Below are 70,786 nucleotides of genomic sequence, written 5' to 3'. Positions count from 1 at the left end.
AGTTGAAACCGGTTTTCACTCTAAAAAGTAGGAAACAAGGCATCATGTAGGAGGCTTTTGTCTTTCCTGCACCCTTCCTTCAGGCACTGCGTTTAAAGTGAGCTGCTCTGTGTCTCAACATATACATAAATATATTTATATTTATATTTATATTTATATTTATATTTATATTTATATTTATATTTATATTTATATTTATACACCTGGGGTGTGTTTTCTCCACCCAAAAGCAGGCGTTTACAGCATGCACTGTCCCACACTCATGCCATAGCAGCAACACACGATTTCTTTGAAAGTCTTCCTCATCTCCAGGCTCCTGAAGGCGTAAATGAGCGGGTCGATGACCGAGTTGCACATGATCAGCACCAGGTAGGTGTTGAAGTGCGCCGTGTAGCAGATGCAGTAGGGGTTCATGGGGCAGGAGATGATGAGGATGAGGTGGAGGAAGAAAGGCGCCCAGCAGACGATGAAGACCCCCAGGAGGATGGTGATGGTGACGGCGCCCTTCATGCAGGTGCGCTGGGCGGGCACGCCCTCGACGGGCAGCGCCGCGATGCGCTTGACGTGCAGGCGGGCAAACAGGAACATGTGCACGTACAGAGAGGCCATCAGCAGCAGCATGGTGAAGAACATGGTGATGAGACACACAATGACAGTTTTGCTCTCCGAGTAGGCAATGAAAATGACGCCACAGATGATGCACGCCACCCAAATGAGCACAATGAGGGTCAGGGCTTTCTTCACCGTCATGATGCTGTGGTAACGGAGGGCATAGAAAATAGTGATGTACCTGTCGATGGCTATGACCAAGAGGTTGCAAATGGAGGCTACCAGAGAAATACAGATCATGGAGTCAAAAACATTGTCCATGTGCTGGATGAAGTGGTCGTCGATGATCAGGTAGCCGTTGCTGAGGATGGCGATCATGACGGTCTCCAGGGCGTTGGACATGCTCACCAGCATATCTGCCACAGCCAGGCTGCAGAGGAAAAAATACATGGGAGAGTGCAGGTTCCCGTTCTTCAGCACTGCCAGGATGACAAGGATGTTCTCCAGCAGGCTGATGATGCCCAGAGTCAGGAAGACCTCGGCTTTGATGAAGACCTGCTCGCAGAATCCGTCGCCGCTGCGGTTGGTGGGGACGGAGTCGCTGAGGTCCTCGGTGGTGTTCAGCAGCAGGGGCTGGAAGGAGAATGCAAAGCGTGTGGTGTTCATTGTCAGCACTGCAGCTGAGCCCACCACTGACCGGGCACCTGAGGCAGCACAGGTCAAAAAGAGAAAAAAAATAGAAAAGGGAAAGCGAGTCCTTCCAAGGTGCTGCTGTGCATATGGGGTGCGATCAAGCAGGGTTCTAGTCACTTTTACAAGGGCAAACATCAAACCATCTGCATTTACAGTGGGTTTTATGCCAGGCTGCTCTTTCCTTTAGAAGAAAGTGAGCTCCCAAGCCTGTAGGCAGCGATCAGTTTTGTCTGCAGGGAGGAATCGGCAGCAGGACCTTGCTGGGCTCAGCTCTCCGGGTGATGAAAGGCTGGGAGTTTCCCCGTCTGCCGGGGCAGCTGGGCTGCCAGCATGCTGCAGCTCAGCCAAGCATCTGTTGCTATTTCAGTGGGAAGAAAGGAGACGAGAACTAAGGGATTTATACATGCAAGAAAGAAAAACCAACTCCTACTTCAGCCTGCGAGCGGAGCATTGGCCATTGGAGAGCGAGCACCTTGGTGAGTGACAGCTGGAGCACCTGGAGCAGCATCCCGCACATCCCAAACTGTCTGGCGCCCTCTGCAGAGACCGCGCAGCCTGGATCTGCCGTAAAATCCCTCTGGAAAACGGGCTTTTCATCCGGAAAAACTTTCTGCCTGCTCCGCGGGAGGGTTTGGGGCAGGCAGGATGCTCGTACAGCCCCCGAGCACCTTTGGGTGGCCACCAGGACCGGTCTGAACTGGGGTTGTGGCCATTTAAACCTCTGCAGGACTGAGGAGATTTTCATTTATCACATGTGAGCAGGCAAGCATGAGGTAGATTTTCCTTGCACTTCATTCCTTGTATATTTCTGTGGTGCGATTCTCTTAGTTTGATTTTTTTCAAAGCACTTGCTGATGTCTAAACTCTTCCCACCCCATGTTTTTGCAGAAACACTTGGGAATCAAGTGCAATGCCACTTATATTAATGTTTGGGGCTTCTGTTGCAGGTCTGTTGGCTTTAAAAACTCACAAATCTCTCCCAGTTTCATTGTGAGCTCACAGAATTACTGCCTTGCACCCATAATTCAAAACCAAGAGGGAACGCTTCTCAAATTTAACCTCCAGGTGACAGATTTACAAGGCCAGTGTCCAGTGCAGTAGTTTTAAGTGAATAAATAGCTGGGGATTTGCTCACCAAGCTGCACAGGTAATATGCTGGGATAGGAAGTCATTAAATGTGTTGCATCATGAATTTCTGAATGTATGTGACAGCAGGACAAGCTACCATTTGCACCGAGGTGCAATTTGAAGTGGAAATTGAATGTTGTACACCCAAGTGGATTAATGGCACCATCAGCTTTGCCATTAAGCACTAAAAATAGTGGGCTGGAGCCTCCTGTGTGACAGCAAACTCACAGTGGCTCTGAGGCCAGTGCTGAGAGGGGGAGAAGCTGTGTCTGCACGAAAGACAGCGACATGCCAGCCCTTATTTCCAAAGGATTTCTCTGCTCAGCACTGGAAAACCTCTGTGATTTGAAATGCCACTAAATATTTTGTATTCCCCTAATTTCCAAAAAGATTTCTCTGCTCAGCACTGGAAAATTTCCATGATCTGTCACAAAATATTTTGTGTTCTTGTCTCATAAGTTGCTGCTCCTCAGCTGCCAGTTCCTGCTTCATGTCCAGGGATCCTGGGAGTGACTGGGATTATTGCAGGGTAAAAATAATGGCAATTGCAATTATTGCAAAGCAGGAGGGTTGCTGTCACATCCACCCCAGTGCTGCAGTGGATTTGTGTCCTGGCAGTGCTGCTCTGCACCTGAGGAGTGGAAAATTGCCAGAATGATCACACAATCCTGTCCTCAGTCTCCTGAGAGTGAAGGCTGCCCATCTTGGGTAGGAGAGCAGACTAAGGGCAGAGCATTGCTTCGATCTACGTTGTATAAAATGAAATTATTGCTTGGTTTGGGTCCCCTTGCCATCAGAACCTGGCGAGGAGAAGGCTGGAGAGCTTGGGATGGGAATATCTGTGTGCATTCCCCAAGTTTTCCTTGTCCATTGCTCTTCCCCCTCTTTGCCAAGGAGGGAAGGAGCTGCAGCCTGGGGCTGCTGCCAGTGCAGATCCACCATGGAAAACACAGCCTGGGCTGTGCCAAGGCTGGCATCCCTGGGCTCTGCAGGCTCAGGGGGAGGCAGGGAGCTCATGGTACATCTCAGGGTTTCCTTGCTGCTGTCCCTATGGCTGCTGGGCAGCTGTCACCTCCTGCCACGTGGAGTCCCACAGCCCTGGGGCCAGAGGAGAAGAGCTCTTGGGAGGAGGAACATCCCTTGCACCCTTGTCCACTCCCTCTCTGTTTCCCCTCTGTATCTCCTTCTGGTATTTTATTCTTTCTGACCTGTTTTGTTCCCTGCAGATGGAGAGGAAATGTGTATTTCAAAAACCTGGCATGACTCAAGCTCTTAGAGCTGTGCTCATCAAACAGGTGGGAAAGAAACCTCTGTGGGTTTGGCTGCCAGAATCACCCTGTCCTGAGTATTTCTTAGAAGCTTTCACACCCCCAGAGGTTTAGAGAGACAAGGGGGGATTTTCATGCTTGTTTTACTTGACCCCCTGGACTGATCCTGACTGCAGAGGAGCTTTTCAGCCTGCAGCAGGATTTACTGGAGGTGGGTTCTGGAGATGGGCTTCAGGGTCTCACTCAGCTGGCAAATAGAAACATTTTGGGATGCACCTCGAGTTCAAAACTTTTCTGTGCAAACTCCAGCACTTGGGTGGGCTGCTGCAGTTAAACCTGTTCTCTAACCAGGGCAGTTTTACTGAGGAAAACACCCCCTATGCTTCCATCATGGTTGCTTTAAACCCCGTAAAAATGATGTTAAAACAGGTCCAGATTTGACAATATTTGTCAGCAGCCTCATCCTTTGAGAGTGTGTTCAGGGGAAACTGCCTCTGTGCTGCTCTGTATTTGGGGCTGCTGACCTGTGCCCCCACCAGGGATGTGCAGGACCCAATTCCCACTCCTTTCTTGGCCAGAAAAATGAGAATATCCCAGCACAAAGCTGGATCTGTCCCTGCCAGACCTTTCCTTCAGCAGCAGCCTCTGATCCAGCCCTGCCACCATCTCTGCTCCTCTGCCCACGCCGGGGCTGCCCTTCACTGTCTGAGCCTTCCAAACTTGAAATTATTACCAAGCCCAAGAATCTCTGGTGAAAGTTTTGTGTGCTTCAATCACAGCAGATGGATCCCTTAAAGAATCCTGAGCAGCCCTTAAAAAAAGGTCAGGACAACCTGCCCTGAGCCCACGGAGATGCAGCAGGTTAAATGTGGAAATTAGATTTATTGTGATGTCTCTTACATTACTCTCATTCGTGTTCTGTCTTAAAATAAATCCTTTTCTAAGAAAAGGAAGCTGTAAATAAGAGGATGTCAGGGCAGTTAATGAAATATTGGCTGTGATGAAGGCAAGGCAAAGGTTTGGCTGTTTTATCTACCAGCAGAAATGAACAATTTTCCCAGGTAAAAACCTCTGCCATGTTTTACAAAGCAGTTAAAAGCAAGGCTGGTTTTTTAATTTTATTTTTAATGCTGTTATTGCTCAGTTGTTTCTTTACTCGTGAAACTATTTAATCTTCAGGGAAAGGTGCAGAGAAAGTAGCATTTACTGCTAAATGTGGATCCTAGAATTTCCTAAGAGAATTCCCCTGTGATGTTGTTGAATGAGAAATCTTGTTTAATGCTTGACATGAGACTGGGCTGATAATGGCTGATAAATGTGTCTCACTTTCCTTTATTTTCACTCTTTTTAACAACAGTTTCTGCCAGACAAAAGGGGACATTTTAAAGGAAATTAGAGGATAACAAGCAGATATTTTCTCCCATGCAGCTGGGAATTATTGTTGTCCTGAAGTTTCAAGTTGCCAAACCAGTGAGTGAAAAACTCTTGAAGACTTTTTCTCTGTGCTATTCTTTATGGAAAAGGACTTAAAAGATGAAATATATTCTCTCAGCAAAGCAAACAATGTTGGTTTTGAATTCTGTTCACATTTCTGGAGCGTGCACTGGGGTTTGATGGGGAATATCTGTAAGCCCAGGCTGGAATTCGTCACCTGGGCACTCCACAGAGGCTGCTCAGAGCTCTGCTGACCTGCAGAGCTGCTCAGTGCTCAAGGGCTGCCTCAGCAGAGTGCAAGGTTTTGATAATGGAGTACCTGACAAAATAAATGAAACTTCAGATCTGATTCAGCACTTGTAGAACATGAACTGTTTGACTACTGAATTAATTCAAGGAAAAAACCTCTCTACTAATTTCCATTGAAACACGAAGAGATCAGTCATTAGGATAAAGAGCAGAAACACACTTTGGGACATTTTCTATGATTCTATAAATTATTATAAAAAATATAAAAATATCTCTAATTTATTATTATTAAACTCAAAAAAATCTGGATTTAGGAGCCTCACAAGAACCTGGCAGGTGAGGAAACCAAAGTGAAGACACAGGTGATTAAGTTCTGTCTACTGAAATGCTGTGTTTTTCTTCAATGTCTTGAGCTGACAGCTTCCCAAGAGCAATTTTTGTCCTGTCAGAGTCACAGGCTTCAGGATCACTTGCAATACCAGGTATTGGATGTAATAATGGAGAGATTTCCTCCAAGAAGTTGTAGTTCCTACAGCTCCCAGCCATGCCCATAGCTGATGATGTTATTTTTCAGTCTGAGGCAAGAATGGCTCTGACATCAGCTGAGGTCAGTGGATGTTAAATTTGTCTGCTCCACGTTGCTGGCAGAGGTTTTCACCCTGCAAGAGTAAATCCCCACCTCAGCCAAGGAGCTGGATCCCTGCTGAAGCCAAGCACCAGAGTTTGCATCCTGTGGGATGTCATCCACTGAATTTTCCCTCTGCCCTGCCAAGCTGTCATTAGTGAGGAGAGGGAGCACGAGATCCTGATTGCAATGAGGGGGCTTTCAGATGAAGATTTCTATAATTTCAGCCAGTTAAAAGGTTAATTTAAACCTAATTTAAACAGACTCAACTTTGGGACATTTTGGACAATTTTCCTTCTCATCCCTGCGCAAAAGGAGACAAAGCAGACCTGATTGCAAAACACTCAGCAGCACCTGCAGGTGCTTCTCATCTGAAAGGGATTGGAAGTGCTTTGGCCTGATAATGCTCAGTGTCAGTTTTGTTCTCTCATTTGCAGACTGAGAGACAAGCAGAGTGATTGATCCAGCTGCATTCTGCTCTTCAGCCTCATCAGGGCCAAACATCCCTGGAATACCTTCCTCATCTCCCTGGGAGCTTCAGAAATCTCCCTGCCCCGTGCTGCTGGGGCAGAGGGATGGGTGAATTTGGCATTTCCAAACCCCTCTGCTGCTGCTGACTGACCTCATGCCTGGACCAGAGAGAAGTGAGGGGTTTTGGAGGCTGGCAAGATTTAAAGATGATTTTACTGAGCTGTGGATGCTGTGGGTGGATGGATGTTGGGACAAATTGTTCTGCTAATGCTCAGAGCTCCAAGCTGCAGTACCTGCAGTCCAGGCTTGCTGCTTTCCAGACAAGAAGGACAGAAAAATGCCCCACAGCCAGACCCAAACCTTTAATTTTATTTACCAGTTAGGCCTAACTTCTGCCTTTCTAATTTTGTCCAAGGGTTTCCCGCTCCATTCTTTTTGTGTGTCCCATGGTTATAAAAATTCCAACTTCAGTGCTTTTATCTGCGTTGTTTTTGCCAGTAACTTCCAGGACAGAGAGAGGCTGGTTATTTGTTATGGATAACAAAGAATTTGTTTGGGGATAACAAAGAATTTGCTGCCCTCAAAATGTTGCTCCTCAACAACAAAATGGGATTTAAATGCTCTTCAGGTTTAGAGAAGTTGGCTTTTTTTTTCCAGATTCTGGAGTTTGCAAAATGAGCCAGCTGTTTTGAGTAATGTCAGACTACAGGGTGGAAGTACAGAATATTTTCTGTCAGAAACAGAACCACCTTGATTTAGAAAGCAAAATAGATTTGGAAAGTCAATATGATTCACGTAACCTCTCATGAATTTACTATGGAGAACAGAAGTGACAACTAGTTATTCTGCCATTTCTTCCCTTCTTTTTATTTTCATTTGAAGTTTACAAGGTTATTTACACATCTTTGAGTCTAATAATAACCTAGAGTTAGGTGTTTCTGAATAGCACATTTTCCTGTTTGGCACAATAGGAGAGGCTCAGGTTAAAGTTTTGTTTGCTCTGAATATTGTCTTGAAAAGCAAAGGGGTTGTCATGGAAAGGTTACATCTGTCACTCATCCTGATGGCAGAAATAATGGAATTGCAGCTGATTCCACACTCTTGTGGCTGCCTGGAAAGTGCCCAGAATGTTTTCAGCCTTGCTCTTCCAGGCCAGTGCCCTGGAGGACGCAGGTGCCAGAACCTCCAAGCAATCAAGGCTGACCTGAGGAGCTCCCTGCTTCTCAGAAGGGTTTTGTGTCTCTGCTGCACAGCCCACTGCAGAGGGAGGGGCAGAGTGACCCTTCCCTCCGCTCCCACTCCTCCCCAGTTTCCCCTTTGAATCCGTGTTCCTGGTGGTTATTAATTATTTCTGTATATAAATCTGTCCTGGTTTGAAAAGGCTGATTTATATAGAAAAGGCAGGAGCCTCCCTTGAAATGGAGAATGCAAACCCCCTCCTCTCTGCAAATTGTTATAATTTTGAAATTAAGGAGCTCTCATGGGATAGAATGCACATCCCCAGCCACATCTTGTAACCTAAGACAATGAATGTGTCCAGATATGATATCTAGAGATATTATCACTTAGGATTTTCTTCATTTGGAAGGCTTGTGTGGAAGGAGAGCCTGTGTGCTGACAGGGTGTGCAGAGATCTGTCCCTGCTGTAAATCCCTTCCCTGCCCTGTGGGTTGTTGCTCTTTCCCTGGCTGATTCAGTGTCAGAGCATAAAATCCTCTTTGGGCACTGTGCAGTGCAGAGCTGAGAGCAAAGCCAGGCTCATCATTCCTGTATTTCACTACAAGACAGGGTTTTTCTCCCCAATGCAGTTCTCCTTTCCCTCTCACTCCTTGAAAAGCAGAGCAGGAATTCAGCCTGGGATCTGAGCTTCATCTTTCCTCCTCTGTAGCAGGACAGGGATTTTTCTGGAAATTTCCTTAATTTCCCTGTGAAGAGGGAAGTGAGGAGAGGACACAGCCAAGATGTGCAGACTCCCCCTGCTCTTCCCATTCCTTAGCAAAGAGCCTGCTGATAAAAAAGAGCAAAGAGCCCGAATAACTCACTGGACCTGAGGCTGGGATTCCCAAAGGCTCTCAGTAACAACCCCTGGCTGGCAAACACTGGTGGCTGAGGTTTCCTGAGAGCACAAACAGAGGAGAGGGCACAGCTGAGTGCTCCCTGCATTGTAAAATCGAGGATAATGCTGAATTCCTGCTGCAGGGAGCGCTGGGATCAGTTCAGCCCTCTCCAGTTCTGCGGCTGCTGCTGCTGCCCAGGACTGTGCCCTGGGGGCTCTAATCCTGGGGATGCTCCCCCAGCCCCTGTGCCAAAGGATTTCCATGGATTTCCATGGATTTCCACTGATTTCCATGGATTTCCCCCTTTCTGGCATTCCCAGGAGCCGTTCCCTGGCCACAGTCACCGCGAGCCCCTGGTTCTCTGACTCCCCTCATTCAAACCCCAAACTCTCCAAAGCTGTTTCTTTATGATGCTCTTTTTAACAGCCTGAAATTCAGGCAGTTTCTGGTGCCACCTCGTGTCACAGAGGAGCAGCTCTGTGGGGCTGCCACTTCCTCTGGGCGTTGGAACATTGCGGGTTTGACTTCTTGACTTTGGGGTGAGATCACCAGGGAGGTTCAGGGGGTGAGAATGCTGCATGAAATGAGTTTGAGGCAGTTGAAAAATTCATTAAATTATGAATTGGTGCTTTGGCCTTTCCTGGAACTGTTCAAGGCCAGGCTGGACAGGGCTTGGAGCAGCCTGGGATAGCGGAAGGTGTCCTGTGGCAGGGGATGGAATGAGATGAGCTGTAAATTTCTTTTTCACCCAGAGATTCTGTGATTCCATGATTTCCTCTATTGCTGCTTGTTGCTCACAGTGAGGAGCCCAAAGGAAATTGCTCAGGTAGATGAAGAATTGTTATTTTTGGAAATGTCTGTCCCCCTCCTTGATGCTGACCATGAACCAGGGTCAAAGGCAGAAAGCTGCTGGCAACATTTTTGTCGTTCAAAATTCAGCAGCTGAGTCCTTTGTGCATTATCATTCAAGGGAATTACTAACAGCTCCTTTGCTAATTACTATTTGCTTTATTTATGTGTCAAGCTGCCACTGTGCTTTGCAGATGCATTGTACAAAAAAGTGAAGAATAAGAAAAGAAGCAAAAAAATGACATTTCAATCAGACCTCGTGTACCAACTTGTTCATTGTAAAGAGCAGATGAATTTTCTCTACCTCCAAGTTCCTTTCTTTTTTTCCTTTTATGGATTCTCCCGTTATGCATTCTGAATTAATAAAAAAATTAACTCATATTACCTGAAAAAAAATTAAAACTCACATTTTATGGAGAAATATTTCTTTTATGGCATATTGGTGAAACATATAAAAGTTTAAATTTTCTTCATGAGTGAGGGTGCTCTAAAAAATGGGCAGAATTTGTGCTGAGCATCACTAGATGTCACCCTCGACCTGAATTTAGTTTCACAGAAGTTTTAATTTTAAATTACTTGTCTTCTGTTCTCATACTCCTCCCCTCTTCCCCCCCCCCCACCTTGCATTTAATGCATCTTCCAGCTCAGTGCAGCACAAACTGTCGTGCATCAATATTTTCCTTGCTTAAAACCAGGATCAAAATTAGGCCAAATGGAAATTGCTGGAATCTGCAGTGCCATCAATTTCTGTGCTAAATCAGCACCGAGGCAACAGGAAAAGCAAACCCTCCTGGGACAGGGTTTCTTTCTTTCTGTCTGGTTGGAATTTGTTCAGATCTCTTTGGAATCTCCATCGTGGGAAATGAAGAGGAATGCTGAGGTCAAACCCCCGTAAAGTCACGAGGAGCTCTCACTTCTTCTCTGTTTCAGCACCATTTCCACAGGAAAAAAAATAAAAGAAAGGGCCCTTTTGTAAAACAGGTTTAAGCAGTAATTTTCAGGTGAAGCAAGTTTTCAGGGAAAGGCTTTGTTTTCAACTCTGAAATTCCTCGTGAGAGCATTCCGGCCCTGCTGGAACGTTCATGCTCGAATGAGAGGCAAAAATGTGTTTATGAAGTTCATGCTGTGTTTATGTATTCATTTAAAGAATCATTTCATTCAGCTCTCAATCTTTAAACCTGAAATGACTTATTTCATGATGTTCTTTTCTTAGGTATGCAAAGGCTTAGGAAAATTCTTTAATGAAACGAAAAAGAGAGTTTTGCCTATTAAACACATATTTAGGTTGACTGAAAACATGCTGGTCATAGATTTAGGAGTTTTTTTCTTTGACTTCCACAACAAGCACAAAACAATGAGTCCACATGGGGTTATCTGATATTGGAAAACCCTTTGGGGTTTAGAATTTCAGGGAGCAGGCAGGGAATTTGCTTTCTGGCCCCCGAAGTCCCTGTGAGATAACAGAGACCAGGAGGTTGGAGTGGATGCTCACAGCTTGTGGCTGGAAGGAAAAAGTGTTCAGAACATCTGGGAGCAAACCTGAGAGACTCCAGTCCTTTTAGCCTAAAATCCCATGAGGTTTTAGGAGAGATTTGGGATTCTTCAGCCCGGAGAAGCTCTGGGGGGAGCTCAGGGTGGTCTCTCAGTGCCTGGAGGAGCTGCAGGAATGATGGAGAGAGAGGATTTCCAGGGGATGGAGGGACAGCACACAGGGAATGGCTTCAGACTGACAGAGGGCAGGTTTAGGTGGGATATCAGGAAAAAATCCCTCCCTGGGAGGGTGATGAGTCCCAGTGTCCCAGTCCGGGCTGGGCAGAGCTGATGTTTTCCTACAGCAAAACTTGCGCTGCCGGTCCAGGACATTCACCTGGCGCATTGCTCAGGCAGGGCACAAAGAGTTCTTGTTCTTCAGGCTGGTTCCAAGCCCTTTCCCCCATGGTTTGGGTGGTTTGTTCCTGCAGGGAATTCTCCTGTGTTTGCTGCAGCTCCTGGTTCTGGCATTTGTTGGAATGCGTTCGCTGAGAGCAAAGAAAGGGAAATTACACCAGAGCCTTTATTCAAGGAAGGTGTAATTAAGGGCCTCAGATTAATTGAAAATTTTTGCTCCAAGAGCAGCAATTGAGCTGTTCTGGTTAAGGGCTTGCTCCCAGGCCCTGCAGGACGTGCAGGCAGCAGAGGGGAAAGGACCTCTCAGGTCTCTGCAGAACCTCTGTGAGAGAATCCTGCCATTTCCCCACCCCGAAATGTCCTGTGCTGCTGTAATCATGTTAGAAAGAGAAGTTCCTTGGGATTCTTTAATTTCAAAAGAAAATCATTGTTCCTCAAGGGCTGAGCATTCTAAGGGGGAAGAGAGAATCACCAGAAATGTGATTCTGAGTGAATGAGTTGTTGTTTTATTTTAACCAAATGGCTTCAGATAGCTGTCAAAGGCACGTGTTTCCCATGAATCCTTTTTCTAGTTTAGTGAAAAATTTCCATCTGCCACGCTGGACATAGAGCACTCAGAATTGAGGGCATTGAAAGACAATCTTTTATTAAATATTTCTTTAGAAGAGCCGGATTTAGTCAGGCCTGTTACATTATTGGCTGTGTTAAGCTAACACTCCACCAAAGACTTACTTTAAATCAGTTCAAACGATTAAACCCTGGCTATATCAGCATGTATTGACCTTCCATTTAATTTCCAGTGCCTCGAGCCATCTGGGAGCGTTCCTTCTTAACCCTTTCTCTCCCACTTTGTGCTGCAGAGCTCAGGCTCTGATGGATGGGGTTTGTCCCGTGGGGCTGAGCCAGAGCCCACCCTGGGCTCAGGGTGACCCAGCCCCACCTGCTCTGCCCTGACCCCTCAGCTTCCTGTCTCATTTCTGTTAAAAATCCGTTTTTAGAGCAGCAGAGGAAGGACACCCGTCACCAACCCCAAACGTTTTCAATTCCTGTTGCTTCTTAAAAACTCTGCTTTGCATTGATGCTTCAGAGCTTTTGATTTTCTCCTCTGCCTCTGCCTGGGGGAGAAGAACTTTCAAAATGTGAGGAGTTTCACCTTCCAGCTGTGTCTCCTCAGGACTTTCAGTCTCCACACTGATTCTGACAGGGGTTGTGATGTGGCACAGCCAGCACAGAAAGGTGGGCAAGGCCAGGTGTGTTCTCCCTGCAGCTGCTGAACGGTTCTTGTCAGGGCTGGGGTTTGATTTCAGGAATGCTTTGCTGGTAATTCCCTCTCCTTATCACAACTCTCTCCACCAGTACAGACAGCAGAGAGAAAGTTTAAAGTGCTGTTTATCTTTAGAGGAAGCACTAAGCTGCCCCCCAGTATGCAGCTCCCCATGCTGGGGTTTGGGGATGTGTTAAAATTGCTGCCGTGCATAAAAACACTGCTGGGAACGTTCAGCATTGTGTTTGGAGCTACTCAGGCAAAATTCTTTAAATTTAGCGTGGAATTTATGTGGGAGCTGACATATGTTGGGTGTTCAGACAGATGCAGTGTAATCAATCATAATAAATAGTGATAAATCATCGTTTCAGTAGTCAGGGCTCGGTGATTTCAGGAACATAAATATCAGTTCAGGAAAAGCAAACAAACAACTTCTACAGTTTTTTTTTGGTCTTTCCACAGAGCTGCCATAAGGAAGCCAAGCATCATTATTGTTTCTTTCAGTTCTCAGCATAAAAGGAAGTAACACTTAATAAAAGCCATTGGCTGCAAGATTTCACAAGAGAGAGAGGCAGAGAGAGAGAGGAGCAGCATGCTGTGGAGGAGCAGGTGTGATTCATGAATAAACTGCTCCTTGGCACCCTGTAGGATACTGATGAAACAAATAGAATTTCCCCAGACATGGATAATACAAGACCAGCAGACACTTTTTCACAGGTAAAGCACAAAGTGTTGTGGCTGGTGTGGAAGTGCTGCTTGCTGTGCATAGCTGAGGTGGTTTATCAGAAACTGGGGATGACTCGGTGCTTTATTGGCAAGGGATTTGCAGCAGGTTTTGGTGTAATGGGCTCTTGTGTGATGTGAGCTCAGCCTGCTCTAATGCATCGCAGTGTTTGCAGAAGGTGTGCAGGAGACAATATTTTTCTGTGCTTTATTCTTGAGAAAGTTGAAATGTGCAAAGTTTTCCTGATACATGGAGAGGAAATCAGTTTTTCTCCTGCCATGCTTGAGAGGATTTATTAACACTTTATATTATCTGTGCTAAAAATTTCCATAAGGTAATTGGAGGGGAGAAAAAGTGCTTTCCATTATAGGCAAAAGCAGTCTTTTGATAATCCCACTGGAACCTGGGGTGATTGATGTGCCAGGATTGAATATACATCAGCTGGCAGTGCTGCGGGTTTGTCTGAGTGCCTGCCACACACCGAGGTGTGGAGCATCCTGCTGGCTTCAAAATCTGGGAGCACCTGGAGAACTGAGTCGTGGGAAGGTCAGCCTGGGAGAGCTGATGGGATTGGCAGAGGGAAAAGATCGGTCAGGGAAAAGAGGAATCAGGGAAAAGAGGAATTGGGGAAAGTAGGAATCAGGGAAAGGAGGAATCAGGGAAAAGAGGAATTGGGGAAAGGAGGAATCAGGGGATAGAGGAATCAGGGAAAAGAGGAATCAGGGGAAAGAGGAATCAGGGGAAAGAGGAATCAGGGGAAAGACAGGGAAAAGAGGAGTTGGGGAAAAGAGGAATCAAGGAAAAGAGGAATCAGGGAAAAGACAGGGAAAAGAGGAACTGGGGAAAAGAGGAATCAGGGAAAAGAGGAATCAGGGAAAAGAAGAGTCAGAGAAAAGAGGAATCAGGGAAGGAGCAGTCAGGGAAAAGAGGAATCAGGGAAAAGAGAAATCAGGGAAAAGAACAGTCAGGAAAAAGAGGAATCAGGGAAAAGAGGAATCAGGGAAAAGAACAGTCAGGAAAAAGAGGAATCAGGGAAAAAAGCAATCAGGGAAAAGAGGAATCAGGGAAAAGAGCAATCAGGGAAAAGGAGGGCTGTGTTACGTGCAGGCTCTGAGCTCCCCTGGCCAAGGGTGAGTGCTGGGGAGGATCCAGCCCTGCTTGCTTGGCTCCCCTTGCTCCCCAAGTGTGAGAGATTTGCTGGGCCAGGCTCTGGCAGACCCCAGAGCAATCCCACAGACCAAACCTATTCATGGAGGACCTATTCCAACCTATTCCAGGAGGAAAACCAAACCTATTTATGGCTTTTTGTCACAGGGGGAAAGGGCAGGGGCTGCTCCTGCACATTTTGGAAGTTCTCCTCCAAGCAGAGGCAGAGAGGGAAATTCAGAAGGGCAGGGAGGGGGGATCCAAACCCTGAATTCTGGAGCTTGTCTCACATCATTGCTCCCCCTGAAGTGCCATAAAATTGCAGCTCCCACCTGGGACTGCTGCAGGAGGTGCTGCCATCCCTTTGGGGCAGCTGTGGATGCCAGAGGGGCTGGGAGGGGACAAGCCCAGCCCTGGCAGGGCTTCCCCTCTCCCTGCTGCACAGGGGGGGAAATAATCAAATGTTGGCTGCCAGAGAGGGTTTTACAGAGCGAGAGCAAACAGGAAACCACGGCCAGGTGGTGCCACTTGTCACTGACTGCCACCCCCAGCAAAGCACAGGCACAGAGCTCCTGTAGGAGCACCAAAATACCCACAGAGACCAACTGTGCCTGAGAAAAACGAGGTTTAAACTTCTTGTGAGCCCCTTGAAAAGCAGACTTTGTGTCTTCCTGAGGCTCTTCATCCCAGAGCTGCTCAGACCGTGGTGCAAGGTCAGAGCCTTTTGCTTTCCCACCCTGCTTTACTTTAATCAACTGCTTAAAGTACTTTATCCCCATGGATTTCCCCTACAATTTTCATTAGACTTTTTCTTAAAGGCCACTTTTCTTAGATGATTGATTTTTTCCCTATTATTTTTTTTTTATTTCCCTGCTCTTTTCTAAGGTAGCTTAAAGTGGATTTTCACTGTATACTTACCAAGGGATCAATTCTATTTAAATATTTTCCCTATTTTCTGATGGGTGTATTCCTGAACATGCACCCAGCCTTGGCAGCAGCTCTGGTGGCCTGAGGGACAGGGCTGAAGCACATCCTGAGGTGTGCCCTCCTCAGCACCCAAACAAAGTCAAATTTCCTGCTCCTCAGCCATGTGCAGCTCCTTGTTCCACTCTCAATATTGCCCAAATTCCTTTGGGAATTTGATGTTGGCACAATCAATCTCTCCATACCTTTACCAGTAAGAAATGAGTTACAATAAAATATATTTTTATATACCAGCAAGAAATAAATGATGAATATTCCCAATATTTATTCTCCTGGAAGCACAGTGAATATCCCCAAGGCTTTTTTTGAACAGAAATTATTTTCTGACTTTAAGACCCAGCTTAAATAGCTGTCCAGGCCGCTGATCCTGAGGAATCTGTTTGGAAAAAATAGTGTGTTCTTAAAGTATTGAGAACAGAGCAAAACCATTTATAGGGACAAGGATCACATCCTGCTGAATCTGTCAGAGTTTGGGAGGAGATGGACAAGGAGAAATCCACCTCAGTGTTTTGCTAGGATGATTTTTCACCAGCCCAGAATCCTGGGGAAAGGAAAAGCCAGGTCAGAAATGTTACATCAGCAGGTGGATGCTCCCTGGATTTGGTTTTTTAAATTTTTTATTTTTGCAAGCTCTTAGTCCATGTTTTGATTAGACCATAATGAAGGGTTTGTTCATTAAATGTTCCAGCTAATTAACAGGGAACTCGTGGAGCCCCTGGATCCTCAGTGAAAGGTGCATGAAATCAGTGCTGCTTTCTCCCTGTCACACCTCCCACCTCCTGCTTAGCAGGTGTTAATGTGATTTAATAAACCTCCAGCAGGATGAAATCTCTTGTTCAGCATTTAGCAATTTTAGCAGCCCTGAATGAATCTCTCTTTTACAAGACACGAGGGGCACAAGGTGAGATTGTGAGCAGGAGGATCCATGTTTTTCTCCAAAAAAATTAGATGTGGCTGTTAAGTAGCCCAGCAATCTTTGTTTCTTCACAAAATTAGTTTGACTCTCACATTAACAAGCAAATATGATAATCCTTGATCCTTCTTATCGCTGTGGATTATTTTAATTACCATCACTAAGGGCACAGAATGTTATTGTTTTAGTAGCAAACTGAAACACTCCTGCATGAGCCACCTCCTCTATTCTAGCTCAGCCCATTTTGTAGCAGAGCATTCAAACTGCCCCTCAGCACACCCAGAAACTGCTGGGAGATTCACACTGAGGGATTGTTTTGAAATCAACTCTAATTTAAAATATTCAGGCCCCAGCCTGTGGTGATGCTGAGGCTGGCTCTGATAAAGCAGCAATGGTGCCTGAAGGAGATTTCCAGGAAATATCTCTGCCTTGAAATAAAAGCTCACAGGCTGGATGGAGTTTGCCAACACTTTTAAATCTCTGCCTGCCCCTTTCCCCTGGAAAAGCAGTGGAACCTCCAGATCTCTGCAGCCTTGCACTGAATCCAAGGGCAAAGCAAGGTTAGATGTGGGCCCAAGCATTTGATTAATTCTTCTTAAGGATGTTTAGTGCTGGGAGACTCCATCATTTTCCTTGGATGGCTCAGTGTTATCCTTCTATTTTCCAAACATCTCAGCAGAACCTTTTTTGCTGTAATTTCTCTCTCTTGCTGTAATTTCTCTCTCTTGCTGTAATTTCTCTCTTTTGCTGTAATTTCTCTCTCTTGCTGTAATTTCTCTCTCTTTAGCTGCAATTTCTCTCCCTTGCTGTAATTTTCTCTCATATTTCTCCTTCCCCCACCACAGAGGGAGCCTCCTGCTCTTCCCTTTTGGCAGCAGCTCTTTATGAACCTGTGCCTGCCCCAGGCTGTGAAATCCCAGTTTTCCCCTTGGAAATCCCATTTTTCCAAAGCTCTGCTTACTCTCATTATCCTGAGCTGGGCTCATCCAGCTCTTTTCTGGAGGCATGGAAATCTCCCCCCCATTCCAGCAGGATCCTCTGTCAGTGCTGAGCACTCTTATTTCAGTGTTTTGCTGCTGTCTGGAATCTCCCCGAGGGAAATTCCCTTTTATTGCAGCAGCACCATGGTGGGGACTGCTGTCACTTTGCAAGCTGCTCAAACTTCTGGGCTTTTTCTGCAAAAAAAATGTGTTCTTCAGCCAGTGCTTGTGAAGCTGGCAGCTCCTGCTGAACTGCCAGATTCTTTTTTTCCCCCTCTGCTTGCTGAATTATAGATTATTGCTGCTCTCATTTGTCAAGGTTGTTTGGAATTTGAATCCCCCTTGCAGTTCTCTCCATCTGCCCATCAAAATCTGCAAATTTAATAAAAATAATCTCTATTCCTTCAGCAGATCACTGATGAAACAGTGATCAAACAGCACAAAATGACACCACCCTCCTGTGCAAGCAGCTCCACCCAATTTATCCTGAATTTTCACAGTGAAATTACTTTCCAGGTGTAATTCCTGGTGAGTTCTCAGGGCTGATGGAGCAGGAGGCTCCATGTTGGTGATTGAGGGCAAATCTGAAGTGTTTGCCTCGTGTGAGACCTGGAAAGTGTCATTTTTTCAGAGGGAATTTTAAGAAATGTTAAGGCTCTGAGATTCCTCAGTATGGTGATATTTTCAGTATTGAAAATAGTTAAAATTGTTAGTGTTGTAACCTATAGACACATCACTGGGCACCAGTTTGTATCTTCATATTTTTGAGAACTGTTCTTGGAGGTTTTGATGTTGCAGTCAATCACTCCATACCTTTACACCAGTGAGAAATAAATCACAATCAAACATCTTTGGGCTCCTTCAGCTCCTCCTGGAAGTGGCAGAATTTCCAATGTTTTCAAGGAAATCAAGCTCCTGTTTGATGGATCCCTTCTTCTTTGAATAAATGTTGACAGATACTATTCAGCCAGATATGGATCTGCAAAAATAATGCAAAACATTATTACAGGTGGATAATGTCTTTGATGAATAGCAGCTCTGTTTGACAAATAATATCAGCCTGTCTCTAGGCTACAGAAGGTGCTATTGCCACATGAAAATGCCACATCAGTCACCTGGTTTGAGGTCTCAGTGAATTGAAATGGGAGATGCCCCAGTCCCAGGAGAAAACCACTGCCCTGGAAATGTCTGGGAGCGCTCAGAACATTTTGGGCCCAGTTCCAACCTGGTGAAAGGGAATAAATTAGGAGAGGGAAGTTGATAACACCAGTCTGGAGCTTGAAGGCAATCCAGGTTGTGTCTGTTGTCTTGAAAATCCCTCAAATGGCACATCCAGCATGCAGGCAGAGTGGACCTCAGTCAGATTCATGCCTCAGAATTAATGAATGCTCTGTAAAGCAGCAATTAGCCCTGACCTGATCCTTTTCCTTGGAGGGGAAAGTGCCAGAAGCTGCTGCTGGAGGGCAGAGGATTTGGAACCAGCCCTGCCAGCCCCTTCCCTCTGCATCCTGCACAGCCAGGAGCTGCAGGGAGCAGGGCAGGATGTTCAATGTTTAATCAGACAAGGGTAAGCAACGCTCAACAATGAGTGACAGTGCCACCTCCCCAATGACACTGAACAAACCAACAGTCCGTCAAATTTCTCTTCTTCCATAAAAGAATGCAAAACAATGAGTTATTTACAGAAATGTCAGCATCAGAAGGCCTAGAGAACCTTAAAAAATCGGGGTGACAGTTTTACCCCTGAGCTGTGCCCCATGTGCTGGGTGCTTCCCTCTGCCCTGATCGAGAATGACTTGGATGGTGTGGCTTGGATCATTTTCCTTCGGGCTCTTGGCAGATCTGGGATGATCCCAGTGATATTTCTGCATGCAAACCCTCCAGTGGGTCCTTTTGGGTGAATGGGGAGAGGCAGGAAGGCCTGGGAGGGGCTGTGTGCAGGGCAGCGCTGGCAGCTGCCCCAGAGAGGGCAGAAATCTCCTCTCTCCCCACTAAACACATTTTATACCAGGCCAAAACCACAAAAACCTCACCTCTCCTTCCAGAGAATGTCTGGAGCCCCACGCTCTTCCTTCAATTGTGAATTCTGTCAAAGCACTTGTGTGGCTCTGCTGAATCTGGGCAGGGTGATGACAATTTAATCTGTTTTAAACAAGCTGCTGTAGCCTGGCAGGTAAGTGAGGGCATTATTAACACAATCTCGGGTATTTCCTTAATGTGCCTGCTTTGTAATGGGAGAATTCTGCCTCCCTCCCAACCTTCCTGACCCCTTCCCAAGGCTCCTGCACAGCCTGTGCTGGGCTCTGCACCTGGGGAGTTGGAGAAGAACATTTGGAAACCCCTGGAATCTCTCCTGGTGGTGAAGTCGTTCTCAGGGCACAGGGAACCACTTGGATCTTGGAGTCTGGATAAAAAATGTCCTGGCTGTCACACAGGGCCTGGCCCAAGGCAGGTTGTTTGTCCCCCCAAGCCCTGGCACTGCCTTGCCAGCTGTGTCACAGCTGCACTCCTGTGTCCCCATGCCTCCCCTCTCCTTGCTTCTCTGCTCGGCTCCTCTTTGCCATCACAGCCACACCTGCAGCACTCAGGAGTGGCACAAATTCCTGTGTGAGTTCATTGGCAGCCCAAGCTCCTGTTTTGGGGAGAGAAAAAAGGGGAAGTGGAGCTCTGGCTTTTCATGTGCTTCACTGGGTCCCTGTGGCAGCTGCACCTCCCTGTACCAACAGCAGTTTGCCTCCTCTTCACCCTGAACATTTCAAATGCTCCTGATTTTTCTTTCATGTTGTCCTGTGTGCAGGGCTTTGCGCTCAGGATGAGACAGGCTGCCATGCAAAATTGATGTTTTCACTTCTTGCCAGGGTCTCTAACTCAAAAGGGTTTCCCCCTGGCAGTTCTGTCCCCAGATATTACCACCACATCTCCTAAACTTGTAAAAGCCCCTGTATATTTGATATCTTGTGGACTTTGACCAGGTTTCAAAGGGAGATTATATTTGCTGGGCAGGTTGTCAGTAGAATGTAAAATATGAGTGAAATTGTAATTTTATGGCAGCCACCGTGGCTGTGTCACAAGCACTCTGTATCCTCCGCAGCCTGATGAAAAACCAGTCTCTAAAAACATTTGATTTTTTTTTTTTCCCTAGTTAAGCCAGGAAAAAATCCTCAAAATCATGAACATGGTGAAAAATAAAGAAGTGAGCGTTGAAGGAGCTCTGCATTTGGCACAGAAGGAGGTGTGTGCTGAAAAGGTGAGGCTGCTCCTGGGATGTATTTGGTGATAGACGTTCTGGAGAGTCCTGCTGAGGTGAGGAGGTGTCTGGGTTGCTCTCAAGGACACAATCCTGGTTTGGGAATCACAAAGAATTCCCAAGCCAGCAGGGCAGGTACAGCTGGCTGGTGCTGCCCTGTGTGATGGCTGCTCCATGGAAACGCTGCCCTGGTGGGACTGGGGAGCTCCAACCCACACAAGGGTTCTTATTCCAAGGGTGGCTACGAGTCCTGCATTAATAAATGTGGGGCAGGATCCCAGAACTGCAGAATCCCAGACTGGTTTGGGTTGGAAGGGACCTTAAAGCTCATCCTGCTCCACCTCCCACTGTCCCAGGGGCTCCCAGCCCTGTCCAGCCTGGCCTGGGCACTGCCAGGGATCCAGGGCAGCCACAGCTGCTCTGGGAATTCCATCCCAGCCCCTTCCCACCCTCACAACCAGGAATTCCTCCCCAATATCCCACCTAACCCTCCTCCATTTCAGCCTGAAGCCATTCCCTGTGTGCTGTGCCTCCATCCCCTGTAAATCCTCTCTCTCCATCTTCCCTGCAGCTCCTCCAGGCACTGCAAGGCTTCTCTTCTCCAGGGCCTCACCACCCTCAGATTAAAGAGTTTCCTCCTCATATTCAATCCAAACTCACTCTCTGTCAGTGTGAAGCCATTCCCCCTTCTCCTGTCCCTCTCCACCTTCATTAAGGTGATTAACAAAAGTCAGGAGGGTTTTTCTGTCTGTCTCCACCTGGAATTCTCCTGCAGGGCTCCAGGGCTGTTTCTGCTCTCAGAGAGGGATTTCACCTGAGCACAGCAGGATTTGGGTGTCCAAACCTTATCCCAGCGTGGGATGTGCTGCTGATTTCTCTTCTGTTTTCCAGGATCCCCAGGATTTGTTAACTGGCTCCCAATTTAACTTCATTATCTACAAATACAAACACTACCGGTGGCAGAAACGGATTCTGCAGGTAACCTTAAAAATTCTCACCTTTGGGGCAGTGTAGAAAAATATAACAAAGCCAGCTTCTGGCAACAACACCTGATGGGGATTTCCTGCTTTCATGAAGTCAGGGACTAAGGGATTTCACTAAAACTTTTGTACTTTGGCCAAAATTTGATAATGAACAAGCCCAAATCATGCATGCTACAGGGTGGATTTTATTTACTATATCTTAAATGTACAAAATGTCATTTTTCCAGCCTATTCCACCACTTTTTGGAATGAAAATTTATTTCTTTAGACATAAAGTGGAAGGATGGAGAGACATGTAGCAGGTGTGGAAGTTATCAGTCTGGGAATCTGGATTAGTTTAATTTCAGTTCTCTAATTACCAAAAGTCAGAGATAATCTCGAGAAAGGTTCTGCTTTGGAGGTTTCCTGCTATGAACAGGGCAGAGGAAAGGCCACAGTGAGGGCATTGGTGGTGTGGGCTGTTCAAGTTTTAACTCCCAACTCAGAGCTGCTTTTCTCACCCCCTGCATTTCAGAGGCTGGAGGAGTGAGGAGCTGGGTGTGTGGTTCTGCTGTTGGTTTGTGCTGGAGGGGAAATTTTGCACTGGGTTTTGAGACAAGGAGAATTTCAAAAGAAATAATATCCCAGAGTGATAAATTGATGCATATTCATCAAAAGAGGCATGTGGAAACAAGGAATGTCTGGGGTGTTTTTTGTCACTAAAACAAATATTGGGCATTTTGTTGCTAAAACAAACATTACATTCCCGGTGGTGGAATGTAATTTTTCAATTGTACTCATTCTGCTCTTTTATCTAAACAAAATTGGGATTCTGCCCTTGCCTTTCAACAAGGATGGCCTGGAGTGATGCAGAGCTTTCTCTTGCAGCTGGATTTCAGCAGCAGGACCATTTTTAACATCGAGAAAGGCACCATCAAGAAGCAGTTCCCTTTCTGCCAGGTCCGAGGCTGCGAGGACTCGGAGAGGAGGCGTTTCAGCATCCTGTTCCACGGCAGGCAGCACTACGAGCTGGAGGCTGTGTCCCTGCAGGACAAGAGGAAGGTGGGAGGGGACAGCCCTGCTGGGGACGGCAGCGAGGAACCTCCGAGGAAGAAAAAACAATTCTCAGCTCATATTTGTTTTTTATATATATATATACACACACACACACACACACATATATATATATTTATATATAATTATTTATTAATTAATTTATTTTATATATATATTTATATATTATATAAAAACAATACCTACAATAGATATTATATATATTTATATATTTATATATTAATTTATTCATTATATATATTTATATATTATATAAAACAATACCTATAATAAATACTATAATATATATAATTATAATATATAATAATATATTATAATTATATGTTATATACATTATATTTGGTTTATATATATATATATACACATATATTTATTTATTTAATATATATTTATATATTATGTAAAACAATACATATAATAAATATTATAATATATATAATAGATAATAGATAATAGATAATAGATAATAGATAATATATTATAATATATTATAATAATATATGTTATATACATTATATTTGTTTCCTAGAAAGAAAAACAATTCTTATCTCATATTTGCTAATATTTATAAAATATATAATAGATATTCTATAATATATAATATACAATATAGTATACATTACAGTAATACATAAATAATATATAGTAATATATATAACATATAACACATATCATAATAATATACATGAAATACAGAATATGTAGTAGAATATTATATTATATTATATTATATTATATTATATTATATTATATTATATTATATTATATTATATTATATTATATTATATTATATTATATTATATTATATTATATTATATTATATTATATTATATTATATTATATTATATTATATTATATTATATTATATTATATTATATTATATTATATTATATTATATTATATTATATTATATTATATTATATTATATTATATTATATTATATTATATTATATTATATTATATTATATTATATATCAAATTGGGCATAAAACCAAACTGCAGTTAAGGAGTTTTGCATCATAGAAAGACCTGGGTTATTTTGTGTAGATTTATTTTACCCATCTGACTGTGGCTTTGTACTTGTAAATCCAACTATTGATGTCTTATTCAAGGCAATTAGTGTGGAAAATATTGTTTTCTCTGCTGCCACTCATTATCTAGATAATCTACCTGCTGAGCAGAGTTATTCAGAGCAATTCCTACAAGAGACCAGGGGAGTCCCGGCCTGGGAGAGCTGCAGAATGTGAAGTGATCCACGAAGGGCTGCTGGATTTGCAGGAGAACACCTTAACCTCCACTGAATGGGTGAAGTATGAGCTCTGGATTTCCTTAAAACTTCTGATAGATGCATTTAGAGTTAAATGTGCTGATAATAACTTAATTATTTAGTTTGTTTTTTTAACGTGTAAAGGTAGGTGCCCAGCCTGCATGAGATGGAAGCACTGCAATGAGCTGTCAGTAATCAATTAGTGGCACCCAAAAAACCAAAGGTGTGATCTGGAGCCTGCTGGGAGCATTGGCAGCACAAATCTCCAATGGTGGTGGTGCTCAGAACAGATTTGATGCTGGGACTTTGTTTCTCTCTTGACTTTTCCCTCCATTCTCAGTAACCCAGTGGTTTTCCATGGTTTGCTGCTCATTCTGCCAACAAACCTGAGACAGCTCCTGAAACACCTGGAAATTTCTTAAACCCTCAAAGGAGAGAGAAGAAAAAAAATTCTGCCTAGCTAATGAAATAAAAATCACATTGTAATTATCTGCACAGGGTAATTATCTCAAAAGACTTCCCACTTCACAGAAAATGATTTTAATTGCTTTTAAAAGGCTGCCACTGTATGTGTTGTAAACACTATCCTCCAGTGTGTCCAGGATTTACCTTGCAACACTGAACAGGTTTGTTAACAAACAAAAATTGATTTCTATTTATCTTGTGAGGCAAAGCCCTTGTTGGTTTCTTCTTGATATTAATCCCCTCTCTTACTCCTTTTTTAAAAATTTTTTTTCTGGCAAAGTGATGGTGGGAGCACCTGCAGATCTGATTAAACCATAAGTCCCTGCTGGAAGAAAGGAGAGATCAATAGCACTGCCAGCTCCATTAAACAATTCTTATCACTCTGACTGCTTGGATGGGAATTGATGCAATTTTTATTTCATGTTTAATTTGTTCTGCAGCAGCTAAACTTACTTAAACTCTTCACAGAACACCTTAATCAACCGGCCACACCTTGAAGACAGAGTGCAGGGAGAGTTTTGTAGAACTGCCAGAAATATAAAGAAAGGCAGGAACTCTCCAGAAAAATGGGAAGGCAAAATGTTAAGTAAGGATAAACCCACAGGAAAGCCCAACCTCTGTTATAAAGAACAGGGCAGAATTCCAGAGGAGAGGCTGAAGCACAGGACTCTGGAATGGAAGCTCTGTGTGCTCAGGCCATTTCTTCCAGGATTAATTACAATTTAAAGAGCTTTTCCCCAAGTTTTGGCAGAGTCACTTCTGCTGGAAGCCCTCAAGAGCAGAATACTTTAACCCATTCCTGCCTAGTGACTTCTGGGAATGAGGGGTCCAGGGTGAGCTGCCAGGCAGTAGCAGGATTTCCAGGAGAGGGATATTGGGCTGGATGATGGGGAACTAAATTTGGTGATTTGTTTTTAGCTTGGTGGAGTGAAACCTGGAAGACACAGAAACTCTGGAGCTTTATGCACTGCTCAGTCACAGGTGGATTCCCTTTGAAGCTCAGAGTCCCAAAGATCCACTACCCCAAATAAACAAGAGGAGCAAATGGAGAGGCACAGACAGAGCGTGGCTGAAAAATTAACAGGACTTGGGTCATTTTGAATTGATGGTCAGATTTAATTTTAGCTCTCACTGGGCATGGCAGGCTGTTCAGATTTTATGCCACACTTCATTTAGGTGTCAGATGAAAACAAGAAACTCTCAGATAAGAACATCTCAAAGATTTTATGCTCTGCTATTGACATTTTTGACTGTTCCATGGAGGATGCTGTAAAAATGTGGAGATTTATTGACATTGGAAGGTGCTTTAACAAGGGCCAGGCTGTGTAAAGAAGACATCAAAGAGCAATGAGCTGTGTCCCTCCCTTGTCCCCCAGGTGCCTGGCAGAGCTGAGGGAAGGAGAGCTGGCCTTGTACAGCCTGGGGGGCAGGAGCCCTGCAGCCACAATTCCCCTGGCAGCTGGGAGCCTGGGGGGCAGCAGGGACCCCGCCTGCAGCACCTTCTCCCTGCACACCAGAGACCACCACTACCTGTGAGTACAGCTGCTAACAGCCTGGGAAAGCAGAGCTGTGGAGCAAGGCACAATTTCCCAGGAAATTTGCTGGGAATCGCAGTGAGGAACCTCAGAGAGAGAAAAAACAGTTTTTATTTCATTTGCCGTGCCCGTGTTTGTGCCAAAGCAGAGTGCAACGTGGAGATTGCTCAGCCAAAGGGATGATGGGGTTTTGTTTCTTTGAGCAATCTCTGCCAGCTGTGTCCTGTGGGTCAGGAGGGTCACAAGATCTGGTTGAGGACCTGTGTAGATTCAGTTCAGATGTAGAGTAATATAATATAGAATAATATAGTATATTAAAGTAATGAATTAGCCTGCTGATATCAGTGGGGTCCTCCTCATCATTTCTCCCTGCCATGGGGGTCACTGAATCCTCTCCAGAGGTGCTGCACATGAGCTCAGGCACAGGGGATGGCCCAGAGGGAAAGAGCAGCCCTGAAGGAATGAGGCCACCAGAATCAGCTGGATTCCTCCTCCCAGTGCTCTGCAGAGGTCTGGGCAGGGCTCTCAGGAGGAATCCAGAAAGGAACTGAGCTGGTCCATTGAAATCCTGCCCAGAGCTCATGCAGGGACAGATGTGGGCAGGTTCTGGGTGCCTGTGGCCCCCAGGGACAGATGTGGGCAGGTTCTGGGTGCCTGTTCCTCCCTGGGACAGATGTGGGCAGGCTCTGGGTGCCTGTTCCTCCCTGGGGCAGGTGTGGGCAGGTTCTGGGTGCCTGTTCCTCCCAGGGACAGATGTGGGCAGGTTCTGGGTACCTGTTCCTCCCTGGGGCAGGTGTGGGCAGGTTCTGGGTACCTGTTCTCCCCAGGGACAGATGTGGGCAGGCTCTGGGTGCCTGTTCCTCCCTGGGACAGATGTGGGCAGGTTCTGGGTGCCTGTTCCTCCCTGGGACAGATGTGGGCAGGTTCTGGGTGCCTGTTCCCTCCAGGGACAGGTGTGGGCAGGTTCTGGGTGCCTGTTCCCCCCATGGGGCAGATGTGGGCAGGTTCTGGGTGCCTGTTCTCCCCAGGGTCAGGTGTGGGCAGGTTCTGGGTGCCTGTTCCCCCCCAGCCAGCAGTAACACCCTGCTCCTTCCCAAGGGGGACAGCAGGGATGGTGGGGTCACTGCACAGTCCCTGCATGGCCAAACTCAGCTCCCCAGCCTCCAACAGGAGAGCAGTTAACCCTGAAAAGGCCAGAGCCAGCAGGCTGGGCTCCTCTGCCAGGCGCAGCTGCGAGCTCCCAGCAGGTGAGTGCTGGGCTGATGTTGTTTATTTGCCCTTGCTGCTGTTTGTGGGTGCCATTTCTCCGTTCCAGGCTGCGGATCCCGCTCAGCGTGCAGAGCAGCAGGCCAGAGGCTGCGGGCAGGCTGCGCAGGGAGTGGCTGTCCCTGCTGGAGAGGCACTGCCAGCCCGGCAGCGCTGCCAGCCTGCCCCCGCAGGGCTCTCCGGCGTGCGGCTCCCCCGAAGCTGACTACGAGGAATTTGTGGCGCCTGTGGACGAGCAGGGAGAGGAGAGCCCCCCCTTTGGTGGGAGCTCTGCGAGGAGCAGCCTGAGCGAGCCTGCAGAGGGGCAGGCAGCCCCAGCCCCAGCTCTGCCCCCCGCCCCGGGCAGGGCTGAGGTGCCCCCAGCCCCACCTGCCCTCCCGCAGCCCTGCAGCATCCCTCCGGCCGCCAGGAGAACCAGAGCCTTTCACTGGGATGTGGTTCCTTGTGACAAGGTGAGGATGAAACCGAGGGCAGCTGTTAAAGGGGAAAAACCTAAATATTGTGGCCATATGACATGGGGAGTTATAGGAATGCAAAGTGACCTGGATGCCCCTTGCACGGAACAAAGCGCCTCTGTTCTTCTGGCTTTCTGTTTACCCCGTGTCCCTCCTGTATTTTTAGATTCAAAAATCCGTCTGGGGATCGTGTGACCCGTGCAGGAGAAAAATAGACGTGTGCAGGCTGTGTGAGCAGTTCCAGATCCAGGACACAGCAGTGCTTTTGGGCAGCGAGCCTCCGGTGACCCAGCACATCCTGCTGGACAGGAAAGTCGCGCACAACTTCAGTGAGTGGATGCGCAGGGGCCGTGCGCTCCTCTCGGGGAGCCGGGCTGAGCCCTGCCCGCAGTGTTGGTGCTCTCAGCCCCTGCACAGGCAGCGATCGAGGCTGGGTGGAAATCCTCTTTTAATTCAGTGCTTCTCCCTTTGTAAAACAAGACCCCGGGGCTCAGCTGCTCCAAAGCGGCCCTTTGCTGTCGGGATAAATCCCCAAGCTAGTTTACTTTTTTCCAACCCTGTCCATGGCACGGAGCTGTGATGCTGCTGAAGTCATCCTCATACAGCTGTGAAGCCAATTTAAGCCCTGGCCACGAAGGCTTTTCCCATTTGGTGGGCTGCAAGGTCCCCAGGAGCTGGCAGTGCTGGGCTGCAGTGGGTCAGGGATCCCTGTCACCCTGGTTTTTTGAGATTCTCTGAGCCTTCTGATGTTGACATTCTTGTAGCGAACTTTCTCACACACTTTCTGTAAACAACTCATTGTTTTGCATTCCTTTATGGAGGAGGAGAGAGTTGATGGACTGTTGGTTAAACCAGTGTCAGTGGAGAGGTGTCACTGTCACCTCTGTAAAACTATAAATGTTGGAGTCAGAAAATAAACTGCCTCTTTTCTTCTTCACCCTGAGGGCGGTGTGTGCGTGTGTTCTTTCGTGTCCTACAGCGACTCTGGAATGTCAACATCAGCAGGCTTAGAGAATCTCAAAACACCAGGGTGACAGATCCCCTGCAGGGGGCTGGGTTGGGGTCACAGCCTTTGGGGCAGCTCCAGGCAGGAATTCTTGGCTTCTCCCTGGCCGAGGGCTCAGGATCCCCTTCCTGAGCACAACCCCTTGCTCTCCTAATTCAGGTGTGGTTCCACCCAAAGCCTGACCCGGAGCAGCCTTTCAGAGCTAATGAAGCAGCTCAACACCCAGTCCTGCTCTCCCTAACAAAATACTGTAAAGCTCTTTTATTCCCTTGGTGAGAAGGGATAGGTGTTATTCTTCAGTATTGTTCTTCAAAGTGCACTCTGATTCCTGCTACAAAGATGCCTTTCCAAAAAATTTCTGTTACCTAGAGATGCTTTAAGATGGTTACATGTGTAAAGAATTTGGGGCAGTCGATTCCGAAGTTTTAATGATTTCATCTTGATGAATATGAATAAGAAAAAATGTATTTTGGAGAGCTTGTAAAGTTTTAATTGGGACATGTAAATGGAGATAACTCGGATTTATTGCATCCCTTGACTAACAATTTGAAGGGTTAAAAGGAAGAGTGATGGCAAAGTGCTGTTGCAGATAAAAGAATCTTGTAATAGCACTTTTATCTGCTAAATTATTGCAGTTTCTTTGAGGAAATGTCTTTCTTTTGCTTTGCAAATAGCACAATTCCTCCTTTTGATCCTGTTCCTCTCACAGGGTTTTTCACAGAGACGTTCTACAGCCCTTTCTTAATCTTATCCTCATCAGTGAGAGTTTTGGCATATCCTTATTATAATGGACATTACTCAGATCAAAAGTTAATTTGATCCTGAGAATTCTGATTAATCTTCCTGCAAGTGCTGTGAACCACAGTCCTTAAATTAATGAATAAAAAGATGAAGCTCCAAAATGCCAGTAGGTTCAAAATTCTGGAGATTTTGAGTGGAGTTGTGAACAGCCGAGGAAAAGGAGAGTTCTGAGAGATCTCCACGCTAAATTCAAGGCCAGTGTAGGAGAAAATATAAATTAAATTTAAGTTCTCTAGTGGATTATTGTTGAAAAAAGAAATTCCTGCCACACAGGGAGCAGGTATCAGTAAGAGACAAGAAAATCGTCCTCAGATTTGTTTTCCCTTGATGACTGCTCTGTAAATTTAAAGAAAATATGAAGACTGAGATTTTGCCTTATGATTGCAGCTGCAAAATATTTTATATTCTGCATGTTTGGTTTTTTTTTTTCTTTTTTAATTCTGCTAAGTGCAGGTAAGATACTTCAGTGATTTCCCTTCCCTTGAGCATTTCCTTCCAAGTAACCCCAGAATAATTTTTCTCCAGACATTTTTCTTAAAAGTTTCCGTGTAAAACCAAGTGAGCTGAAGGACAAACTCTTCATCATCCACGAGGAGAGTGGTGGGCTCACAGATGAGCAGATTACAGCCCTGAGGAGGTAATTTTGGGGGGAATCGTTTGGGTTTGGGACCTTTTGGATGAGGCAGAATCTTCTGCAAATAAAGTTTGGAAAGTTGGTTGGGAGAGGAGGAAGGCAGAAAAGAGTTAAAGGAGATTTATGGGATGGTGGGATATTGGGAATTTCTGTGTCTGAGTGGCAGGGATTTGGGGTTCAGAGCAGAGTGGGGATTTCTGTAGCTGGACAGATTTCAGTGTGAGCAAACTAATGGTGTGTGAAATTCACAGGAACTGGATTTTACCTTTTTGAATAGTTTTGAATCGTTTCCTTCCTTGTAGAAGGAAAGAAGTGGGATCCTGGAGTGGGATCTGCTCCATCCCAGCCCCCCCATGTGACACTTGGGCCATTTTAATAAACATTTTTACATGTAGAAGCTTGGTACATTTTTACATGCAGAAACTGATTCTTGCTTCAAAATGAGACCAAAAAATGAGTGTTTGCTCAGGAAAACTGGGGAAAAGAGGGCACTGACAGAGAAAGTGAGGAAGTAAATAATTGATGTTTCTGCTTCTTGTGGAATCAGTTTAATTTTGGCCTTAAACTCCTGATCTGAGACAGCAGTTTTGGAGTCTGCAGAATCCTCTCTGTGCTTGGGAAGTGATGTGAGGGACATGAAACATGGAGTGAATGTCATTCTGTGTGGTGGTTTCTGAAGTATGAAGGGACAGGGGTGGGACAGTGGCTGTTTAAATGGCTTTTTGAGTTTTGGAAGGTATTCCCTTGCTGTCCCAGAGCTCTCCCAGTTAAACCCACAGTGGTGCACCTGTACCCAAGGGTCTTGTGACCTTCTGAACCATGCCTCAACGATGTGAGTTGAACTCACCCTTCCTCCCTGTGTAGAAAATAAGAAAAATAAGCAGCATCATCAGAAATCAACTCAAAAATCCCATCCCAAATTCCTTCCAGAATTCCCCACAAGTGAATTATCCCACTCAGGACACAGTCCTGGCACTGCAAGCTCAGTCCAGGATCTCCAGGCTGCTGAAATTGCAGTGGCATCACTGATTTGTGGCCTCTGGGCTCTTTGCCATCAGACAATAATAATAATAATAATGATGGCAATGAAGCTTGAAATATCATATTTTTTTCCTTGAAGTCTTTCTTTGATGGCAATAATGCTGAGGGAATATTCCCAGCAGTGGAATGTGTAAGGGATATTGATTGTTGCATTGCTCTGTGCTGTATAATTTCAAGGATTCAAACCATGCTATCTGGCTCCAAGGATTCTGTCCCTGGGATTGTTATTTACCACCAAAATCGATGAACCCACGCGCAAATCTGGCACTGAAAGGAAACTGAATTTTTTTCCGCCCCAAGAGTTTTGAGTGCAGCTGAAACAGTTGAGATTCATCTCAAAATGAAGGCTTGGATCCCCAAGGCACTGGAGGATGGCAGGAATTCTCCCAGGTTTCCCAGTACTGGGCTCTGTGCTGGGCTGGCACCAACCAGGAGGGCACTCAGCACTTCTGGGGAGCTCCCACTCGGGTCTGGGGTCCCAGGGGAAATCCCACCTCTGGAACTGTGGCCTCCAGGTAACTGGGAACCTGTGGGCAGGGCAGGAGTCAGGCAGGGCAGTCCAGGGCTGGAAAATTGCTCTCAGTGCAAATTGTACCTGTCAGGGTGTCTGAGCCAGTGTCAAAATCCTACCACTGGAGAGGGAAAAATACCTTATCCAAATCCTTCTGTTGGAGTGATGCCTTGAGAGGCTGAGCCAGAGCAGAGCTGGGCAGAGTCACAGAATAAAGCAGGGATTTATTCAAAGGATCTCCTCAATGGATGCACCTGGGGCAGCACCAGAGCCCAGCCAGGGCTGCACCCAAGATGACCCCAAATGGTCCCAAAATGAACCCAAGGTGAACCAAAATGGTCCCAAAATGAACCCAAATGGTCCCAAAATGAACCCAAGGTGAACCAAAATGGTCCCAAAATGAACCAAGATGAACCAAAATGAACCCAAGGTGAACCAAAATGATCCCAAAATGAACCAAGATGAACCAAAATGAACCCAAAGTGAACCAAAATGGTCCCAAGGTGAACCAAAATGGTCCCAAGGTGAACCAAAATGGCCCCAAAATGAACCAAGATGAACCAAAATGGCCCCAAAATGAACCCAAGGTGAACCAAAATGGTCTTAAAATGAACCAAGATGAACCAAAATGGTCCTAAAATGAGCCCAAGATGAACCAAAATGGTCCCAAAAGGAACCAAGATGAGCCAAAATGGTCCCAAAATGAACCCAAGATGAACCAAAACGGCCCCAAAATGAACCCAAGGTGAACCAAAATGGTCCCAAAATGAACCCAAGATGAACCAAAATGGTCCCAAAATGAACCCAAGATGACCCAAAATGGCCCCAAAATGCCCGGCCGGGCACGGGGTCTCTCCCTGGGATCAGCTCTGCTCCATTTGCACCTTGCAGTTCATTGTCCCATCCCAGCTTCAGCCCCTGCAGTCCCACCCTGCTTGTTTTTCTCTCTCCAGCCCACGGGGTTTGTGCTCCTGGCTGAGATTTGGGTCATTTGTCCTTGGTGCCCAGCTGGAGCAGGAATTGTTTTGTCTCCCTGCTCTGTGCACAGAGCTCAGCATCCCCTGATGTGAGCCCAGCCCCACACACTAAAGCAGCACAGAACCTGAAAAATAGAAAAGCCAAAACTGAGGCATCAGGAGAGTGAAAATTACTTAAAGAAGTCAAAATCCTGCTACTGGGGAGTGAAAATGCTTTAAATCAAAGCCAAGATTCCATTTTCAAGGCTGTGGCCAGCAAGCAGAGTGTCCTGCTCATGCATCCAGTGGCAGTGCTGGGGTATCACTGACAACTTCAGGAATGACTTGGATACAGAAACCTCTCAATTTCTGGGTGGTTCTTTATCTCCATGTCTCTCTAAACTTAACTTTTTTCCCAGAGAAATGGGAATTTTTTTCATTGTGCAAATTCCATTAGAGCTGCATTCATGTACAGAGATATTTATGGAATGCATTCACGGGGGTTTGTGCCTCCTTTCTCATGGCTCCCATTGTTCAATGCTTTAAGCTTTAAACCTTCCAGATAATCTGTTATTTCCATTTTCTGTGCATAATGCAGCTAAAGAATTTTATGGGGTATCAGACTTCTGATTAAATGAAGATGTTTGCTGTCACCTTTTAAAATATGTTCTGTGAATTTGCTTAAAAGCTCAAACTATTTTTAATGATGACTAAATACCCTTTCATTTGCCAACAGCTAACTTATTTTTTAAATGAAAATTCATTTTTTTTCTTGATGGTAAAGTGTGCTCAAAGGATTGCATTTTCATCTGCTACCATCTAGAGTTAATTCAAACCCCAGCAATTTTACAATTGAAATGTCATATTAATTATTGGCAACAGTCAAATAAATCTTGGTGTTTGTCCCGTGCTTAACGTGCTAAAATATTTGCTTTTTTCCATCTTTGAGTAAATTCCCTGACTTTTACTGGAAATGTAAAGCTCTGCCCATGAATGTTTAATCACTCTTGCTGCAAATTTAGAAGTTTGTTTTAAGAGAAAGAAAAGAGAGGAGACCTGAATACTTATTTCATCTTCTTTACAGTGCTCACATGTGAGCTGTGACAAGGACTGGGTTTTTCTGAAGAGATGCTGTGCATTCCCCCAGTGGTGGCTCAGGCAGGCAGGCAGGTCTCCAAAGGAAGGCAGCTGTGCTGCTGTGTTTGTTTTTCCAAGTGGAGGCATGTTTGAAAACATCAATCTTCTCAAAATCTGTGGTCCTGGGGGTATTCTGTGACCATGTGAGGAAGCTGTGGGTCTGTGTCTTGTGCTGTCACTGTTTCAGCGAGTAAAAAACCCTGTAAAAATCAAGATAAAGAAGAGAAACCCCCCAGGCTGGGGCTGTTGGGGTGTCTGTGCAGGGCCAGGGGGACAGGGTGATCCTTGTGGGTCCTTCCAGCCCAGAATATTCTGTAATTCTTTGATAACAGAGATGATCCCTGTGGGTCCTTCCAGCTCAGAATATTCCGTGATTCTGAATTAACAGGGATGATCCTTGTGGGTCCTTCCAGCCCAGAATATTCTGTAATTCTTTGATAACAGAGATGATCCTTGTGGGTCCCTTCCAGCCCAGAATATTCTGTAATTCTTTGATAACAGAGATGATCCTGGTGGGTCCTTCCAGCCCAGAATTGTCTGTGATTCTGAATTAACAGGGATGATCCCTGTGGGTCCTTCCAGCCCAGAATATTCTGTGATTGTGAATTAACAGAGATGATCCTTGTGGGTCCCTCCAGCCCAGAATATTCTGTAATTCTTTGATAACAGAGATGATCCCTGTGGGTCTTTCCAGCCCAGAATATTCTGTAATTCTTTGATAACAGAGATGATCCTTGTGGGTCCTTCCAGCCCAGAATATTCTGTGATTGTGAATTAACAGAGATGATCCTTGTGGGTCCTTCCAGCCCAGGATATTCTGTAATTCTTTGATAACAGAGATGATCCTTGTGGGTCCCTTCCAGCCCAGAATATTCTGTGATTCTGTGATAATAGATATAAAAAAGGGTCCAATCTCTTTGGAAATCAGGGCCTGAGCTCCTCTCATAGTTTCACCTTTTCTAAACTCTTCTGTCATTCTCAATTCTCTGGATATCTGCATTCTGGCTGTTTTCAAGCCTTCTCTACATGTGATCCTTTCCAGATATCCAGAGGTGTCTGCAGATCACTTTTGCCTCCCATCTCCCATTTGGTTCAAAGCCTCCAAGGGATGAGCAGTAAATATGAAACACACAAACCCCACAAAATGCAGGAAATTCCAGGGCAAGGAATGGCAGAATTATTTTATCAGAATACAGAATGAAGAGGATCCCTAATTTCAATTTTCTCTTGACAGATATTTGCCCACAGCCAAAGATGCAGAAAGGTACCTGTCCTTCAAGGGGCCGTGCTCAGAGCTGCACGTGGTTGACCAGTTCATGTTAGAGGTGAGGAGTTTCCATATTAAAAGACACCACATCCTATTTTTAGGACACTCTCCAAGCTAAAACCACTGCCAGAAGCTGTTGTTTAGAACTTAAATGTACAATCTCACCCAGAATCAGGATCAAAGGATTATTCTGATGAAGACTTGGGACAGGGAGATAAGAAAAAAGAGAACTGTGGATCCCTTTGTGTCTCCAAGTCACACTCCCTCCTCTTCCTGCAGAGTATTTATCCTGGACTAGAGCTAGAGTCCCAAAATCTAGAAGCCATAACCTAGAAAATGATGGGTATTTAACCATTTTTGCTCACAAGAAAGGATTGCAATTGATTTTAATCATGTCTGCCCAGGGGCATACAGGGAATTTGCAGGTGTGTGCCAGAGTGCATCCACAGGATCAAGAATGAAATGAATCAATGAGCACAGAAATTAGGCAAACAGTGGCACAGCTGAACTGCTCAGTAAATAATGAAAGGAATGTGCATGTTTTGGTATGAGTGGGAGGTTTTATTCTGCTTCTGCTCAATTCTGTGCAGATGTGTAAAATCCCCCAGCTGGGCCAGAGGCTGGATCTGCTGCTCAGCATCCGTGAGCTCCCCGAGAGCATCAGAGACCTGGAGCCTGTGAGTACAGGAGCCCTCCTGCAGGGTTTGTGATCCTGGCAGTTGGAGAAGAGAGGCCCAAATCACCTCGGTGCAGACCTTGAGGCTCTGTGGTTTGGGAGGATTATTTTGGGTTTTTTCCCACTTGTGTGTTTAATATTGTCCTTATTCCACCAAGGCTCAGGATAATGGCTGTGGCAGTAGATAGACTTCCACAAAAGAGAGAGAGAAAAGAACAGGAAAAGATCTTCAACGTTTTATTTGGAGTTATTAAACTTTCCTCCTTCTTTGGATAAGACAGAAATGGATTTCACCACTAAAACTCCATTCCCTTGGTGGGGAGGTTCTGGCCCCGTGAGCTGAAAGAATCAGTCCAAGGCAAGGAGGAAGTTCATTTGACAAATCTCCAAGAGGTTTATTATTTCCTGAAGACTGAAGGAGCTGCTCCCCCTAAGGATGACAGCTCTGGGCTGGAATTTTTGGGAGCCAGAGCTGGAGTCCCTCTCTGCCTTTTCCCAGGATGACCTAAGGCTGGGATGTGCAAACAAGCAAGTGCCACTCTCGTGGTGGATCCTGCTGTTCCAAGCCTTTGTCCATGCTTTGATTCAAAACAAGCATTTCCACACCCCCAAAATGTTTCAGAGGTTTTGCCCCCGTTCTGCTCAGGAAAGAAAATCAAATGTGGGAGTTCTGAGAGACCAAGTGGTTATCCTTTGTCTGGCTGTGATTTACAGCACAGCAGCAGTGGGGGAAGCTCAGAAGAGGAGCAGAGGGAAAGCACAGGGGAGGTGCAGACGTTCCTGACCCTGCCTGGTGCAGCTGCACCTTTGCTGTCCTCCACTAAAGCCCAATATTGAATATTTGCAAGTTATTCCAGGCACTGCTTGCTTTGATGGATATTTAATGTTCACTGAAGAGCTAATTAGTGTTTAAGTGTGTTCTTATTCATGCTAGCACGTATTTTTAAACCACAGAATATGCACCTAAAATCCTAAGGGACAATGTGAATATTGGCTTTCAGGATTTTCTGGTCCTGAGCTGGGCTTTAAATGCTTTAACAACAGCTTTCATGCACCCAAGTGCTTCACCCTCTCCCTGTTTTTGAATTTCTGGGTTGGTGACTGATGAAAAGAGGTGTGGTGCTAAAAAAATACAGATTTTTTAGCTGAGAACAAAATCCCCTCCTATGCCTATAGCCCTAGAAGGGAGGTGGCTTCCCTGGGAAAACTGAATTATACTGAGTTTGAGCACAGGAAATTATTATTCTTCCTTCTGGGGAAACTGTGCTAAGAATTTTGATAAGAGCATTGAGCTGGTGCAAAGGGAAAGGAGGGAGGTGAAGGATGGAGCTCCAGACTCTGCTTCCCCTGAGCCCTGAAATCTGGGCACCCAAACAGCAAAACCCTTTCTGTGCCCTGCAGGCTGCAGTGGCAGCCAGAGAGGATGTGACTCCTTTTGGGGTGGCTGTGCCAGCACAGATTTGGCCCTGCTGAAGATCCCTGAGGGGCTGGGCAGGGGAGGGGGTGCAGGGAAGGACAGACAGCAGGGGTCTGTCCCCATTTTCATCTGCCCCTGTTCCAGCTGATCGCCCAGAACATCCGAGCCAGCAAGCAGCTGCAGTCCTGCCCGAAGTTTGTGTCTGTCCTGGAGTACATTCTGGCCATGGGGAACCAGCTGAACGAGAGGGCTGGGAAGGAGGTGGCCAGAGGATTCCGGCTGTCCTCTCTGGCCAAGGTGAGTCCTGAGCTCATCCTGCCCCCAGGCTGGCTGGCATTGACGTGCTGATGTTTGTCAGCAATAATTCCTGGTGAGGGGCTCACTGTGTCCAGCTGGCTTTGGTCACACTCTGCTGCTGGACCCTGAATTCTCTGGTGCCTGTGGTGCTGAGCTCACTGTGCCTCCAATGAGGCAGAGCATCAGAATGCTGCCTGCCCTGGTGTTAGAATCCCTTGGCATGAGAGCTGTGTGAGCTGGTGAGACACCAGGTGTGAGCCAGGAGTGTGTGTGAAACCACAACATGAGAAAGAAGAGGTTTAATTCCACGTTTTCCATTCTTGCCAAATGTACCTGGGATCTCTCAGCCTCTCTGCTGCTCCTTTTCCGTGTTTTATTCATTTTTGAGGGCTGCTAGCTCAGGGTGTGCTCTGCTGTGCTCTGTTGCAGCTCTCCCTGCTGAGGGGCAGGGACAGGACCTTCACCCTTCTCCACGCCCTGGTGGAGCAGATCCTCTCCCACCAGCCCGAGCTGGCCACCTTCCCCCAGGAGCTGACAGAGTTTGAAGCTGTTCCTGATGGTGAGAGGAGGGAAAATAATCAACAAATAAAAAATGAAGTCCTTCAACTGCTGTGCTTCTCACTGTATAAACGATATTATCATTATAAATGTCATTATCATGTTTTTTCCCCCCTCTCTCTTCCTTTGCAGCATCCATGAAGGGCCTCAGTGCTGAAGTTGATGGTATGTAAATGGGGTTTCTACATTCACAGGCAGGTTTTCATGCACTGTGCAGTCATTTGGAACAGGTTTTCACTGCACCTCTGTAGTTTGTAAAGGGAGTTAAAGGTTCAAAACATCGAGGTGAAGTGTTGCCATGGAGATGCTTAACCTGCCATGTTAGTGTGAAGAATTAAAAAAAGAAAAGAAATACTGAAGTGTGTCCAGGTGGTTTAGAAATGTAAAAAAATGTACTGGCCATGGTAAATAGAATTTGTCATAAAATAAAAGAGTTAAGTGGTACAAGTGCTCCATCACAGGGATGGCTGGGAGAGTCCCTGGGAGATGGCAGTGGGAATGCAGCAGGAGAAACTTCCTGGAGTTCAAGAACTTTCTGGAAACAGACTGGTTTCCTTCTCTGGAAAGCACTCCAGCACCAGTGAAGTCAACAGGAGGGGCAGAACAAGGTTGTTAAAATGGAGGATGGATTTTGTGGGATGGATTTTGTAGGATGGATTTCCAATGAGGGTTTTACCCTGACCCCCTGAGAGCTGATAGCAGGGTGTCAGTGGGTGGAAATGATGTTTATTATATTGAAATCTATAAAAATCCATGCTTTGAAGGTGTGACGTGGGTGTTGGCTGTAACTCCAGACCAATATTCCCAATTTCAGCCTTTGGTAACAGAACTGGGTGATGCTCACTCTCTCCTTTGGTTCTGCACCCCTTCTGGGCGCTGGGGTCAGCTCTGGGAGCAGCTCGAGGCTGCTGCAGTGTTGTTATCCTGCTCCAGAAATTCCAATCCACCTTCCAACCCTGGGTGTTATTTCCATGGCTGGTCCCAGTGCTCAGCCTAAGGAGGGGCAGGTTTTTGGCTGCTGCATTGCCACATTCTCAACCCCTTCATTATCCTGCACTGGCTGGGATGTGATCCCATTTTCCCCTGAGAAAATGCCTCTTCCAGGAGCCCTACCTCCCAGCAGGACCTTAATGCTCCTAGATAAATGTACTGCAGACCCACATTCTCTTTTATTTTCCTAAACAAGACAGTTGCAGCCCTTTGGACACCTGTTCATGCTGGTGAAATTCCTCATTTTCTGTTCCTTTTGTTAGTTTTAAAAAAAGAACTGGAGCACCTGACCCAGTGCAGGAGGCTCCTCAAACCCAAAGCAAGCAAGGCAACCCCCCAGGAGTCCCAGTTCTGCAAGGAGCTGAAGGTAAATCCACCCCAACCTCCCTGGGGGCTGGAGTAAGGGAGGAGTAACCTGGGAGTTACTGGCTATGGGGAGAATTGGAGGGAAAGTGGATTTGTGTTCCCTTCTGAGGGTGTGATCTGCAGAGTGGGAAGGGTCCCCAGGGCTTCTGCACCTCCTGCTCTCCCTTCCCAGGCAGGTGGGTGGGGGGCAGGCAGTCCTTGAGAGGCACTTTGGGATAATGGGAATTTCAGAGGGGATTTGTGAGAATTCCTTCTGCTCTTGGACAGAAAAGGGGTTTGGAGAGGATCAAAGAATCACAGAATGGTTTGGAAGGGACCTTAAAGATCATCCTTAAGGTCATGGCCTGGAGCACAGAACCATCCAGCCCTGATTGATGTCAGTCATTCCCAATCCTTTAGGCTGGAAAAGCCCTTTAGGAGCACGGAACACGAACCCATCAGAGCTACCCGCTACCCCGTGTCCCCAAATGCCACCTCCCCTTCCTCTGCTGGGCTGGGGCTCCACCACTGCCCTGGGAGCCGTGCCAGGGCTGGGCAGCCTTTGGGATGGAGGAATTCATCCTAAAATCCAACCCAAACCTGCCCTGGGCAGCCTTTGGGATGGAGGAATTCATCCTGGAGTTCAACCCAACCCTGTACCAGCCCTGCACAGCCTTTGGGATGGAGGAATTCCTCCTGGAATCCCATCCAACCCTGCCCTGGGGGGCTGCTGGCAGCTCAGGTGTCCCTACTCTGTGTCCCCACTCTGCTGCCCCTCACCTCTTTGTGCTTCCAGGTGTTTCTTCCACAGTTGTTTTGTCTTCTGTAAGGAACACAAATAAATAGTTACTACTATTAATGCTGCATAAATGTTTAAAATTATTAACTTCCTCAGATATTTACTAGTAATATATTAGTTATATAATATTAATCGACTAATTTTTATAATAAACATTCTTTATAAAGTATTATTATCGTATTTACAACCAATTTTCATGTACTTTATCATCTCTTTATATAATCACCTATAAAACACACATCTTCTCAAGATCCTGCCTTTTATTCTCTAACCAAGTTCTTAAACCAAGTCAACTCTCTAACTAGTCCCTACACTAACTCTGTAGTTTAACCCAATACTATCTCATAATTTTAAATGTTTTTCAGAATTTAAAAAAGAAAAAAAAGTCTAAAATATGGCTGTTACAAGCAAAACAAAGAAATTTTATTTCCAGGCTTGTTTCTGAAGCCCTGTTTCTGCCCCTTAAGCACCTGAAATTGGCAGTGTTTGCTGCACAGGCAAAAAAAGCCAAATATTCTGGAAATCAGGACCTTGTGATGCTTCTCTGGCTCTGCCACTTTGAATGGATTTAGGTTTTGTCATTTTATAATGCACTTAAAATTCTCTCATGTTAATGTTTCTTTTTTTTTTGTCTTTGATGTCTTAATTCTTGCAAGGGGATGTGTGTGCTTCTCTTTTGTGAAATGTGAAATTTTTATGACATGAAAATTTCGCCCTGAATGATTTTGTTTCCACTGCTGTTTAATTCCTGCTTTAATCCTATGCTCCTACAGCAAATTAAGAAGTTTTATTTTATTACAGGATTTAATTCAGAAATATGAAGGGGATCTCTCCCAGCTGTCAAAAAGATGTGAGGAAATGAAGAAGCTTTATGGCAACGTGCTGGTACATATCATACTGAAATGCAGTGAAAATAAACTACATTTCTTTTTTAAAAGGGAAGGAAGGAGGGGAAAGTTAGCTTCTTCCTCCTCTTCCCCTTCTTCTTTTACCTCTTATTCCTCCTCTTCTTTATATCAACATGAGCAATAATGGAGGTATTTCGCTTTTCTCTGCCCTTTAAACTTGGCTTGGCTCACCCAGCTGTGCTGCAGTGAAATATTCCTTTATTTCCATTCCAGGTGAGGTTTGGGGAGCCAGCAGACCTGGACTCCCAGGAGCTCTTTGGGTGGATCTCCTCCTTCATCTGTGAGTTCAGGAAGGCGTGTGCTGAGGCCACCCCATGACAACACACATTTCATGGGGAGGTGAGGGAAGCAGGAGCCCAGGAAACCATTTTTGATTGTTTTTATTTTCTTTACTGCTGAGCAGCACCTTGCCAGTCCCCCCTGTGCAGCAGAACACCTTGATTTTGAGAGACATTCCATTTCAAATGTGGAATTTTATGTGGCATTTAACCTGTAATATCCCAGATCACTGATGACCCCCCTCAATTTTGTGCTTTACTACCTTGAGATTCCCATATATTGAAAAAAATCCTATTCTGACCTTTTATAATTTCTCCTTTCACTCTTTTCCTTTGAATACCCTGGCTTCTGACCCAGTTTTCATTATTATTTTCATTAGTAACTTTCTGTATGGTGATCTAATTTCTAAAGAATATTTCACACATTTTAGAATATTAGAATATAGAGGAGAATATTTAAACAAAGTCTTGTTTATTTTGCTATTAAAAAATTGCAAACTTGCTCTGTAATGAAGAAAGTACCTGGCTGAGTGTTTTATTTCACCTTGTCCCCACTAAGCAGGACAATAAAATTGCACTTTTTATGGCAAATGTCATGTATTTGGCACAAATGCTACAGAAATTAATCAATATATAAGATTTGCATTGCAGGAAGAGAAAAATGTCAGAGCAGCAGAATAGGAAACTGTCATGAAGCATCTAAGGAATGGATAAGGGGGGGAATGATCCATGGTTTTCCAAAGAGGAAATATTTCTGTGGTGTTTGTTGGCTTTTACATGTTTAATTAGAATAATTAGCTGGAGCCCAATGAGTGGGAGGAAAAGGAGGCCTAGAGTTGCAAGGACAAGATTGTGTGTTTAACATTAAAAGCAGAAAACAGCTGTGAAAGGGCATTGATAAAACCTGGCATTTTCCCTCCCAGGTCTGCAAACAGTGTGGGTTGGGGGAAGAGGGAATCTGATTTATTTTGGGAGAGTTATCTGATGGATTTTGGGTCTTGGGCTCTGGTGGAAATGCTGAACACTCTCCCTGACCTGGGGAGCTGGGGCTGACCCCTCTGGAGGGCTCAGGGGGGCTGAGCCCCCAGAGCCCCCACTGAGCTGGAACTGCACCCTCACCTCCTTTGAGATTTCATATTCCAGAATATGCCAAAAATCAGCTCTGTGGGGAAAAAAAATATGTAAAAAAGCATGTAAAGGTGTAAAAAACTGCATTTCTGGCAGGTCAGATTGCTCCTAAAGTAATATTTTCCACCAAGAGAAGCATCACCCAAAGCTTTCATGACTTTTGCAGGATAAAACCATCACCTGCTGAGGAGGAATTCCAAGGACATGATCCACAGGGAGGCTGGAGCTTGTCTACAGCATCCCAAATAAATGTTGAGGTGTAAAAAGCATTATTCTCTATGCCACTAAAACGCAATAACACAATTTCAGAGAGCTGAAAAACCCCAGCCTTATGCTAAATAAGTTCAGAAATGAAGAATGAGGTGGGGAGCATGGTCTAGTTATTTTTTACATATAAATCAGGATGCCTCAAGCTCCCAGGCACTGAAGGAGCAGCTTATTTAGGAGAATGGAATCAGCTCCCACTCCATGGGAAAGCTTTGTGCTCTCTGAAGGGGATAGAACTTCATGCCAAGAAGGTATTTTTAAAAATTTTAATTAATTTTTTTTTTTAATTAATGCTCCAGGATGCTCACACAAAGGCACAGATATCGACCACTGGGCAGGATATATTTTTAATTGGCAGAGGCCTTGCCAGCTGAGCTATAAAACAAGGACAAGTTGTTAAATAGAATAATGGAGAGGAAAGACTTGGGGAAAAAAAGTAATGAGGGGAAAAAAAAAAAAAAAGGGAAAAATCTTTCGTTGAAAGAGACTTAGCAGGATTTTGGAGCTGAAAAATGATGAAATTTATCGTGAGCATCACGGCTGCTGCTCTGGGATGCAGGGATCCTGATGCCATGGAAATGGCCCTGGGATCCAGGATGATCTGACATGAGTGCCATGCAAATGAAGGAATGCAGGTTTGGGAGCTGCAATCACACACACCAAACCTGCCAGGGGTAGGACAGGCACTGGGCAGGGCTCTGTGGGCTGCAAGGAATCCAAAGGGAAGGGAATTTTCCCTCCCAGGCAGGAATGAGGGGTGGAAGCTGCAGATCCTGTAGGTATCACTGCTCTGATGCTGCAAATGCAGCCAGCTTTGTGTAAAACCAAACACCTGAACTGCTTCTGCAAATATTTTGGGGTAAAATAAGTCTCAGGGGTGCTAATTTTGCTTCTGTTCCATTCCTTTTGCCTCCAAGGAGGGTAACTGGGAGCACAGCCCTAAGGGGACTGCTGGCAAGCCCAAATGTGACATTTTTCTGGCTCAGACATGGAAAAATCCCTCCATCCCCACCTTCCAGCAGCGCCCAAGTGTCCCTGCAGTGCTGCTGGTCACCCTTGGCCCTGAAACTCTCTGTGCAGGGACAGCCAGGCTCTGTCCCTGAGCTCCTGGGGTCCCACCTGGAGGGGAGATGCTGCAGGGGGAGAAGGGGGAAATCCCAGCTCAGGGAAGGGTGAAATCCCAGCTCAAGGAAGGGTGAAATCCCAGCCCAGGGAAGGGTGAAATCCCAGCCCAGGGAAGAGTGAAATCCCAGCCCAGGGAAGGGTTCAGGGGTTCAGTCCAGCCCAGGGAAGGGTTAAATCCCAGCCCAGGGAAGGGTGAAATCCCAGCCCAGGAAAGGGTGAAATCCCAGCTCAGGGAAGGGTAAAATCCCAGCTCAGGGAAGGGTGAAATCCCAGCCCAGGGAAGGGTGAAATCCCAGCTCAGGGAAGGGTGAAATCCCAGCCCAGGGAAGGGTCAAATCCCAGCTCAGGGAAGGGTGAAATCCCAGCCCAGGGAAGGGTTAAATCCCAGCCTAGAGAAGGGTTAAATCCCAGCCCAGGGAAGGGTTCAGGGGTTCAGTCCCAGCCCAGGGAAGGGTTAAATCCCAGCCCAGGGAAGGGTTCAGGGGTTCAGCTCCAGCCCAGGGAAGGGTTAAATCCCAGCCCAGGGAAGGGTTAAATCCCAGCCCAGGGAAGGGTGAAATCCCAGCCTAGGGAAGGGTTCAGGGGTTCAGTCCAGCCTAGGGAAGGGTTAAATCCCAGCCCAGGGAAGGGTTCAGGGGTTCAGTCCAGCCTAGGGAAGGGTTAAATCCCAGCCCAGGGAAGGGTTCAGGGGTTCAGTCCAGCCCAGGGAAGGGTTAAATCCCAGCCTAGGGAAGGGTTCAGGGGTTAAATCCCAGCCCAGGGAAGGGTTAAATCCCAGCCCAGGGAAGGGTTAAATCCCAGCCTAAGGAAGGGTTCAGGGGTTCAGTCCAGCCCAGGGAAGGGTTCAGGGGTTAAATCCCAGCCCAGGGAAGGGTTCAGGGGTTCAGTCCAGCCCAGGGAAGGGTTAAATCCCAGCCCAGGGAAGGGTTAAATCCCAGCCCAGGGAAGGGTTCAGGGGTTAAATCCCAGCCCAGGGAAGGGTTAAATCCCAGCCTAAGGAAGGGTTCAGGGGTTCAGTCCAGCCCAGGGGCTGCTCTGATGGGGAGCTGAGGGGACTCCAAGAGCTCCTGGACAGATCCTGCCCTGCCTCACTCCCGGAATTTGGGATGTGGATATTCACAGTGCCAGGCTCCGGTCCCTGCACGAATGGGCTGCCAAAAGGCTCACCTGGTGAGTTTTCTCCCCATGTTCCATGTAAATATGGATTTTCCCACTGTTTAGAATGCACCCAAAGCTGAACCAGCTGCTTTATTCCCAGAGTAACAAAGAGCAGGAGGGACTTTGAAAGCTCCAGCTAATCCAGGGGTGAACACTTGATAAAAATAAGATTTTCTTTAGCTCTGACTTCACCTCCCAGCATGGTGTGGTGTGTGAGAGCAGCACAGAGGGCTCTGGGTGTACCAGGAATGATTGCAGGCGTTGCTAAATGAGCTTTGAGCCTTCCCACTTGCTGCCTGTTTGCCCAGGGATGAATTTTGCCCACTGGGGACATTTCTTACAACGGCAGTCAGCGGTAATTAAACGAGAGAAAGACACAAAGTAGCTAAATGTTGCTTTAAGCTCATTTGGCAAATGAGACGTTGAAACAAAAGGGTTCAGATGCAGATTTGGAGTCCCTGGATGCAGTTTAGAAATGCTGCAATGAGTTTAGAAACAGGAAGCACTGACACTTTTGCATAAGGGTAAATAACTGATGAGCTCTGCCATGGTGATGCCATTTGCTCATAAGCACTGACCTAAAAAAACCCCAAGGTTATTGTCCAGAAAGATCAACTACTGATGAGCAGATTTATGGCAAAATTCTTCTTGCAGCTCCTGGAAATCTTCCTGAAGAACCTCCGTTGGACTTGGCCTGAAATGATGCAATTATAAATAGAAATTTGCTCAGTTCCAGCCCAGGAACTTTTCTCAGTCAGTAAATAACTCCCAGACAATGTCCCAAGCTGCTGCCATCAGTGCTCCCACTGAATCCTGCCATGCAGAGCAATCTGATCTCTCCCTTTGCTGTCGGGAGTTAAGCTGATTAGGAAAATCAAACCCCATCCAAACCCTTCAGAGGATGGAATTTCTGAGCTGCCCTGTGGAAGGACAGCCCTGCTTGGTGCCCCTGCTCTCCAGGCTGCAGGGGATGGGGCAGCTCTGCAGTTCCTCAGCCCAAAATGCTCTGAACTTTGTGGTTCAGGTGTGCAAATCCTTTTTCTGAGCTTGTCTCTCCCTTTCTGCAGGCAGGGAAGCTGTGCTGACACCCTCCCCAAAGGGCTGGAAATCATGGAAAAAATAACAGGAATACAATTGCAAACCAAGAATTAAATTTTGCTTTACAGCAAGTTTTAAATGCAAATACCTGCTTTAAAAACAGTTAATGTGTGTACTTGTTTTTTTGCCTTAATCCACCTGACCTCAGTTTTTACAGGAGAGTTAAACGTGTAAATATTTCCTGGAAATATTTTGAATAAACATAAATACGAGAAATATCAAGCTATTTGTGGATAGTTTAGTGAAGATTAATGATGACATTTGCAAACAACTGACTCCTCCCTGGGGTCTCAGGGGGAGCAAGAGGAACTTCCAGGGTCACATTTTGCTCTCGCTTTTACACTGATGCAAACCCAGAGCAACAGAAAAACTGGAATATTCCCAGACATCCATCCAGGAGTAGGTGCTGCTGCTCCCAGCACCTGCCTGGGAGAATTTCAAAGCCCACTTTTCACCTGCTGCTGGATGGTGCTCAGCTTTGGTCAGAGAGGAGGTCTGGCTGCTCAAAAATGCTGAATAAAGACCTCAAGTGCCAGAGCTGTCAGCAGATCTGAGCAGCGCTGCCTTCACACATGCAGGCGTCCTGCTGACTCATTTTCTTAATCACCTCTAAAATTCACAGGCTGTTTGAAAATTCCCTTTCCTGAGGAGGCCATCAAAACACAGATTTATCGTAGCAGAGTGGGAAGCTAGAGCAGCCCAACAAATACAGGCAGGAAATTGGTTTTTATTGTTTTCTCTGTTCTGCTGCTGCAGAAAGTTTAAAAAAATTCTGGAAGATGGGATGGACTGAGGTGAGGTAATTAAAAAAAAAAAAAAACCCAGAAGGGAAATGTAATTAGGCTGAAGGAGAAAAGCCAGGAGAGGATGGAGGGCTCTGTTATCGAGGGGTTAGAAAAATTCCAAAGGCCTCCAGGCACAAGCTGAGAGGAAGTCTGAGGCAGATTATTCCCCCCTTTTGTAAGGCAAATGACTAATTATACAAAGCAGGATGTTCTGTTTCAGCAGAGATTTGGGAGGTTTCATGCAATATTGATACAGGAATTGTATTTAATGCAGGTTTACAAGGCGAGGGGTAAAAGGAAATGTAAATGCAAACGTGGTGTTTTATCCTGTGGCTCTTCCCTCTGTCAGAAAGCTGCCTCAGTGCTGGAAGTCTCCTGTGAAACAGCAAAATTCTCCTAACTGAGGCAGTCTCAGGCTTCCACTGTGTGTGTCCAGAAAGGAAAAGAAGCTGTGAGCTTAATCCAAATGAATTTCCATTGTTGTGTGCTGTTGCTATTTATTTTTCTCATTTTTCTTTCAAAGGAAGAAACACAAAATCCCTGTTAGAGGGGGCTGGATGGATACTGAGGAATTCTTTGTCAGATGAAATAAGAGCAATCATTAACCTTGCTGCTTATGAATTAAATGCAATCTCCACTTTTCAGCTCACCTCTCCCTCATTTTCTCAGCAATTAAAGCCCAGCTCAGCCCCCCAAAAAGGACTGTAACAACCAGCCTTGGAGCTCTCTTCCTTCTGTTTGGGTGGGGAAAAGCAGGAGGTGTTTCCTGATGTGGATCAGGTGTTTTGGTGACAGGGACTCCCCAGGCTGCTTCCTTAGGAGTGGATTTGGGGATCAGGGATGTTATTGACAGCCCTGATGTCTCTTGGAGCAGCACCTGGAGAAAGTTGGTGGCCTCACCCCAGCTCTGCACTGCTCCAGCTGTGGGGTCCCCTGGCCAAATTCCATTTTACAGCCCATTTTACTCCAGTGAAACTCATCCAGGAGCTGCTGGGGAGAGCCCAGAGGAGGCTCCAGGATGGGCAGAGGGATGGAGCAGCTCTGCTGGCACAGCTGGCATTGCTCACCTGCACAGGAGAAGCTCTGGGCTGAGCTCAGGGTGGCCTTGCAGTGAAAGATGGAGAAGCTTTGGACAGGGACAGAGGGACAGGACACAGGGAATGGCTTCAAACTGACAGAGAGCAGGGTTACAATGGATTTTAGGAAGAATATCTATAGAGACAGTTAATATCACTGTCCACAACAAAGCAAAATCAAAACCCAGTTTCTAAAATGATTGTAAAGTTCCCTTTGCTTTTGCCAAGGCATCCTGGCATCAAATCTCTGATGTTAACCAGGTCCAGAGTCCATCATCTGTCTGTGTCCCCCAGCATTCCAACAGAAACCTCGAGGGGCCCCGCTAGGTGAGAGCTGGGCAGGTTTGCTGTGACCTCAGCGCTGCCGAGGGGGGGATTAGTGGATTTGTGCCGGGGAGAGGAGCGGGGGAAGAGAGACACAGAGAGAGAGAGAGAGAGAGAGAGAGAGAGGAGGGGAGTGTGCAGCTCTGCCGCTCCTGTCAGAGCAGCATCTGGCAGCTTTGGGAAGCTCCCACTCCCCGCTCCGAGCATCCCGGACCTGCGGCTGGACTCGCCGGGCATGGCAGCGCCGAAGGGGCTCATTGCTGCGCCGCTCCTCGCTTCTCCCTCTCAGCAATAATTCACCTGAGGGCTTCTCTTCGCCGCTCCTCCCTTTCTCACGCTCTTTTTTGATGTGGAGAGAGGGGAGGAAAGGGCGTTGTGGGCAGCGCGTATTTCTCTGGGCAGCTTTTGGCGGCGCGTTTTAAAGAGCTCGCCAGAGGAGCCGCGGAGAGAGAGAAAGAAAGAAAGAGAGAAGGAAGAAGAAAAAAAAGAAAGAAGAAGAAAGAAGAGGAAAAAAAGAAGACGAGGGCATAAAGCGGCGGCGGGAGGAGGCGAGGCGAGGAGCGCGGAGGCTCCCGCGGTGGCCGGCGCGGGGCGCGGAGCGGCCGCGGGTGCGCACCATGGGCTGGCGGCTGCTGCTGCTGGCCCTGGCGCTGGGCGGCCGCGTCGCCACCGCGCAGAACGACACGGAGCCCATCGTGCTGGAGGGCAAGTGCCTGGTGGTGTGCGACTCCAACCCGGCCCCCGACGCCAAGGGCTCGTCCTCCTCGCCGCTGGGCATCTCCGTGCGGGCGGCCAACTCCAAGGTGGCCTTCTCGGCCGTGCGGAGCACCAACCACGAGCCCTCCGAGATGAGCAACAAGACGCGCATCATCTACTTCGACCAGGTGAGCCCCGGGCGGGCAACGCGGGGCGGCCGCGCATCCCCCGCGTCAACAGGTGCCCTGCCCGCATCCCGGAGCTGGGAATGCTCCCCGGCTGAGCCTGGGGCTGCACAGGCTCCCCGAGTGCCCTCCGGGCGCGGCCCCGGCCCCTGCGCACCTGCGGCCGCGAGAGAAGCGGGACCGCGCCCGGGAGCAGCGCTCGGTGGCACAGGTGGGGTGACATCGCCCCGAGGGGCTGGGGACGGCTCAGTGCAGCCTGGGTAGGGTTTAGATGGTTTGTGCAGCTTTCGAGGGAGGAAGAAGAGGGAATTCTGAGGGAAAACCCTTTAACTTTCCCAGCACAATTGACGGCCCAGCTCCGCTCAGCCCAGCACCGATATTAACGGGAGACACCAGCACACGTTTAGTCCCAGCTCCCGAAGTCATTGAGACCGATGGCTCTTCTTGTCCCTACACCCTGCTGTGCTGAGCAGTCAATTGTGGCGGCAGCTGGAGCGAGACGTGTCCAGAGCTCAGTGCCGACACCGAAAATCACCCCAAAACTCCATGGACATTCCTGGAGGCTTCCGAGGGCTCTGCTGGCACACAGGAGCCTGGAAATATCCATTAAAAACAAAGCACAATTAGGTGGTCAGAGCAAATTGCAGTCATTACAGAGGGTATGCAGCACATGGGCGATGCACTCATCTCGTACATTCCCCCGTGTCACTTCTCTCTGTTTAATTAAACCCTAATTTTTAGTGCTGGTACACACAGGTGAGGCTCCCAGGCAGGCTCTGCTGGGCTGTGCCTGCTGCTCCAGCAGCCCAGCCTGGCTGAGCTGGGTTTGGCTCCTGCTGCTCCTGCAGTCCTTGCTCACACCTGCTTCCTTGGGTTGGCCACTGCTCTTCACCAAAATCCACACACCGCTCCCAGAATTGGGGTTTTCATGTCATTTTGGGGAATGGTGAACAAAAATGCCTCTTTAATACACACATGGAAGAAAGGACTTGAGGGTATGGTGTAGTAGCAAGAAATAATTCCCATCTTAGTTTAATTGTAGTAAAGTTGTCCTGCAAATACAACTGAATACCAATTTAATGAGTTATTCCAAAGTAATCAAGAGAAAATGAATAAAGCAGCTTAGATGTAAATTAAATTTTCCATGGGCAAATGGTTTCTAAAGTAAATAATCTGTATTTTTTTTTAGCATTCATTACCTGTGCTAATCCCTATACTGTATTTTTCTGTTTGTAGATCCTTGTAAATGTGGGCAATTTTTTCACATTGGAGTCTGTCTTTGTATCACCACGGAAAGGAATTTACAGTTTCAATTTCCATGTAATTAAAGTCTACCAGAGTCAAACAATCCAGGTATGTTGATGAGTATGATTATAAAATCTTTATTAAATGTTTTATTTAGGATAGAATATTGACTGAGCACAGGAACATTTAATATGATTTTAAGGAAAAATAGCTTTGTTTACAGCAAGTAGTGTTGACTACCTAGCAGTAGAGTCCATTCATTTAAATAAACAGAAATAGGGCAGGATAAATCTCAGATAAATCACCATAACTTCACTTCCATGAATATGCCATGAATATCTGGGTGACATAAAGCATTCCAAATAATGAATGATCCAAGAGTAAAAGAGAGCTCTGAGTTTCCCTGAAATGCTGTTGAAGGGTCGTGTTTGGCTCCAGGTTGAACTCACTGTGTGGAGCACGGCAGTTCTGGGCACCAGATTTGAGTGGCTTTGGACAATTTGTGCCCTGGCACCTGGTGCCACATACCTGGTGATGCCCTCAAGGACCAAGGTTGGTTATATCCCCATGGCAATGTCTTCTAGGGAACCCTTACAGCAATTTAAACTCCTTTTTCCATCACACAATGTATAAAAGATGTGAGATACATTAGAGAAAAGGGATAATTCTGCACTTCTGTAATAGCAACAGAGCTGCCTGGTTAAAGAGGGAAAAACCTTTAAATCCCTGAGTGTGCCCTTGCTGAGCCAGCAGCAAATTCCTTGAAGCAATTCCTCCATGTCCCTGTTGCTGTGACACCTGCTGGCTTCCAGAGCTGCAGGAACTTCTGTGGCCTCCCTCATCTCCACCCAGGAGAGCTGCAGGTCCCTGGAGGTGTCCGAGCTCTCCCCTGCTCTCTGCTGCTCCTGGATGTGCCCTGGGGTCTGGGCTGAGCTGGGTTCCTGCAGGAACAGGACTCAGGCACCTCTCTGTGCCCAGGTTGGGGTCTGGGCTGAGCTGGGTTCCTGCAGAGCAGGGCTCAGGAACCTCTCTGTGCCCAGGTTGGGGTCTGGGCTGAGCTGGGTTCCTGCAGGAGCAGGGCTCAGGAACCTCTCTGTGCCCACCCTGGGGTCTGGGCTGAGCAGGGTTCCTGCAGGAACAGGGCTCAGCATCTCTCTGTGCCCACCCTGGGGTGCTGCTGGAGCTCCTGGGGCAGTGGAGATGGCAGAGAGAGAGCTGCTGAGCCCATCTCTGGGGAAATTCCCCTCCAGTGCACAGGGGAAAAATCCCAATTCCAATCAGGTCAATGGCAAAGCCTTAAATGAAACACTGACCTCACAGAAATCCCTACAATGAGCTTTTAATCTGTTTAATGTGCTCAAAAAGTGTTCTTTTCACTCTCTGGAATGTGTGTCCCTCTCGATACTGATGGCAGCTTAGTTCTGAAGTTTAGAACAGATTTTATAACTTTATAAACTGGCTCCATTTTTTCTATAAAACACTTCTGAAGCCAGCACAGCCTCTGCTCTGAAAGCAGCATCTCTAAATGAAGATGGGCAGGGCCTGGGGGAACGGGCAGACCCAGGCATTTTCCATTTCCCCCATGACAAGCTCTCAGCTTTGCTGCTTTTCCTTTCCAAGCAGCTCTAATGCAGTCACAGGGGGTGAATTATGGGATGCTTCCCCACATCCACTGTGTGGCTTTGCATATGTTCCCATTAATTTTAATGGGAGTCACCACAGAATAAATTAGTGCTCAGCAGGAGTCAGGGCAGCAGAGGCTGGTATTTATCTGGGATTCACCTGTCTGGGAAATCCACTCAATCAGGGGTCTCCAGGGAGCCAGCTGCAGTTTGGGGATATTTAATGGCTCTAGCAGATGTTGTGGGGGCAGAGCAGCATCGCTTGTGTGGGGAGCCTGCAGCTGAAGTGTGAGCTCCCAGCCCACTGTGGTGCTTCTGGCACTTCATGTAACATCTCTGGGGGCCCAAATTTCTTGAAAATATAGATTTATTTTTCCTGTGTGACTAAATAACCCTCGAGACAGGCAAAGTTGTACCAACTGAGGCGATACCTCGCTCAGCTGCAGGTCCAGCTCACGAACATCCACGTTCTTGTGCCAAATAAATGTCATTATTAGTTCCAAACAACCCAAAAAGCACTGAAGATCGAGCCCTTGCGCTGTGGCTAATATTCAGATGGTAGTTCCTGATGTTTTGCAGTTAATTAGAGCTTCTCAGGGGCTCTCTTGCAGGTGAATCTGATGCTGAACGGGAAGCCAGTGATCTCTGCCTTCGCTGGGGACAAGGACGTCACCCGTGAAGCTGCCACCAACGGGGTCCTGCTGTACCTGGACAAGGAGGACAAGGTTTACCTGAAGCTGGAGAAAGGAAATCTGGTTGGTGGGTGGCAGTACTCGACCTTCTCTGGCTTCCTGGTCTTCCCCCTGTAAAGTCAATTTTCCCGTGGCGTTCATCCAGGTGTGGACTCATCCTTGTTCCACGAAGATCGTTTTGTCATCATGGAGTGATGGTTCTTTATTGCTTTCTCATGGGTGATTTTGGATTCTCTCCATGGATTCTGGCCCCATCTGAACCACTCAGAAGTTCCACAGAATTTTGTGTGTCCAAACACGAGATCTTTGGCCTGAGACTAAAGCAGACAATCAATATCAACGCTTAAGGTTTCAGCCTAAAGCCGCCTGCAAGATTTATTCCACTTTCACTTCCTGGATTCGGGGAAGAAGTGGATGTTCTTTAACTGTGAAAAGACTGGCACCAAGTCTTTCATGTAGGAGGGTTTGAGTTCAGACTTCAAGCAAGAGTCAGTGTGCTGCTGCCAAAGAGCTGTGTGTTGATATATTGGTCATGTTTGTGTCCTGGGCTGCACTGCCACCATCCATTCCCCTGTCTCAGAGAGGTCATTCCTGCTGCTGAGGGGCTGACTGAGCTCTCCTCTGTGTGTTGGGTGCTTCACCCAAATATTTCAGCCCAGTCCCAGCCAAGTCCAGCCTCCATGGACCTGAGGGGTGATGGATGAGTTTTGGTTCGGTATGGAAAGGGTTCCTCTTTTTGGTTGGGTATGGAAGGGGTTCCTCTTTTCCACAGATTGCTGAAAGGAAAAGCAAATTCCAGCCATTCAGGGTTAGAGGTGGGCATGCAGGCACAGCTTTGCTGAGCAGCTCTGCCCTGCAGGACACCTCACACCTGTTCTTCACTTTTAATTCTCTTTATTGGTAATTACTGCTTTATTCAGCTCCTGAGGGGTTCCTTCCTTAGACACAACCACTTGGTCAGCTGGAGATGAGATCCCCCTTGTTCGTATTTCTGTGTATTTTCCAGCCCTTCTGTTGTGTTAAAGGTCTTATCTGGTTTTGCCTTAACTCCACAGGTGTATAAAATTTTAGATTATTGGTTTAACAGATGTGAAAGGCAAATAACTGGTACCTAACTTGGTACAAAAGCTTCCCAGCTTTTTGTACGGGTCCTGTGAATTCATAAACTTATTTATTATCACATTGTTCCATAATAAAGATTAATATATGTTAGCTGAATTTTTGCCATTTGAATTCTGGGAGTTGCTTCATACTATTTTTTTATTGGATGTAATTGTTATATGCAAAATGGAAGCTTTTGGGATTCACAGAAAATATCCTGGGTGGCAGAAAAGCTGCCATGAGTTAGTTAGTAATCAGAGTGATCTAGAAATAACCTATGCATTTTATTTAAAAATAGAATTTAGGCAGAAATCCTGGCCTCACTGGAGCTGTGTTAAGAATCACATTGATTCCAAAGGATTTTGGATGAAACCTCTGCTTTAGGTTCTGCCATCAGCATCAAACTCCAGTGCCATCAGATCGATACATTCAATATTCAATATTCAATAAAATGATTTTCACATGAGCTGCTAACGAAACCTTCATCCCTCGTGCCCCACATACACTGAATTGATGGATCTTTGTGCCTTGCATTCCATGGAGGACGTGGTTCTAAATCAAAAATTTCTGTGTACCTGAAAATGTGTGTGGGTGGAAGCATCTGCAGCAACCTGGGAGCTTCCCTGGAAGCCACTTTGGGCTGGGATTTGCTGCTTTTGGGGTCTGTTTCCAATTCCTTCCCCTGCTGGCTGAGTGCAGTGTGTCCTGTGGGTATTGCCCCGGTTGGAAATCTGATTTATGGCTGCTTGGTGCTCCTCCAAAAGATATCAGGGAATTGGTGGCACAGCTTTGTGCCCAAATTCCTGTTTTTTTCACCCACCACACAGGAGATTTTGGGCTGTTTCGGGAGGATTGGTGGGTACTTTGCACTCCTGTAAGTCAGGTAGGAGGGGATTTTTTACACACAATTTTGTTCTGCTGACCACTGCAGCTGGGGAAGAAGTGGAAGGACCTGGCGAGAAGGTGAAGGATTCACATTGCTGAAAAATCTCAGAAAGTTGTGATGACCAATCCAAATGTGTTCCTGCTGTACCCCCAAATGTGTGTATATAAATATATGTCTATCTAAACCACCTGGAACTGCAGGTCATAGTTTGCATGATGTTATAAAGAGGTTCCTTGTCCTAAGAGTTTATTTCAGATGGGAGCATTGGTATTTTGTATAAAAATTGGTCCAATCTGCCATCTCCCCCTGCCCATGGATCTATCTGTAATGTAAAAGAAATGTTGCTACTGAGACAGAAGAAAAATGGCATTAAAGGTGTCAGTATAATTTCTGAATGATCAAGTGTATCTAACTTCTTTAATTTGTGAGCACATGAGCTTTGGAGGCTGCCTTAGCACCCAGCAATAATCCTGAGCTGTCTCAATATTGCTTTGATTGCCCCTCAGCAAAACATTTCTGATTTCTTCAGAGTCATTACTGCTTATTCAAACCTGAGCTGGAGAGACTGGGGAGTTATTCACTGAGGGGATTCATTTTGATGGAAAAGCTTCTGAAAGCAGAATTGCCAATTAATTGTTCTGCTGGTTAAAGGTTTGAGTGGAGCTGCTGTGATCACACAGAGGTGGCCTCTGGGGCCAGGTGGGTCACACTCAGACATTTAAATAAGAACAAACTGTGGGGTTTGGGCACATCTTGAGTTACCAGACCTTGCCCTCATTTTTATTGTGCTGTCCCACCTCAGCTGAGGGTTACTCCCCAAAGAGAGAGGCTGGAAAATAAAATTCCTTTTCCTTCTGCCTTCCATGTCCTGCCACAGCATTTTCCTGTTGAGGAGCACCAGCTCAGGAGACACTTCACTCTTTGGGATATTCATGACTGGGGGTTTGCTTGGTTTCCAAGACCCCCAGCCCTGCCCTGTGAGGGTCAGAGCTGACAGTCTGATCCCCTGCAGCTCCAGCAGCCTCTGATTTTGGAGAGGGGAGCATCCACACCCTCATCCTTCACCCACCTTGCAGGAGATTTGTACCTTGCAAAGGTACAGATTGTGCCAGAAAACTTTTTAGCCACAGGTGGTAAAGACAAAAGTAAGAAATTTCTTTCTGAGAATCAGAGATTTATTTTTATTATCAGTGATTTCTTTATGAATGAGAGCAGGATTGTTACTTTTTTATCTGGTTTATTATATTTTATCATATCTTATTGTGAAACTGAGGGGAAAGCCCCTCTCTTTTTTCCTTTCTTTCACTCCTCAGTGATGTAAATGGTGTTGATAGAGCCAGCTCTCCCTGCTTGCCTCTGTCCATCCCGTGCAGAAATCTGCTCTGTCTGTTGGATCCTCTGTGCTGTGAGCAATTTGGGCTGCACAAGCCAAAAAACTGCAGAGCCCAAAAAAATCCTGCTCAAAAGAACTTGGTGGCAAAAGTATTTTTGAAAAGCTACCGAGGCGGCTTTGAAATGTTCACAAGCTCTTTTGTCACTAAATAAAAAGGAAAAACCAACTTTGAAACATAGAGAAGGAAAACATATTCCCTTTTTTTTTTACCAAGGCTTTATGTGTGGTTACATCATTTTCTAGCAGTGTCTGAACATTTTATGAGAGTTAATTCAATCACTTTGGCCTTTTTATGGCTCAGCAAGTGCTGCAACCAGCTGAGAAAACAGGGCCAGGGTTTGGGAAATGATTCCCAGGTGCCAGCACATCCAATCCTGCTCCTGCTCAGTCTGCTGGATCGGTTCTTTTTCTGAGACAGGGCATTTTTAAAATACAGAGGATGGTTCTGGAGTAAATGGAATTCTGCTGTATTTCCCCCTTCCATATTTTATCTACATACCATTCCTAGAAAGATGAATGCAGTGTGAGATGCCTGAAGAATTTCCCAATTAGCTGCCCCCAAAGGAACACACCTGCTCAGAGAGCATTTTTACAAGCAGGTTTTAGAACAGATAAATAAATGTAGGGAGCTCTATGTCCCTTCCCTTCCCTTCCCTTTCCCTTCCCTTCCCTTCCCTTCCCTTCCCTTCCCTTCCCTTCCCTTCCCTTCCCTTCCCTTCCCTTCCCTTCCCTTCCCTTCCCTTCCCTTCGGACTTTTAGACAACCCCAAGTATTTAAAATCAATACTGAAATATTGATAAACATTCAGCACTTATTGGTACCAATTAACCAGCTCAGCTCAGTTACCCAGCACTATGAAATGTGAGCAATTTTTGATTTTTTTTTTCCTTTTATTTTTATTCATCAATCTCCCTGGGCACTGAAGGAAGGCACTGAAGAGAACTTCAGTACCAGGAAAATGGAAATAATTCCAGGGAGCAGCTGCAGGAATCAGAGTCAGGGCGGAACTGCTCAGTGCAACCCAGATTCAGAGGCAGAACAGGAGATAACACCAGCTACAGATCTCTTTGAAAACCCCTCATCCCTCATTTCTTGGAGAGAAATAAACTCTGGCTCATTTCTAGAAAGCCAAATAATGGAAACATTTGAAGAATGAATACCTAAAACGCAGGGATGCTGAGGAACATCAGGGCTGCCTAAGAAATGAATCCTCCAGCAGCACCGAGTGTTTTACTTTTTGTGCAGTGCTTAAACGGATTTCTACAAAATCACAAAGGCTCCTGGAGGAGATAACTCCAAGCCCATCCATCTCTGCTGCCTTGAATTCAATAGTGGTTAAGTGAGATGGTCTGGGCTCGCTCTGCTGCAAACACTGATGCAGTGGGCAGGGTTCAGCTGTCAGCTCCTCTTTGTGCAGCAGTGATTCCCCTCAACGAGCAGAGATGCTTTTCCCAGGTCTGGGGGACAGCTGGGGGTTTGCAGCCCTGATCAGTGCCAGGGCAGGAGCTGTGCTGAGCTCGGGGTGTCCAGGAGCTGGGCTGGATGTCCCGCACACCCCTCTGCTGGAAAGTCTCCTCTGTGCTTGTGGGTGTCAGTGCTGGCTCAGACTGGGGGTGGCTGAAGTGAGGGTCCAGTAATGAGAGCAGCTGTGAGCACCTCTAAACCCTGATGGTTTGTCAGGAGCTCCCCTGAGAGGAGAAATGTCACAGATCTGAGGCTTTCCAGGGAAAGGCTGCTCGGCAGAGCAGGACAAAACGCAGCAAACGCATCTTGTGGAGGGAAAAAGTGATGGCTCACGAGATTTAATTAATTTTTTTTTAGGTGCAGGAAAAAAGAACAAATCCTGATGTGCAGTAGCACCTGCAACACTTGCTGAAATAACATTCCAAAAATCACAACAGGAGCACATTGTTTAAGCAATAAATAAGAACTCTTTCAGCACTGCAGGTTGTGCAGCTTCAGGGGCAAGCCAGGGGTGCCTATAAACTGAGTTTTCCCCTCTGTAGTAGATCTAAGGTGCTCAAAAGGGCACTGTTGGGTTTTGTTTTTCTGGAAAGCTCAGCTAAGGAATTTGCTTTTCATGATGCCTGGGAGGGTCCCCACAAAGTAATAAGTCAGCATCATTTTCTAGCTGCAGCTGATAGCATTTATTGCTAATTCTTTAAACCCTTCTTTAAAAGAAAACAAGTCTGCAACCTGCCTTGCACCCACAGGAATAATCTTTCTTTTCCTCAGTTTGGTAATTCAATTGTGACTTGTAAACTTGTGCAGCTGTAGCAAAAAAAAAGAGTCCACAGTCAACTCTAATCTATCTTGAGGAGAGTAAAAAGTGCTTACCCACAGTGGTGTAGTAAATCCTGGCTGCTTTATTAAATAAATGTAGAATTTCACTCAGAAGCCTTAAGGAAGAAGAGCTTTAAAATATCTGAACAATTTAGCACGGTCTGAAGCTGAACAAAGATTGATTGAATTTTGGTGTGAGATAGAAACTGGTGACAACCCAAATCCCACTTGAATAAAGGTGGAAATGTGGCCATTATTGGTGTGTTCCGAATGGTGAGGGACAGACCAGGGGAACTGCCTGAGGATCACAGGATTCCTGCTGCTGGCAAACAGACTCCAACCAGATTTGTGAGGGTAAATCAGGATCAGAATGCTTTCCATCATCAGCACACAGGAAAGCAGGGCAGGGCCCAGCAGACAGTGGATGGATCTTTAGTCCAGAGCTAAAATCTGAAAGGATTTCATGGGTTTGGGGTCACTCCTCTCCAAGTCTGAGCCGTGCATCTGCTCAATGGGATTTTCCAGGGGAATGCTTTCAGAAGCAGTTTGGTGTGCCAGCAGCCAAGCAGGCTCCTCTTGCTGGGCAGCACCAGGGGCTCTCAGGTGAGATCTCCTCCCTCCTGCAGGAGCCCCTGACCTGGAGCACTGGGGTGGGTGTGGCTCCAAAGACAAAATCTGGGTGAATCACCTTGATTTCATCGACAAGAAATAAAAATCTGCTGGCTTTTAGCAAGGGAAGGGATGTGACACAAATATTAGAGAATTCCCCGGCTCAGCTCTGTTTCCCTGGGCTCTGTGCTCACTCCTGGGGGTGTGGAGGCTCCAGAGGTGCTGGGAGCACAGAAATCCATCCCTGCACTGAGAGAGGGCTCCAAGTGCTGCAAACCTGGGGCTGCCCCAGCCCAGGGCAGAGGGACCCAGCCACACTCACCTGGGGCAGGTAATTTGCCATCATTTACTTTATTCTGTGCCCTTAAATGCAGCATTGCCAGCCTTGGGGGGGTTTGGAGCAGAACTGAGAGTCTGGGACTGCAAATCCAGTGAGTCAAAGTGAGTGTGTGAGGTGACAAGGACATCTGCTGCTGGTTTGGGTTTTTGTTGAATATGACCTCAAGCAAGCAAAAGGAAGAAAAATTCTGCTTTATTGCATTGGTCTGGCCAGAACTGATCTACTCAGCAGATGATCTATGGATCCAACAAATCCTTAAAATGAAAAGCTCTTACCTGATGTAGGGCACTGCCTGCAGAAAATGACACAAATTGCAGAGTGGTGTGTGAAGAGAGTTCCAAGCTGCAGCCTTGAATTTCAGATTTCCAGGGGTGGAGGGACTGAACTCGACACACAGAGTCCTAATTCACCCCCGAGACTTCAGTAAAAGTCACATCCAAATGCAAAATGGAATTGCTTCTGCAGAGATCCTGGGAGATAATCATGCATATTTCATGCTGGGACTTCAGCTGGGTTCATTCCTGCTCCATTCCTGCATATTTAACACGCACTGGAAGCGTCCAGGGCTGGGCTGGATGGGGTTTGGAACATCCTGGGATGCTGGAAGGTGGCAGGGGCTGGAATGAGAGGATCTTTGAGCTCCCTGCCGACCCAAACCACTCTGGGATTGTCCATTTACAACTTTGCAAAGCTCCAGAGAACAGAAATCAAATTAACAGCCTGAAAACATGGCCACAGAGAAAGATCTTCTAATGGGGCCACAACTTGAAAAAGGAAAGGAAATTTCTTTTAAATTTCCTTTTCAATGCCAGTCAATTTCCTTGATGAAAGGAAATTGATTGTTAATTGTCTCCAGCCAAAGCAAGGGGCAAAATTACTCCTGATTAACAAAGTTCTACCAGATCACCACTGAGCTGGCCTCTCACTGCCTCCTGCCAGGGCTTTCTGGATGCCAAGTGCAGGCACGGATAATTCAGCCTGAAATAAATAGGTAAACAAAAGAAATAAACAGACAAATCATAGACAATAAATAGATAAGCGGGATAAATAAATAAATAAATAAATAAATAAATAAATAAATAAATAAATGTGATAAAAATTCACTTCTCCTTAGTAAAAAATTTTCCCTATTTACTAAAGCTCCTCTCCTCCAGATGCCCTCCCTGGGTCAGGAGTGGGGATGAAGAGCAGGGAAAGAAGAGGGTTTGAGTTGAGGGCTGCTCCCACTTGTCTGGGGTAAGAACTGAGCAGAGGCAGCTCAGGAATGGCTCCTCTGCTTCATGGGGAGGGATCCCCTCGGATTTGAGAGGGATTGGCAGCGCTGTGAGCACAGGGGGACCGTGTGAGACAGGAACAGTCAGTGCTGGGGTGATGCGAGGAGCAATTTTAGGAGGAATAACAGAAATCCCAGCGTTGGATCATCCCCTGCCTGCAGCCTGGATCAGAACAGTCAAAATAGAAGAATAAAAGCGGGAAAATAACATTTCAGGGCAAGCCACTAAAAGCCTGTGTCAGGAGCAGCTCGGGGTTGTTTCTCTAAGAGCCTCTGGTGGAATCCAGATTGCTCAGGACCTTCAGCCGCTGAAAAATAAAAAATTCTACTGAAAAATACCAGCCAGAGGGTCTGGAAACCTGAGCCATTTGTTAAATGTTGAATTCCCTCCTGCCCTCTCCCTGTTTTCCACCCTCACCACAGAGCAGGTCTTCAGGATTCTGATCCCTGTTTCCACTTGGGTTAAAATCACCCGATTTCAGTTAAAATCACCCGATTTCAGTTAAAATCACTCAATTTCTTGCGTTTGATGAAGCAGCAACATCTGGCAGAGCAGCCCCTGGCACGGGCTGTGCTGCAGGTGCCTCCCTGGGGCTGTCCCATCCTCCCTGAGCCCCAGAGGAGGTTTTGGGGTGAAACTCTCTGAAACCCCCCGGGATCCTGCTGGGCTGGCACCCATCCCTAAGGACTTTTAATTGCTTTATTAAAGGGAGCAATTGAGCCATGCTGTAAAAGAAGGCTGTGCTGTTCTTTCTTTGCAAACCCTGGCTTGCTTTTGGAGCATTTAAAATGCCTTTTTTAAAATGTCAATTAGCAACTGACAAACGTGAAGGAGACGCATTCATGACATGAGCATCCCAATCCTCACATCCCTCAGTCTTGGAATGTGTCATCACTTTTTACTCAAGTGTAGCTTTTGTTGGAGGCTTCCCTCATTTTGGTTTTAATGAGAATTTAAGAATGGAATGAAACTATAATCCTGCAGTTTAATTCTGGCATCAGCCTAATCGAGTTTATGCATAACAAAAATGTCAAGGCTGGTATATTCTGCTGGAAGCCCTCACTTTGGAGCCATGCAATTAATTACACTTGAACATCCTAGAGGTTTATTGCTTCAGATAAAAGCATCCTGAGCACCTTCTTTACTATTATTTCCAGAAGAAAAACAGTGTAAAATAAAGATAATTGAGGTATCTCTGACAGACAGGTTGTTTTTACTTCTGAGGAACTGCGTGGCTTTAACAAAGAACCTCCTTAAAGAAATTTAGGAGCAGCTGCTTTGCATAGAAAATTTTGGGTTGTGGCAGCCCAAGTCATAATTTACTTTATTCTGGGCCTTTAAATATAGCACTGTACATTTCCATGGGTGATCTGGATGCCAGTTTAATTACCCAACGTGGCTTTATATAAGACTGATCAAACTATTAAACCAGAAATGCAGTGCTAGGGCAGAATGGTGCTGCCAAAACTGAAAAATATCCCGTTAGTCCTGGCAGCAATCCTGGCACAGCTGGATTCCCTTCCCCTGGGAAAGGTGTGGGGTGGGAGGGATGCTGGAAGACACACAGAGCTAAATCTGAGGGCTGTGCCTTCCAGAATGGTCCCAAACTGGATCCTGGGCTGGGATTGGGGTTTTGACACGGATTTGATTGACTGCTGTGAGCATCTCGTGGAAGAGGGGAGGAAAAAAAGATCCATGAAAATGTTACACTGAAATAAAAGCCCCCAGCACATGGCTGTGCTGCAGGGGGTGTTTGCAGCAGGAAGAAGCTTTCCCAAACTCCTGGCATGTTTATTCTGATCAAATGTGCAATTCCTGCTGCTCTTTGTGCATTTCCATCACCCTGTCTGCCTGTAAGAAACTCCCCCTGATTTCGAGCAGTCTGATTGAAAAACTCTGCATTTTTTCCCAACAGCCAGATTTTGTAATAATTTCATGTGGAGCAGCTTTCATTGTGTGGGATCAATGATATTGATTTCCCTTTAAATGTAAAGATTGCCCAGTTCCACACTGGATGCTACAGCAGCATTTCAAAGATGAGGTGACTGCTGGTTTGTTAGGGTCTCTTCTCCATAAATCACCTTTTTCCCACAATTTTTGCTAAAAGGAATCCTCAGGAATGAGTAGGCTTTGATCCTTAGTAGTGAAAGCTTTACTACATGTTGCACCAAAGGTTTTATCACTGCTCAGCCAGCCTATAAAAATTCTGGGTTATTTTTGCTGGTTGATGTTGATTTCAGTAAAATACCATTAAACAACTCAGAACAACTCAGGGCCCCTCCTGGCCTCACTTTTCTGAGTCTTTCCCTTGAAAATGGTGGAGGAAAGTGAGAAAGTTTCAAAATCCTCCAAACTTGTCTTTCTACAATCTGCCAAGTGTTTTAATTGAGAGTATTCAAAAATATTAATAAGTAAGATTTCCTTCAGAGCCAGTCCAAGTTCCTCATCCCTTTTTTTGCTTTCCACCAAAGTTTTTCTGCAATAAAAGAATCCAAAAATGAGAAAAAATATCTTTGCACTCTCCTTTTTCCACTTTGTTATAACTTTCTTTAAAAGAATTTAAGAAATGTTGGACAATGGTGGCGATGAGGGGAATCTATTCCCCAAATAACTCCCATTTTCCTCTCTGAGAAATTGAAAGGCCCCAAGTTTTTATTTCAAATTATTCAGCTGGAATCCAGCTGGAGGAAGAATGGCTGCTTCATCTGGGAGTGAAACTTTTGAGAAAGCTTTAATGGGAATTTCTGAATGGATTCAGAGCTGCAAGGAGGAGAAGAAAAAAGGGAGGTGAAGCATTTGGCCATGTGCAGCAGGAAATCTTTTCCTCCTCTCTGTGCAGTCAGGTACCTCCTGTGTGGGATTCAGCCCTGTCTGACCCAGAGCTGGGGCAACTGAGAGGGGTTTTGAATACTTTAATTCCATTTTCAGTCTCATGGGAAGGGTGAGACAATACAGATTTTATAATTCACACCATCACAAGCAGAAGTCAATTATTTCCTAATTACATTACAAGTGTTTCTTGGCCTATCAGCTTTAGCCAGGCCATGCTGTAAATGCCTTAAAGGTAATAATCTAAAATTACTCCTCATGGGTGCTAATACAGTGCATCTTCCACAGTTCTATTTCTCAAAGTATCTGGTTTTATGTGCAAGGCCATCCTTGGAAGCTTGTTTCTAGTTCCATTTCCCTCTCAGCAGTGTCTGTCCCATTCCATGGCATTTCTAAGTCAGCATTTCTTCTCTCAAGGCTGGCATACAGATGTGTGAGCCTCCTGCTGGGCTTGGAGAATCCCCTACAAATAAATCCATTCCCCACCTCATGAGCTCAGGGGCTCCTGCTCCTTCAGCAGAGCACAGAAGGCTGGAAAGCTGCTGAGGCTCCTTCTTCAAAACATTAACATTTATTAAATGCAATTAACGCTGCTCACTCCCATCAGGAGAGATTTGTAAGCGTGCCACAAGGTGTGAGAGCAGCTTTGCAGCACCCAAAAATATCCCAATTTCGTCCTCAGTTGCTCAAAATTGCAGCAGAAAAAAGAAACCCCAAAGGCCCTTTCTGATCACCTGCATGAAGTTCCCTCCTGTACAGAATCTGAGACGTAAAACCCTTGCACTGGTCCTGTGCAGAGGTAAAATTCAAGACAGGAAAATGAAGGGAAACCACTTGAACTAATAGAGAATGATGATGTTAAAGTTACAGAGCAGTTAAACTCCATGTGACACTTTTAACCTAAACCCAACCCTAAATTAACAGCAGATCTGTTTCTGGCAGAGTAAATGATCATGGCAACACAAATTCCTGCCTGGTTTGGTGGGGGTGAGGCAGGCCAGGGGCAGGGCACAGCTTTCATCCCTTCCTTGGGATTTTTCCTCTGCTGGGTCCCAGTCCCTTTGCTTTGTGCTGTCCTACAGAGAGCTGGGCTGAGCATCCTCAGCTGAGCAGCACTTAAAAACCCACCAGGAGGATCACAGGAAAGCCAGCAGGAGGATCACAAAAAAACCCACCAGGAGGATCACAAAAAAAACACCAGGAGGATCACAGGAAAGCCACCAGGAAGATCACAGGAAAGCCAGCAGGAGGATCACAGGAAAGCCAGCAGGAGGATCACAAAAAACCCACCAGGAGGATCACAAAAAACCCACCAGGAGGATCACAGGAAAGCCAGCAGGAGGATCACAGGAAAGCCAGCAGGAGGATCACAAAGAAGCCAGCAGGAGGATCACAAAAAAGCCACCATCAGGACACAAAAAAGCTACCAGAAGGGTCACAAAAAAGGCACCAGCAGGATCACAAAAAACCCACCAGGAGGGTCACAAAAAAGCCACCATCAGGATCACAGAAAAGCCACCAGGAGGATCACAAAAAAGCCACCAGGAGGATCACAAAAAAGCCAGCAGGAGGATCACAGAAAAGCCAGCAGGAAGATCACAAAAAAACCCACCAGGAGGATCACAAAAAAGCCACCAGCAGGATCACAGAAAAGCCACCAGCAGGATCACAAAAGAACCACCAGGAGGACACAAAAAACCCACCAGGAGGACAGAGAGTGGGAGCTGGGAATGCTCCCTCTGCCGTGGGAATCAGCCCCAGGCTGAGCAGCAGTTTCAGCCCCAGGGGCACAGAACCCCCCGTGCTGAGAGCCCCAGCTCCCCACCATTCACCCTCCCTGCCCTCATTTGGAGTGTGCTGCCCGTTTTTAGGAGTTCAGTGAAGCCACACGGATTTTTGCCCCCTGGAGAACTGGGAACAGATGTTTTTGGAGCAGGAAAAGAGCAGGAGAGAGGAAGATGTGATTGCTCAGGAGTCCCTCTGAGTTTCAGCCCATCTTTTGGCTCCCTGTCCCCCCTCAGAGTCACCTTTCCTCAAACCCTGTTTGTATGTGCTGCCTCCAGAGCACGAGGTTTGATGCTCTGTCATGCAATAAAAGCTGCTCTACATTTGACACCTGGATTGTGTTAAGAGAGGAAAATCATTATGAAATGAGTATGGAGAGACTCCACTCCTCTGGATCATTCCCTGCCCACTGAAGCCAAGGAGAAAGGAAGGACACCCCAAATCCCACAAAGGGCTTTTTCCACGGGCACACTGCTGGAGTGTGAGCAAACTCTTATTTACTGTGTTCAGAGCCACAATTAGTGCAGACCAAAGTGCCTGCAAGGGTGGTTTATACTGTAAATTATTAGCTAATTAACCTTAATGCACCCTGCTCAAAGTCTCCAAAAGAGCTGAGAATATCCTTCAAAAGCAGCAGCACATGGCTGCATCTCTGGTTAATTATAAATAAAATGAATAAAAGGAGCCTCTAATGGGATGTGAGGGATTGGGGTGGTGCTGATGGAGAGTGTGCAGGAGGAAGAGGGAGAGAGAGAATTAAATCATCTTTCTGCAGAGCTGAAAGACAGAGATTCATAGCACAAAGATGCAGACAAAGCAGCATCCAACCAAAGGAGGCTTTACTGGCAAACCAGCCCATTTCATGGTGTTTATTGCATTCCATGAGGGATTAGGCTTCTTTCCTTCCACGACCCAAACTGGTTTATTTTTATAAAATTATCTGCTATTGAGCTTCCTCATTATGCAGCAATTGCTACACAAGTTTTCCTGTTGTTTAAGAACCATTTTTGACATTTGCAGATTTCAGTTGTAGCCTGATAAAACAAAGCCTTGGATCCAAGATCAACAGTCCTGTTTTACACTCCAGTTCCCAAGAAACCACTGTTAAATATTTGATATAATAAATATTGCCAGAGAAACTCCTTTTACTGTTTCCTCTTGCAGGCAAATTGACAAATGGAGAGCTTTAGATATTATAATAACCCTGCCCAGCTTTATAATCATCCACTTTAAAATAAAATCTATTTAACAAATCAGGAGTTTGTCCTTTAGTGGGAAACTTCCTGGAGCAGAAGGTGTCCTGGTGGAGAACATTCTGGAATCAATCTTGGGGTTTCCTTGGGTTCCAGCATCACCCATCAGACCCAGGAGTGAGGTTCCACCCCTTCCATCACCAGACTGAGCCAACACCAATCAAAACTGCAGAAGATCTTTCCACATTTCTAATTTTACCAATTTCAGAGTTTTATGGCTGGGAAAAACCAATGGAATCTTTTTTAGAGGGGTTTAAATTATTATTTCTCCAAGGCAGAGAATTCCTGAGCCACAGCAGCGCTAATTCAAAAAATAAACACATCAAGAGCTGGAAACCATCACCTAAAGACAGAAATCTCCTGGAATTAGAGCTGGAGCTGCCCTGACTGCGATGCTTTGGGAGGCAGGGCCAGAAATGTCTCTCACTTTTTCATGATTTCTGGAATGCTGCTGTATTTTTATGGATGAACCCCTTGGAACTGACAGAAACTGCAATGAGTTCCATGGAGCAGTGCCAGCCCAGCCCTTCAGACAATCTGGCTCTGCTTGGGAAGGAGAGGTAAGATTAAATATAGTTAATATCGGAGTAGAACTTTTTTTTTCAGCATTTGTTAAAAATAGTCCCATTTTCTCACCATTTTAATGAGTAAGTAACCTTTTGTGGTAAAAGTATTTGCAGGGTTTTTTTCCAAAAAGTTGATCATAATCATAAAGAATTAAAACTGCTTTAAGGAAGTTTTTGATCTTTGAAAGTAGCTGCCATTTGGAGTGTTCTCTGGATGCTTTCAAACCAAAGGAATTCAACTGCTTTCCCATTTTAATTATACTCTTCTGGCTGAAAAGGTGGTACAGTAATTAATTTATTCATCCTAAACCATGAAAGCCCAAATTACACAGAGCTTTCAGAGGCATTTCTGTTCAAATTCTGCAAACTCAAAATCATTAAGGTGGCCAACATGAACCAACCCAGACCCTGGCAGAGCAGAATAACAATGCTGGTCCCACGAACCATTGGAACCATCTGGAAGCATCAATTGCCACGGAAGGAAATTCATTCCCAGCCCAAACATTGGCTCCAGCTCTGCCCCAGCTTGCCAAGCTCCTTCCAGCAGAATTATTTCTCTGTTCCCTGACAAGTTATCAAGCCCCAGCTCCCTGAATGGAGCTCACATCACACAGAGGCTTTGTCAGAAATAAATGGAGTTTCAAACCCAGCCTTTGGGCTCGTCAGTGCACGGCAAATTCTCATCTCAGAGCTGCTCCTCCTCAGGGTCAGCCCAGAGCTGGGCACCTGGAAGGGCTTTAAAAATCCTCAGTGGGCTTTGAGGAGAAAATACAGCCTGCAGAACTCCAAGGGTTTGGGTTTTCACTCAAAAGACAAGCTCAGTGACAGGATATTTTATGTAGAGACAGGAAATCATTTTTATGGAGACGCAGAGCCCTGCCTGAGCTGCTGCTCTGGTGGTTCCTGTCTCCAGGAAGGTGGGATGGAGCTCCTTGGATCCCCCCTGGCTGGAATTTGGGCTGTACTGCTGCTCTGCACCCTGGGCTCTCCTGCCAGCAGCTCTCCCTCCCCTGGCAGCCCCAGATGAGCCTTTTGTGGAGCACCAAGGCTGGGGCTGTCCCACTGGGCTGCTGACGTGCCACCCTGATTTTTAAAGATCTTTTTAAACCTTCTGATGGTCACATTCTTGTAAGGAACTTTCTCACACACTTTATGTGTGTATATATACATATAACTTATGTATGTATACAGATACATATACAAATAACTTATTGCTTTGCATTCTTTTATGGAGAAAGAGGAGTTTGATGGGCTGTTGGTTTGTCCAGTGTCATTGGGGAGGTGGCACTGTCACCCTCCAACCCACTACCACTTTTGGAAATCTATGAATGTTGGAGTCAGAAGATAAAAAGCCCCTTTTTTACCTTGGAAAGAGCAGCAAGTCTGTGTGGTGTTGTTTGGTGTCCTGCAGTGACACTGAAGGGACACAGAACAAACCCTCTGGGCTGGGAGCCAGCCTGTCCTGCCTGGTCCCACCCATCGGTCTCTGGAGCATTTGCAGGAGGTGTTTTAAAAGGAAAAACATTTTTAAAGCCACAGCCAGGAGTTTATTGCTTCCTCATAAGTGATTTAGTGCCTCAAATCAGGGGTTTCACCTTCCTCCTGCAGCAAAGATCTGCAGAGCACAGAGACAGATCATCTGTCATCTCTGTAAAAACGTCACCCACTGTTACTCCTCCTATTAAAATGCATCTTTATGACCTGCTGTAATTATGAGGAATTTGGGCTGGCCCACACTTTTGCCAAGGGAAGGGAATGAATTCCCAGCATCTCCTTTTTGCAGGGGGCCTTTCCCAGGGCTGAGTCCGCCTTTAGCAGCTGAGCCCAAGCACAGAGCATCATTTTAATGGAATTATTCTCAGTTTGGTGTTAAGGGCACAGCAGATCCCAGGGGATGTGAGGCACTGAGAGCTTTTCTGATCCAGGATTAAACCATCCCAGCCTAAGGAGTCCTTGCAGCCCGGCTGAGACCGGACATCCAGAGGCAGGGAAAAGAGAATTCCTGCTGGGATTAGGGACCATGGGAGTTTGGAGAAGGCAGCACGGGAGGACAGATGTATTTGCATGAACCTCCCACCCACCCTCAAACCAGGAGGGATTCCTCAGGGAACCAGGCTGAAAATGAGAGGAAATGTCCCTCAGATACTCCCAGAGTTTGTGCATCTTTGCAGGGAATGCTGCCTGGAATACAGAGCGGGGCTCTGCCTGGAAGGCAGAGAATTCCCTGGAGATTTGAAGGTAGAACAGTGCAGGAATTTGTAGCAGCAGGAGCACAAGGAGCTCTTCCCCAGGAACCTGAGCAGCTCTGGATCCCAGCATCTCAGATTTACACTTTGCTGCAGCCCTGGAAGGGAAGAACTGCAAACTCACCATTGTAGAGAGATATGCAAATCCCTCTTTTGTTTTCCAAGGAACCATTTAATTGTCTATTTTTCATCCTCAGATTTTCCCCAGCAGTTCCATTAGCTGACATGACAAAATGCCAGCTTGTTTCATATTTAAATATAGGAGCAATTTGAAATAATAGATCTTGACTTTGGGAGCATATTCATCTGTTATAACTCCATGAATTACGTCCAAAAGAAAGAACCTAAGCCCTTTTCTCTTATTTGCAAGGTTGACAGAAAACTTCTATTTTCTGTATGAAATAAGGTGCTTTGGGCTGGTTTATTTTTTAATTTATTTTCTGCTTTAATTTCTTTTTCTCTTTCCCAGCTCCCACTAAAACAAAAGGTGTAGCTCCTTGTCCTTACTCCTGCTGAATCCCCTTCCCTTCCTATTTGCAGATTTTCCTGCTCTTTGCTGCCAGTCCCCCCCTTTCAAGCCTGTGACTGGGCCCTGCCACGCAGGCAGAACACTGATTTATTATTTGGGGCAGGAGAATTCACTCCTGACAATCCAAGATTTCATTCTGGCCAAGTTTCAGAAGCTCTTGTTTGGGAATTTCCAGGACGAGGCAGAGCTTTGATCCCTTTCCTCATGATTGCTGGGATTTATTGCCTTAAATCTCCACTTCATTAAGCTGTCAGCTTTCCCTTGGTGGCCTGCTGGAGAGTGAAGTGCTAAATTTGATTTAAAGGTCAGAGGAGACGTGTGGCACCTGCAATCTGCCTTGGAATTGTTTTTGTAACGCTAAACGGAGTTTACAAGGAGGGAAAATTGGAGGTGGTCAGCACAAGTCACTGCAGCCCAGGGCCTTGGAAAGGACAGCTTTCCTTTGGCTCCACTAGAAATAAAGGAAATGGACACATTACAGAGGTGCTCTGGGATTTCTGGAACCCCAAGCAGGGTCCTGGGGCTCCAGCTGTAGCAGCAAAACGAGGGAAAAGATCAGGAAAATGCTTCTGCTCCCACCTTAGTGCAGCAGCCACAATTCCAACAGAGCCTCATTTGGGGAGACATTTTAATCTGAATTTCCTAGAGGTCTAAATAAACTCTCACCAACTGTCTCCCAGCAGACCTTGTTATTCTTCCTGCATCTCCACAGCTTTTAATTCACCCTCCAAATAAGGCTCCAGAAGAGATCACTTTCCTTTAAAATAATTTTACTACCACAGCCCAATATATTATCATTTTAATTAAATATATGAAGTATAACAAGGGCCAAGATATAAATTTCCAGGGGACTGAAGCTTAATTTAATTTCTACATTGAATATATAAAGGTTGGGACATAGAAAAACTCCTAATATCCCCATTTGCCTCTCAGCACAGCCCTTTATCTTGGGCATTTCATTAGTCACAGAGATAAAAGAAAACAATTACAAACTAACTGGGAATTCTATAGGAGACTTTCCTTGGGAAGGAAATTAGGTATTACACTAAGTGGAAATTTCTGTCTCAGGAAAAATAAAAAATAAAAAAAGTTGCCAGGCAATTTCCTCCGCTCATTAAAGGAAACAGAAATTCACTCATAGCCAGCAGACAATTCTCTGGAAGTGCCACCTGCTCCTG

The 70,786-nt window shown here is 46.0% G+C and overlaps 3 protein-coding genes across 3 annotated transcripts; 2 read left to right on the top strand and 1 right to left on the bottom strand.

The window, feature by feature from the left end:
- Positions 1–237: 237 nt before the first annotated feature.
- MC3R (melanocortin 3 receptor) lies at positions 238–1,328 on the bottom strand (the record flags this gene model as incomplete). Its single annotated transcript, XM_084217779.1, is given in 2 exon segments — positions 238–1,277; positions 1,280–1,328. Coding segments are annotated over 2 exon segments (1,089 nt in total).
- Positions 1,329–20,396: 19,068 nt separating this feature from the next.
- On the top strand, positions 20,397–41,463 carry LOC311160753 (uncharacterized protein; the record flags this gene model as incomplete). The annotated part of the gene is made up of 15 exons (XM_084217812.1): positions 20,397–20,468; positions 21,360–21,446; positions 22,319–22,468; positions 23,666–23,814; positions 27,087–27,489; positions 27,659–27,821; positions 29,825–29,936; positions 34,813–34,903; positions 35,436–35,522; positions 37,083–37,235; positions 37,665–37,794; positions 37,926–37,958; positions 39,047–39,150; positions 40,729–40,812; positions 41,049–41,463. 15 exons carry the CDS (start codon positions 20,397–20,399, stop codon positions 41,151–41,153), a joined length of 1,923 nt encoding a protein of 640 aa, XP_084073938.1. The 3' UTR covers positions 41,154–41,463.
- A 6,978-nt stretch (positions 41,464–48,441) lies between these two features.
- CBLN4 (cerebellin 4 precursor) lies at positions 48,442–52,631 on the top strand (the record flags this gene model as incomplete). The annotated part of the gene is made up of 3 exons (XM_084217743.1): positions 48,442–48,958; positions 50,192–50,308; positions 52,434–52,631. The coding sequence occupies exons 1-3, from the start codon at positions 48,692–48,694 to the stop codon at positions 52,629–52,631; spliced, it is 582 nt and encodes a 193-aa protein (XP_084073869.1). The 5' UTR covers positions 48,442–48,691.
- Between the last annotated feature and the right edge of the window lie 18,155 nt (positions 52,632–70,786).

Source organism: Fringilla coelebs (genome assembly GCF_963513975.1).
Source record: "Fringilla coelebs genome assembly, chromosome: 18".
NCBI classification, from domain to species: domain Eukaryota; kingdom Metazoa; phylum Chordata; class Aves; order Passeriformes; family Fringillidae; genus Fringilla; species Fringilla coelebs.
The sequence above is the reverse complement of the archived record's forward strand: the minus strand, read 5'-3'. Positions and strand labels throughout refer to the sequence as shown.